Raw genomic sequence first — 72,089 nt, 5'->3', positions numbered from 1 at the left:
GAGTAATTCCATCGTAGGCTTGCTGGACGGTGATGGGTTGGATGAGATTTATCATGTAATCGAGTTAGTTTTGTTAGGGTTTGATCCCTATTATCCATTATGTTCTGAGATTGATGTTGCTATGACTTTGCTATGCTTAATGCTTGTCACTAGGGCCCGAGTGCCATGATTTCAGATCTGAACCTATTATGTTTTCATGAATATATGTGAGTTCTTGATCCTATCTTGCAAGTCTATAGTCACCTACTATGTGTTATGATCCGGCAACCCCGAAGTGACAATAATCGGGACCACTCCCGGTGATGACCATAGTTTGAGGAGTTCATGTATTCACTATGTGCTAATGCTTTGTTCCGGTTCTCTATTAAAAGGAGGCCTTAATATCCCTTAGTTTCCAATAGGACCCTGCTGCCACGGGAGGGTAGGACAAAAGATGTCATGCAAGTTCTTTTCCATAAGCACATATGACTATATACGGAATACATGCCTACATTACATTGATGAATTGGAGCTAGTTCTGTGTCACCCTATGTTATGACTGTTACATGATGAACCGCATCCGGCATAATTATCCATCACTGATCCGGTGCCTACGAGTTTTCCATATACTGGTTTACGCTTATTTACTTTCCTGCTGCCACTGTTACAATCACTACAAAATACCAAAAACATTACTTTTGCTGCCTTTACTTTTGTTGCTGCTACCACCACTATCATATTACTTTGCTACTAAACACTTTGCTGCAGATACTAGGTTTCCAAGTGTGGTTGAATTGACAACTCAGCTGCTAATACTGGAGAATATTCTTTGGCTCCCCTTGTTTCGAATCAATAAATTTGGGTTGAATACTCTACCCTCGAAAGCTGTTGCGATCCCCTATACTTGTGGGTTATCAAGACTAATTTCTGGCGCCATTGCCGGGGAGCATAGCTCTATTCTTTGAGTCAGTTGGGATTTATATCTGCTGGACACTATGAAGAACTTGAGAGATCCAAAAACCAAGATCTATCCCTCAACTACGAGGGGAGGTAAGGAACTGCCATCTAGCTCTACACTTGATTCACCTTCTGTTATGAGTAAGTTTGCGACACCTACACCTGCTTATGCTATTCGTTCTGATATGTCGCATGTTATTGATAATACCACTTCTGCTATGCATGATACTTATGATGAAACTGCTTCTATGCCTGATACTACTGTGCCCCTTGCTGAATTTCTTGATGAACAAATTGCTAGGGCTAGAGAAAAAGAAATTATTGAATCTGAATACGATGATGATAGTGATGATGAAAATATGCCAGTTATTCCTGAGGGCTATCTTTTTGATATGGAATATTCTGCCGCCATTTTAGCTTGCAAAGATAGATATGAGCTTAAGAGGTTATTAATTAAATGGAACAAAGAATCACATAGAGATAAAATGAAACCCGACCCTGCTTTTGCTACTTCACCTATTTGTGTTCCTGATAAGGATTATGAATTCTCTGTTGATCCTGATATAATTACTTTGGTTGAATCTGATCTGTTTTATGGCTATGAATCTAAAACTGTTGTGGCACATATGACTAAGTTAAATGATATAGCTGCCCTGTTTACTAATGATGAGAGATCGCGTTACTTCTATATACTTAAAATATTTCCATTCTCATTAAAGGGTGATGCTAAGATTGTTGGGTTTCGTAGTAATTTCAAAAATTTTCCTACGCACATGCAAGATCATGTGATGCATAGAAACGAGGGGGAGAGTGTTGTCTAGGTACCCAACACAGACCGACTGCGGAAGCGATGACACGACGTAGAGGAAGTAGTCGTACGTCTTCAAGATCCAACCGATCAAGCACCGAAACTACGGCACCTCCGAGTTCGAGCACACGTTCAGCTCGATGACGATCCCCGGACTCCGATCCAGCAAAGTGTCGGGGAAGAGTTCCGTCAGCACGACGGCGTGGTGACGATCTTGATGTACTACAGCAGCAGGGCTTCGCCTAAACTCCGCTACAGTATTATCGAGGTATATGGTGGCGGGGGGCACCGCACACGGCTAAGGAATAGATCACGTGGATCAACTTGTGTGTCTAGAGGTGTCCCCTGCCTCCGGATATAAAGGAGTAGAGGGGGGGAGGCTGGCCGGCCAAGGAGGGAGGCGCAGGAGGAGTCCTACTCCTTCCGGGAGTAGGACTCCCCTCCAATCCTATTCCAACTAGGATTCCCCGAGGGGGAAAGAGGGAGAGGGGTGGCCGGCCACCTCTCCTAGTCCTAATAGGACTAGGGGAAGGGGGGAGGTGCGCAGCCCTTGTGGACAGCCCTTTCACCTTTCCACTAAGGCCCATGAAGGCCCATATGGCTCACGGGGGGTTCCGGTAACCTCCCGGTAACCCGGTAAAATCCCGATTTCACCCGGAACACTTCCGATGTCCAAACATAGGCTTCCAATATATCAATCTTTACGTCTCGACCATTTCAAGACTCCTCGTCATGTCCGTGATCACATCCGGGACTCCGAACAACCTTCGGTACATCAAAATGCATAAACTCATAATGTAACTGTCATCGTAACCTTAAGCGTGCGGACCCTACGGGTTCGAGAACAATGTAGACATGACCGAGACATGTCTCCGGTCAATAACCAATAGCGGGACCTGGATGCCCATATTGGCTCCTACATATTCTACGAAGATCTTTATCGGTCAGACCGCATAACAACATACGTTGTTCCTTTTGTCATCGGTATGTTACTTGCCCGAGATTCGATCGTCGGTATCCAATACCTAGTTCAATCTCGTTATCGGCAAGTCTCTTTACTCGTTCCGTAATACATCATCTCACAACTAACATATTAGTTGTAATGCTTGCAAGGCTTATGTGATGTGTATTACCGAGAGGGCCCAGAGATACCTCTCCGACAATCGGAGTGACAAATCCTAATCTCGATATACGCCAACCCAACATCTACCTTCGGAGACACCTGTAATGCTCCTTTATAATCACCCAGTTACATTGTGACGTTTGGTAGCACCCAAAGTGTTCCTCTGGTAAACGGGAGTTGCATAATCTCATAGTCATAGGAACATACATAAGTCATGAAGAAAGCAATAGCAACATACTAAACGATCGGGTGCTAAGCTAATGGAATGGGTCATGTCAATCAGATCATTCAACTAATGATGTGACCTCGTTAATCAAATAACAACTCATTGTTCATGGTTAGGAAACATAACCATCTTTGATTAACGAGCTAGTCAAGTAGAGGCATACTAGTGATACTTTGTTTGTCTATGTATTCACACATGTATTATGTTTCCGGTTAATACAATTATAGCATGAATAATAAACATTTATCATGAAATAAGGAAATAAATAATAACTTTATTATTGCCTCTAGGGCATATTTCCTTCAGTCTCCCACTTGCACTAGAGTCAATAATCTAGTTCACATCGCCATGTGATTTAATAGCAATAGTTCACATCACCATGTGATTAACACCCATAGTTCACATCGGTACGTGATCAACACCCAAAGGGTTTACTAGAGTCAGTAATCTAGTTCACATCGCTATGTGATTAACACCCAAAGAGTACTAAGGTGTGATCATGTTTTGCTTGTGAGATAATTTTAGCTCCCACTTTCAATATGTATCCAGATTGAGACTTAGAATCATCTGGATCAGTGTCAAAAACTTGCATCGACGTAACCCTTTACGACAAACCTTTTTGTCACGTCCATAATCGAGAAACATATCCTTATTTCTCTAAGGATAATTCTGACCGTTGTCCAGTGATCTGCTCCTAGATCACTATCGTACTCCCTTGCCAAACTCAGTGGTAGGGCATACAATAGATCTGGTATACAGCATGGCATACTTTATAGAACCTATGGTCAAGGCATAGGGAATGACTTTCATTCTCTTTCTATCTTCTGCCGTGGTCGTGCTTTGAGTCTTACTCAACTTCACACCTTGTAACACAGGCAAGAAACTTTTTTCTTTGACTGTTCCATTTTGAACTACTTCAAAATCTTGTCAAGGTATGTACTCATTGAAAAAAAACTTATTAAGCGTCTTGATCTATCTCTATAGATCTTGAAGCTCAATATGTAAGCAGCTTTACCGAAGTCTTTCTTTGAAAAACTCCTTTCAAACACTCCTTTATGCTTTACAGAATAATTCTACATTATTTCCGATCAACAATATGTCATTCACATATACTTATCAGAAATGTTGTAGTGCTCCCACTCACTTTCTTGTAAATACAGGCTTCATCGCAAGTCTGTATAAAACTATATGCTTTGATCAACTTATCAAAGCGTATATTCCAACTCCGAGATGCTTGCACCAGTCCATAGATGGATCGCTGGAGCTTGCATATTTTGTTAGCACCTTTAGGATTGACAAAACCTTCTGTTTGTATCATATACAACTCTTCTTCCAGAAATCCATTCAGGAATGCAGTTTTGACATCCATCTGCCAAATTTCATAATCATAAAATGCGGCAATCGCTAACATGATTCGGACGGACTTAAGCATCGCTACGGGTGAGAAGGTCTCATCGTAGTCAATCCCTTGAACTTGTCGAAAACCTTTCGCGACAAGTCGAGCTTTGTAGACAGTAACATTACCATCAGCGTCAGTCTTCTTCTTGAAGATCCATTTATTCTCAATTGCTTGCCGATCATCGAGCAAGTCAACCAAAGTCCATACTTTGTTCTCATACATGGATCCCATCTCAGATTTCATGGCTTCAAGCCACTTTGCGGAATCTGGGCTCACCATCACTTCTTCATAATTCGTAGGTTCATCATGATCTAGTAGCATGACTTCCAGAACTGGATTACCATACCACTCTGGTGCGGATCTTACTCTGGTTGATCTACGAGGTTCAGTAGTATCTTGTTCTGAAGTTTCATGATCATTATCATTAACTTCCTCACTTATTGGTGTAGGTGTCGCAGAAACAATTTTCTGTGATGTACTACTTTCCAACAAGGAAGCAGGTACAGTTACCTCGTCAAGTTCTACTTTCCTCCCACTCACTTCTTTCGAGAGAAACTCCTTCTCAAGAAAGTTACCGAATTTAGCAACAAAAGTCTTGCCTTCGGATCTGTGATAGAAGGTGTATCCAATAGTTTCCTTTGGATATCCTATGAAGACACATTTCTCCGATTTGGGTTCGAGCTTATCAGGTTGAAGCTTTTCATATAAGCATCGCAACCCCAAATTTAAGAAACGACAGCTTAGGTTTCTTGCCAAACCATAGTTCACACGGTGTCGTCTCAACGGATTTAGATGGTGCCCTATTTAACGTGAATGTAGCTGTCTCTAATGCATAACCCCAAAACGATAGTGGTAGATCGGTAAGAGACATCATAGATCGCACCATATCTAATAAAGTACGGTTATGACGTTCGGACACACCATTACATTGTGGTGTTCCAGGTGGCATGAGTAGTGAAACTATTTCACATTGTTTTTAACTGAAGGCCAAACTCGTAACTCAAATACCTACGATCAGATCGTAGAAACTTTATTTTCTTGTTACGAAGATTTTTCACTTCACTCTGAAATTCTTTGAATATTTCAAATGTTTCAGACTTATGTTTCATCAAGTAGATATACTCATATCTGCTCAAATCATCTGTGAAGATCAGAAAATAATGATACCTGTCGCGAGCCTCAATATTCATCGGACCACATACATCAGTATGTATGATTTCCAACAAATCTTGTTGCTCGCTTCATTGTTCCGAAGAACAGAGTCTTAGTCATCTTGCCCATGAGGCATGGTTCGCAAGCATCAACTGATTCATAATCAAGTGATTCCAAAAGCCCATCAGTATGGAGTTTCTTCATGCGCTTTACACCAATATGACCTAAACGGTAGTGCTATAAACAAGTTGCACTTATCATTATTAACTTTGCATCTTTTGGTTTCAATATTATGATTATGTGTATCACTACGATCGAGATCCAACGAACTATTTTCATTGGGTGTGTAACCATATAAGGTTTTATTCATGTAAACAGAACAACAATTTATTCTCTTACTTAAATGAATAACCGTATTACAATAAACATGATCAAATCATATTCATGCTCAATGCAAACACCAAATAACACTTATTCAGGTTCAACACTAATCCCGAAAGTATAGGGAGTGTGCGACAATGATCATATCAATCTTGGAACCACTTCCAACACACATCGACACTTCACCCTTAACTAGTCTCTGTTTATTCTGCAACTCCCGTTTCGAGTTACTAATCTTAGCAACTGAACTAGTATCAAATACTGAGGGGTTGCTATAAACACTAGTAAAGTACACATCAATAACATGTATATCAAATATACTTATGTTCACTTTGCCATCCTTCTTATCTGCCAATCACTTGGGGTAGTTCCGCTTCCAGTGACCAGTCCCTTTGCAGTAGAAACACTTAGTCTCAGGCTTAGGATCAGACTTGGGCTTCTTCACTTGAGCAGCAACTTGCTTGCTGTTCTTCTTGAAGTTCCCCTTCTTCCCTCTGCCCTTTTCTTGAAACTAGTGGTCTTGTCTACCATCAACACTTGATGTTTTTCTCGATTTCTACCTTCGTCAATTTCTGCATTACGAAGAGCTTGGGAATCGTTTCCATTATCCCTTGCATATCATAGTTCATCACGAAGTTCTACTAACTTGGTGATGGTGACTAGAGAATTCTATCAATCACTATCTTATCTGGAAGATTAACTCCCACTTGACTCAAGCGATTGTAGTACTCAGACAATCTGGGCACATGCTCACTAGTTGAGCGATTCTCCTCCATCTTTTAGCTATAGAACTTGTTGGAGACTTCATATCTCTCAACTCGGGTATTTGCTTGAAATATTAACTTCAATTCCTGGAACATCTCATATGGTCCATGACGTTCAAAACGTCTTTGAAGTCCCGATTCTAAGCCGTTTAAGCATGGTGCACTAAACTATCAAGTAGTCATCTTATTGATCTAGCCAAACGTTCATAACGTCTGCATCTGCTCCTCCAATAGGTCTGTCACCTAGCGGTGCATCAAGGACATAATACTTCTGTGCAGCAATGAGGATAAACCTCAGATCATGGATCCAATCCGCATCATTGCTACTTATCATCTTTCAACACAATTTTTCTCTAGGAACATATCAAAATAAACATATGAAAGCAACAACACAAGCTATTGATCTACAACATGATTTGCAAAATATTACCAGGACTAAGTTCATGATAAATTTAAGTTCAATTTAATCATATTACTTAAGAACTCCCACTTAGATAGACATCCCTCTAATCCTCTAAGTGATCACGTGATCCAAATCAACTAAACCATGTCCGATCATCACGTGAGATGGAGTAGTTTCATCGGTGAACATCATTATGTTGATCATATCTACTATATGATTCACGCTCGACCTTTCGGTCTCCGTGTTCCGAGGCCATATCTGTATATGCTTGGCTCGTCAAGTATAACCTGAGTATTCTGCGTGCGCAACTGTTTTGCACCCGTTGTATTTGAACGTAGAGCCTATCACACCCGATCATCACGTGGTGTCTCAGCACGAAGAACTTTCGCAACGGTGCATACTCAGGGAGAACACTTCTTGATAATTTAGTGAGAGATCATCTTATAATGCTACCGTCAATCAAAGCAAGATAAGATGCATAAAAGATAAACATCACATGCAATCAATATAAGTGATATGATATGGCCATCATCATCTTGTGCCTGTGATCTCCATCTCCGAAGCACCGTCATGATCACCATCGTCACCGGCGCGACACCTTGATCTCCATCGTAGCATCGTTGTCGTCTCGCCAATCTTATGCTTCCACGACTATCACTACCGTTTAGTAATAAAGTAAAGCATTACATCGCGATTGCATTGCATACAATAAAGCGACAACCATATGGCTCCTGCCAGTTGCTGATAACTCGGTTACAAAACATGATCATCTCATACAATAAAATTCAGCATCATGCCTTGACCATATCACATCACAACATGCCCTGCAAAAACATGTTAGACGTCCTCTACTTTGTTGTTGCATGTTTTACGTGGCTGCTACGGGCTTAAGTAAGAACCAATCTCACCTACGCATCAAAACCACAACGATAGTTTGTCAAATAGACTCCGTTTTAACCTTCGCAAGGACCGGGCGTAGCCACACTCGGTTCAACTAAAGTTGGAGAGACAGTCGCCCGCAAGCCATCTATGTGCAAAGCACGTCGAGGGAACCGGTCTCGCGTAAGCGTACGCGTAAGGTTGGTCCGGGTCGTCTCGTCCAACAATACCGCCGAACCAAAGTATGACATGCTGGTAGGCAGTATGACTTGTATCGTCCATAACTCACTTGTGTTCTACTCGTGCATGTAACATCAACATAAATAACCTAGGCTCGGATGCCACTGTTGGGTTTCGTAGTAATTTCAAAAAATTTCCTACGCACACGGAAGATCATGTGATGCATAGCAACGAGGGGGAGAGTGTTGTCTACGTACCCAACGAAGACCGACTGCGGAAGCGATGACACGACGTAGAGGAAGTAGTCGTACGTCTTCACGATCCAACCGATCAAGCACCGAAACTACGGCACCTACGAGTTCGAGCACACGTTCAGCTCGATGACGATCCCCGGACTCGGATCCAGCAAAGTGTTGGGGAAGAGTTCCGTCAGCACGACGGCGTGGTGACGATCTTGATGTACTACAGCAGCAGGGCTTCGCCTAAACTCCGCTACAGTATTATCGAGGTATATGGTGGCGGGGGGCACCGCACACGGCTAAGGAATAGATCACGTGGATCAACTTGTGTGTCTAGAGGTGTCCCCTGCCTCCGTATATAAAGGAGTAGAGGGGGGAGGCTGGCCGGCCAAGGAGGGAGGCGCAGGAGGAGTCCTACTCCTTCTGGGAGTAGGACTCCCCTCCAATCCTATTCCAACTAGGATTCCCCGAGGGGGAAAGAGGGAGAGGGGTGGCCGGCCACCTCTCCTAGTCCTAATAGGACTAGGGGAAGGGAGGAGGCGCGCAGCCCTTGTGGACAGCCCTTTCACCTTTCCACTAAGGCCCATGAAGGCCCATATGGCTCACGGGGGGTTCCGGTAACCTCCCGGTAACCCGGTAAAATCCCGATTTCACCCGGAACACTTCCGATGTCCAAACATAGGCTTCCAATATATCAATCTTTACGTCTCGACCATTTCGAGACTCCTCGTCATGTCCGTGATCACATCCGGGACTCCGAACAACCTTCGGTACATCAAAATGCATAAACTCATAATGTAACTGTCATCGTAACCTTAAGCGTGCGGACCCTACGGGTTCGAGAACAATGTAGACATGATCGAGACATGTCTCCGGTCAATAACCAATAGCGGGACCTGGATGCCCATATTGGCTCCTACATATTCTACGAAGATCTTTATCGGTCAGACCGCATAACAACATACGTTGTTCCTTTTGTCATCGGTATGTTACTTGCCCGAGATTCGATCGTCGGTATCCAATACCTAGTTCAATCTCGTTATCGGCAAGTCTCTTTACTCGTTCCGTAATACATCATCTCACAACTAACATATTAGTTGTAATGCTTGCAAGGCTTATGTGATGTGTATTACCGAGAGGGCCCAGAGATACCTCTCCGACAATCGGAGTGACAAATCCTAATCTCGATATACGCCAACCCAACATCTACCTTCGGAGACACCTGTAATGCTCCTTTATAATCACCCAGTTACGTTGTGACGTTTGGTAGCACCCAAAGTGTTCCTCTGGTAAACGGGAGTTGCATAATCTCATAGTCATAGGAACATGTATAAGTCATGAAGAAAGCAATAGCAACATACTAAACGATCGGGTGCTAAGCTAATGGAATGGGTCATGTCAATCAGATCATTCAACTAATGATGTGACCTCGTTAATCAAATAAAAACTCATTGTTCATGGTTAGGAAACATAACCATCTTTGATTAACGAGCTAGTCAAGTAGAGGCATACTAGTGACACTTTGTTTGTCTATGTATTCACACATGTATTATGTTTCCGGTTAATACAATTATAGCATGAATAATAAACATTTATCATGAAATAAGGAAATAAATAATAACTTTATTATTGCCTCTAGGGCATATTTCCTTCAAAGGTATGGTTTAATTCTCTTGATCCCGGTTATGTGCGTAGTCCCCAGGATATGATTTATTACTTCTCTGCTAAAGATTTCCCTGCTCATAAGAAACAAGCTGCTTTGAGGGAAATATACAACTTCGTGCAAATTAAAGAAGAGAGTCTCCCACAAGCTTGGGGAGGCTTCTCAAGTTACTTAATGCTTTGCCTGATCATCCTATTAAGAAACCTGAAATACTTGATATCTTTTATAATGGACTAAGTAATGCTTCCAGAGATTACCTGGATAGTTGTGCTGGTTCTCTTTTCAGGGAAAGAACACCGGATGAAGCTGAAATTTTATTGAATAATATGTTGACAAATGAAAATAATTGAGCACCTCCTGAGCCAGCTCCTGAGCCAGCTCCTGCTCCAATTACTGAGTCTATTCCTAAAACAACTCCGAAGAAGAGAGGTATTCTATTTCTCAGTCCTGAAGATATGCAAGAGGCAAAGAAATCTATGAAAGAAAAAGGTATTAAAGCTGAAGACATTAAGAATTTACCTCCTATTGAAGAAATACATGGTCTTAATATACCGCCTGTTGAAGAAACATATGATCTCAATTCTTTATTTACTGAAGAACCTCCTGATCCCAATATCCCGACACAGGTAGTAAAGGTAAATTCTCTCTATAGATATGATAAAGCTGAAATTCCTCCTACTAAAATTGCTAGTCAGTGCTTGGATGAGTTTGATAACTTTATGTTTAAGCAAGACGACTTCAATGCTTATTTTGGTAGACAATTAAAAGAAAATGCTTATATGATTAGACGCTTGGGTGATTATATGGCTGATATTAAAGGTGAACTTAAACTTGTTAGCAAACATGCTTCTATGGTTACCACTCAAGTAGAACAAGTACTTAAGGCTAAAAAAGAAGTGCTTGATGAAATGAATAGTAAGAAAAATGATTATGCTGTTAGAGTGGCTACTAGAACTGGTAGAATGACTCAGGAACCTTTGTATCTAGAAGGCCACCCTAAGAGAATCGAGCAAGATTCTCAAAGAAATAATATTGATGTTCCTAGTTCTTCTAAAAAGAAGAAGAAAAATGATAGAACTGTGCAAACTTCTAGTGAACCTATTGCTGAGCCACCTGATAATCCAAATGATATATCTATGTCTGATGCTGAAACACAATCTGGTAATGAACATGAACCTAGCAAAAATATTAATGATGATGTTCATGATGATGCTCAACCTAGTAATGATAATGATGTAGAAATTGAACCTGCTGTTGATCTTGATAACCCACAATCAAAGAATCAACGTTATGATAAAATAGACTTTGTTGCTAGGAAACATGGTAAAGAAAGGGAACCTTGGGTTCAGAAACCCATGCCCTTTCCTCCAAAACCATCCAAGAAAAAGGATGATGAGGATTTTGAGCGCTTTGCTGAAATGATTAGGCCTATCTTTTTGCGTATGCGATTAACTGATGTGCTTAAAACAAATCCTTATGCTAAATATATGAAAGATATCATTACTAATAAAAGAAAGATACCGGAAGCTGAAATTTCCACCATGCTTGCTAATTATACTTTTAAGGGTGGAATACCAAAGAAACTTGGAGATCCCGGAGTACCTACTATACCTTGCTCCATTAAAAGAAATTATATTAAAACTGCTTTATGTGATCTTGGAGCCGGTGTTAGTGTTATGCCTCTCTCTTTATATCGTGGACTTGACTTGAATAAGCTGACACCTACCGAAATATCTTTGCAAATGGCTGATAAATCAACTGCTATACCTGTCGGTATTTGTGAGGATGTGCCTGTTGTGGTTGCAAACGTTACTATTTTAATGGACTTTGTTATACTTGATATTCCCGAGGATGATAGTATGTCTATTATTCTTGGAAGACCTTTTCTTAATACTGCAGGGGCTGTTATGGATTGCAACAAAGGCAATGTCATTTTTCATGTTAATGGTAATGAGCATACGGTACACTTTCCGAGGAAACAACCTCAAGTTCATAGTATCAATTCTATTGGAAAAATTCCACCGATTATATTTGGAGGTTTTGAATTTCCTCTTCCTACTGTCAAGAAGAAATATGATATTCTTATTATTGGGGATGTTCATATCCCCGTTGAGGTAACTTAGTGTTATTCAAAATTTCTCCGGTTTCATGATTATCGGAATGAGTTTGTTAACAAGACTTGATCAACCTTGTTAGTGGATTATTTTTGATGAGCATGAGATGGATGAAACTAGAAGCACAAACTTCTGTACCCCACTTTTACTTTCTGTTATTTATATTAAATAAAGTAAAAATAGTATTTTCTGTCTGTTTCCTGACTTATCCGTGCAATATAAAAATATCTCGAAAATAAAAGTCCTCAGAATGCCATGCCAATTTAATATGATTTTTCCGGGAATATTTGAGTATTTACTGTGCAAAAATTACCGCGGGAGGAGCTGCCACCTGGCCACGAGGGTGGTGGGCGCCCCCCCTATAGGGCACGCCCCCTGCCTCGTGGGCCCATGGTGGCCCTCCTCCACTTATCCCAGCACCCATCTTCTTCCTCTATCTCACACAAACCCGAAAAACCAACTCAAGCACGAGGTCCAGCCACTTTTGCTGTGATTTTCGATCTCCTTGCTCGAAGCACCTCTCGCAAAACTACTTGGGGAGGTTGTTCCTTGGTATGTGACTCCTCCATTGGTCCAATTACTTTTTGTTCTAGTGCTTTATTCTTTGCAAATTTGTGCTGCATAGGTGACCATGTTCTTGAGCTTGCATGTCAAATTTATATGGTTCCAAGTAGTTCTAATGCTTGATATAGGCTCTAGGCACTTGTAGGAGTAATTGCTATCAATATTATTGAAGTTGGTTCACTTTTGTTTGAAGTTACTAAAAATTTTAGAATCTTTTAGAGAAAAACAATATGCTTAGGAAGATGTTCCAAGGTGGTTCCTCTAAGAAGCAAGGACCCAGGATTGCTATGCGCGATGCTGACGAGGATCCACCAAGAGACGCTCCAGTACGGCCTTGCGAATGGCCGCCGGAAAATTTTATGGACCGTGCGGAATTAAAGAAGAATTCAAAGCATATTTGCGCAATGCCGGTCTTGAGGATTTTGAGGCTAACAAATGCCCCCAGTATCATGATCTCACAAGTTCATTTGTGAGGAGGTTTGAGTATTCATCTTCGCGTAATTCTCCTTCAGTCATGTTTGATCTTTATGACAAATCTTATACCATGGACTTAGAGGATTTCACTTCTGCTTGCAAACTTCCATCATGGGGTAGTGTTAGGGATCCCCCTAAATATGAATTTAGAAACTTTCTTGCTAGTATAACTGTGGGGGAATCTAGAGATATAACGTAGGCTACCATAGGGAGCATTCACTTTCCTGCTATACATTATTTTGCTCTCTTCATCGGTAGATGCATAAATGCTAAGGATGAAGCATGTCACATGTGTGTCCCTGATCTTAGCATTCTTAGGAGTGCTGTGTTAGGAGACCAATCTTATCATATGGGAGCCATTGTAGCTCGTAGGTTGCATCATAATAGACATAATGGAGATTTCTTTGGAGGAATTTTTGCAACCCGCTTAGCTCATTTTCTTGAAATAGACATTCATGAGGGTGATATGGAGTTGCCTCCTGCATATTTAGATTATGACTTTATGGCTTCGCACTAGTTTGTCGAGAGGCCTGAATCACCTCTCTTATATCGTTTAATTTTTGATAAACGATGTGTTTTCCGTATTACGCTCCCTGCTCCTGCCTTCTTTGATTCACAGACAAAAGGAAGATATGTTATTACCAGAGAGGAGGCAGAAGAGTACGATAGGAGAGCGGAGGCAGCTCGCCTCCATGCTGCAGCTCAGCAGGCAATAACCGCTGCACATCAATATGATCCCAACTATTCTTCCTCATCATAGTACGACCCCAACAATTATTATTATGGATATCCACCAGGCCAGCCGTGGCCATAGACCAACTTAGGACAAAAGCCTAAGCTTGGGGGAGTACGTATTTCTCACCAACATTACATTTATGTTCACACACACTCATTGCTAGATGTCGGTGCTTATACTTTTTCACTGTAATATCCATGCTAGTTTATTTTCTTACCTTCTTCTTGTGTGTTTGCTAAACCTTAAGAAAAAATAAAAAAATTAGTAGTAGTTATTTTTCTGATGTAGTAGTAATAATTAAAAAGAAAACCCAAAAATATTTCCCGTTCTTCTTTTGCTTGTTGGGAGCTTTCCCATGTAAATAGTTTTATTTCTTTTCTTTTCTTTGGGGGTCAATAGGAGAAGACCATAATTAAATTGTTGAAGTGGCTCTTATATGCATTATTGTTGATTTAACCCAGAGCCCATATTGCCTTGTCTTCTCCTGTTTATTGAATGCTTGCAGATTCCAGCTTAGTCCAATGCACGTACACTCTTATTACTATTCACACCATTCGGTCGTGCAAGTGAAAGGCAATTATGATAATATATGATGGACTGACTGAGATGAGAAAAGCTGGTATGCACTCGACCTCTTTTGTTTTTGTAAATATGATGAGTCCTTCGTTCTTGATTCAGCTTATTATGAATAAACATGTTTGCGATGACAATTAGAGATCATAGTTGCTTGTGCCATGCTTGATTAGCTATGAGTTATAATGGTTTACCTTGTGTGCCAACATGCTATTGAGATGGTTATGATGGGGTGGTATCCTCCTTTGAATGATTTAAGTGACTTGACTTGGCACATGTTCACACATGTAGTTGAAACAAATCAACGTAGCCTTCACGATATTTATGTTCATGGTGGATTATATCCTACTCATGCTTGCATCCAATGTTTATTAATTTTAATGCATGTACATGGCTGTTGTCGCTCTCTAGTTGGCTGCTTCCCAGTTTTTTGCTAGCCTTCACCTATACTAAGCGGGAATACTGCTTGTGCATCCAATCCCTTAAACCCCAGTTATTCCAGATGAGTCCACCATACCTTCCTATTTGCGGTATCTACCTGCCGTTCCAAGTAAATTTGTATGTGCCAAACTCTAAACCTTCAAATAAACATTCTGTTTTGTATGCTCGAATAGCTCATGTATCAACTAAGGCTGTCCTTATCTTCCGTGTTAGGCGGGTTATTCTCAAGAGGAGTGGACTCCGCTCCTCACTCACGAGAAAATGGCTGGTCAACGGGATGCCCACTCCGATGCTTTATGCAAACTAAATCAAAATTAATTGCAAACAAAACTCCCCCTGGGACCTGATGTATGTTGGAGGCACTCGTTGTTTCGAGCAAGCCATGGATTGATGCTTGTTGGTGGAGGGGGAGTATAAACTTTACCATTCTGTTTGGGAACCGCCTATAATGTGTTTAGCATGGAAGATATCGCCATCTCTTAGTTGTTACGTTGACAATGAAAGTATACCACTGAAAATACTATCTATCTATATTTCAAAACCGAGCTCTGGCACCTCTACAAATCCCTGCTTCCCTCTGCAAAGGGCCTATCCATTTACTTCTATGTTGAGTCATCACCCTCTTATTAAAAAGCACTAGCTGGAGAGCACAGCCGTCATTTGCATTCATCACTGTTAATTTATATTGGGTGTGACTATGATTGGATCTCTTTTACCATGAATTACAATGTCTAGTCAGTCCTTGATCTTTAAAGGTGCTCTGCATTTATGTTTGCGGTCTCAGAAAGGGCTAGCGAGATACCATCTTGTTATATTGTATTATGATTATTTTGAAAAAGTGTTGTCATCCGAGACTTATTATTATGACTTGCTGGTTGATTATGCTATTGATGTGAGTAATTGTGAGACCTGAGAATTATTGCAAATATGGTTAGTTATGATCTATGCTGAAAACTTGAATGCTGGCTTGACATAGTTACAACAACAAGAGCAAACATAGTTTGTAAAAGTTTTTCTTTCTTTCTTTCAGTTTGTTAACTGAATTGCTTGAGGACAAGCAAGGGTTTAAGCTTGGGGGAGTTGATACATCTCCGTCGTATCTACTTTTCCAAACACTTTTGCCCTTGTTTTGGACACTAACTTGTATGATTTGATTGGAACTAACCCGGACTGACGCTGTTTTCAGCAGAATTGCCATGGTGTTGTTTTATGTGCAGAAAACAAATATTCTCGGAATGACCTGAAACTCCACGGAACATCTTAGAAAAAATAATAAAAATTCCTCGCCAAAGATGAAGACCAGGGGGCCCACACCCTTCTCACGAGGGTGGGGGGCACGCCCCCCTAGGGCGCGCCCCCTACCTCGTGGGCCCCCTGGAAACCCTCCGACGCCAACTCCAACTCTATATATTTGCTTTCGGAGAGAAAAAAATCAGAGAGAAGAAATCATCGCGTTTTACGATACGGAGCCGCCGCCAAGCCCTAAAACCTCCCAGGAGGGCTGATCTGGAGTCCGTTCGGGGCTCCGGAGAGGGGGATTCGTCGCCTCATCATCATCAACCATCCCCCATCACCAATTTCATGATGCTCACCGCCGTGCGTGAGTAATTCCATCGTAGGCTTGCTGGACGGTGATGGGTTGGATGAGATTTATCATGTAATCGAGTTAGTTTTGTTAGGTTTTGATCCCTAGTATCCATTATGTTCTAAGATTGATGTTGCTATGACTTTGCTATGCTTAATGCTTGTCACTAGGGCCCGAGTGCCATGATTTCAGATCTGAACCTATTATGTTTTCATGAATATATGTGAGTTCTTGATCCTACCTTGCAAGTCTATAGTCACCTACTATGTGTTATGATCCGGCAACCCCGAAGTGACAATAATCGGGACGACTCCCGGTGATGACCATAGTTTGAGGAGTTCATGTATTCACTATGTGCTAATGCTTTGTTCCGGTTCTCTATTAAAAGGAGGCCTTAATATCCCTTAGTTTCCAATAGGACCCCGCTGCCACGGGAGGGTAGGACAAAAGATGTCATGCAAGTTCTTTTCTATAAGCACGTATGACTATATACGGAATACATGCCTACATTACATTGATGAATTGGAGCTAGTTCTGTGTCACCCTATGTTATGACTGTTACATGATGAACAGCATCCGGCATAATTATCCATCACTGATCCGGTGCCTACGAGTTTTCCATATACTGGTTTACGCTTATTTACTTTCCTGCTGCCACTGTTACAATCACTACAAAATACTAAAAACATTACTTTTGCTGCCTTTACTTTTGTTGCTGCTACCACCACTATCATATTACTTTGCTACTAAACACTTTGCTGCAGATACTAAGTTTCCAGGTGTGGTTGAATTGACAACTCAGCTGCTAATACTTGAGAATATTCTTTGGCTCCCCTTGTGTCGAATCAATAAATTTGGGTTGAATACTCTACCCTCGAAAGCTGTTGCGATCCCCTATACTTGTGGGTTATCAGTAAACCGACTCTAAAATAGTTTTGAAGGCAATATTTCTCTGTTTTGGAATATTTAGAAAAATAGAAAAATAAGCAGCAGTCCGGGAAGGACACGAGGGCTCCACGAGGGTGGAGGGCGCGCCCCCTACCTCGTGGGCACCTCGTGTGCTCTCCGGACTCCGCTTTCGTACACGACACGTATTTTGGTTGGTAAAAATTCATTATATAATCTCCCGTGGGTTTTGACTCCCGTATCACGCAAATATCTCTTGTCTTTATTTTGAGCTGTCCTGCTGCAGACAGAGTAACATGTCGTCCCAGGATTCGGAAGGAGAAAGCTACGTGGCTGATTACCTTGCAGATCCTATGGTTTATGGGGATGTGGAGCATTGCGGTTGGACTACGGAAGAAGAAGGGGACTATGAACCCAAGGGAAAGGAGGAGACGAGCTCAGATGAAGATGAAGTCCCACTACCTCAACCCGGAGACATGCATGTGGTGTTCAAAAAGTCAAGCCTCCCAGATAGGGTAAAGAAACCTAAGATTGAGTTTATCCCTTTTCGCCTCTTGCAGGAGAACAAACAGGAACTATGCAAAAAGATACTGAGCTTGGAGCAGGAGATCGAGGACCTAAGGGACCAAAATTCTGTCCTCAAACGCAAATTAGGGAAGAAGCCTACGCCATCAACAAAATCACCACCGTCTCCACCAACAAAGAAGAATTGAGTATCTGGTATGGGCACTCCACTTGGCAACTGCCAAGTTTGGGGGAGTGCCCCGGTATCGTATCACCATCACTTTATCTTTACCATTTTTCTTAGTTCGATCCTTTTGGTAATACCTTGATCTAGTAGAATAAAAGTTCTTAGTATGATCTAGTCGTGAGTTTTGCTTTATTATCCTTCTATGTAATCGAGTCCGTGAGCTATATAATAAAGATTAGTGTTGAGTCAAGGGCTTGATTATTTTGCCATGATCCTAAGTGAATAAAAGAAAAGAGAAAGAAATAAAAGAAACCAAGAGATCATGTGAGTCTTATGGAGACTAATGAGCTCACATAGAAAGAGTATGATGAATAAAAGTTGTTGAGGGTTGGCAAACACAATTTTGGTCATCGTTGCAATTAATAGGAAGTAATAAAGAAAGAGAGGTCTTCACATATAAATATACTATCTTGGACATCTTTTATGATTGTGAGCACTCATTAAAATATGACATGCTAAAGAGTTGACATTGGACAAGGAAGACAATGTAATGGGTTATGTTTTCTTACATCTGAGATAAATTATATTGTCTTAGATCTTCCAACATGATGCGCTTGCCTTTCCCCCTCATGCTAGCCAAATTCATTGCACCAAGTAGAGATACTACTTGTGCTTCCAAACACCCTTAAACCAGCCTTGCCATAAGAGTCAACCATATCTACCTATGGATTGAGTAAGATCCATCAAGTAAGTTGTCATCGGTGCAATCAATAAAAAATTGCTCTCTAAATATGTATGATTGATTGGTGTGGAGGAAATAAGCTTTATACGATCGTGTGATATGGAAGTAATAAAAGTGACAGACTGCATAATAAAGGTCCATATCACAAGGGGCAATATAAAGTGACGTTCTTTCCCATTAAGATTTTGTGCATCCAACCATAAAAGCGCATGACAACCTCTGCTTCCCTCTGCGAAGGGCCTATCTTTTACTTTTATCTCCTACCTTGCATAAGAGTCATGGTAATTTTCACCCTTCCTTTTTACACTTTATCCTTTGGCAAGCACAATATGTTGGAAAGATCCTGGTATATATGGCTAATTGGATGTGAGTTTTCATGAACTATTACTGTTGACATTACCCTTGAGGTAAAACGTTGGGAGGCAAAACTATAAGCCCCTATCTTTCTCTGTGTCCGATTAAAACTCCATACCCATAAGTATTGCATGAGTGTCAGCAATTGTGCAATATTATATGATAGTTGAGTATGTGGACTTGCTGAAAAGCTCTTATACATTGACTCTTTCCTATGTTATGATAAATTGCAATTGCTTCAATGACTGAGATTGTAGTTTGTTAGTTTTCAATGAAGTTTACGATTCATACTTGATATTATGATTGAATTATTACTCTAGCATTAGAGATCATATGACAAGAATTATATAAGTTGTTGTTATAAGAATGATCATGATGCCCTCATGTCCGTATTTTATTTTTATCAACACCTCTCTCTCTAAACATGTGGACATATTTTTCGATTTCGGCTTTTCGCTTGAGGACAAGCGAGGTCTAAGCTTGGGGGGTTGATACGTCCATTTTGCATCATGCTTTCATATCGATATTTATTGCATTATGGGTTGTTATTACACATTATGTCACAATACTTATGCCTATTCTCTCTTATTTTACAAGGTTCACATAAAGAGGGAGAATGCCGGCAGCTGGGATTCTGGGCTGGAAAAGGAGCAAATATTAGAGACCTATTCTGCACAACTCCAAAAGTCCTAAAACTTCACGGAAGATGTATTCCAAATATATAAAAAATACTAAGAGCAAGAACTTCATCAAGGGGGCCACACCCTGCCCACGAGGGTGGGGGCACGCCCTACCCCCCTGGGCGCGCCCCTACCTCGTGGGCCCCCTGGTGGCCCTCCGATGGCCATCTTCTGCTATATGGAGTCTTTCGATGGGAAAAAAATCATAAGCCATCTTCTCGGACGAAACTCCGCCGCCACGAGGCGAAACCTTGGAGGAACCAATCTAGGGCTCTGGCGGAGCTGTTCTGCCGGGGAAACTTCCCTCCCGGAGGGGGAAATCATCGCCATCGTCATCACCAACGCTCCTCTCATCAGGAGAGGGCAATCTCCATCAACATCTCCATCAACACCATCTCATATCAAAACCCTAGTTCATCTCTTGTATCCAATTCTTGTCTTCAAGTCCAGGATTGGTGCTAGTAGGTTGCTATTAGTGTTAATTGCTCCATGTAGTTGATGCTAGTTGGTTTAATTGGTGGAAGATCATGTGTTCAGATCCTATATGCATATTAATACCCCTCTGATTATGAACATGTTTATGCTTTGTGAGTAGTTACTTTTGTTCCTGGGGACATGGGAGAAGTCTTGCTATTAGTAGTCATGTGAATTTGGTATTCGTTCGATATTTTGATTTGATGTATGTTGTCTCTCCTCTAGTGGTGTTATGTGAACGTCGACTACATGACACTTCACCATTATTTGGGCCTAGAGGAAGTCATTGGGGAGTAATAAGTAGATGATGGGTTGCTAGAGTGACATAAGCTTAAACCCTAGTTTATGCGTTGCTTCGTAAGGGGCTGATTTGGATCCATATGTTTCATGCTATGGTTAGGCTTACCTTAATACTTTTGTTGTAGTTGCGGATCCTTGCAATAGAGGTTAATCATAAGTGGGATGCTTGTCCAAGTAAGGGAAGTACCCAAGCACCGGTCCACCCACATACCAAATTATCAAAGTACCGAACGCGAATCATATGAACGTGATGAAAACTAGCTTGACGATATTCCCATGTGTCCACGGGAGCGCTTTACATCTTATAAGAGTTTGTCCAGGCTTGTCCTTTTCTACAAAAAGGATTGGTCCACCTTGCTGCACCTTATCTACTTTTGTTACTTGTTGCTCGTTACAAATTATTTTATCACAAAACTATCTGTTACCACTTATTTCAGTACTTGTAGAGAATACCTTGCTGGAAACCGCTTATCATTTCCTTCTGCTCCTCATTGGGTTCGACACTCTTACTTATCGAAAGGACTACGATAGATCCCCTATACTTGTGGGTCATCAGGGAGTAAAGGTCAATTTCAGTAGTCCAAGGGGCGGGAAGCACAGACCTTTAGTCCCGGTTGGTGGCTCGAACCAGGACGAAAGGGTGCCTTTAGTCCCGGTTGGAGTGTAACACCCTCGATGCGGCTATAGCTCCCGCGTGTCGAGGCACGACTTAGAGACATAACCGCATTGAAAGCAATGTCGCAAGTCAGGCAATCATTACAACATCCCACGTAATACATAATAAAAGGGGGAGATAACATAGTTGGCTTACACTCGCCACGTCACATCAGAGTACATAAATAACATTCATCAAACAAACACTCATGGCCCGACTACGGCGCCAAAGTGGAAAAGAACCCAACATGCGACAAGGCCCTGAATCGAACCCCAACTAGGCACCACTACTGATCATCGGGAAAGGAAACATAATAACGCTGAGAGTCCTCGTCGAACTCCCACTTGAGCTCGTACTCGTCACCTGGAGCGGAATCACCTGGACCTGCATCTGGAGTTGTAGTATCTGTGAGCCACAGGGACTCAGCAATCTCACACCCACGCGATCAAGACTATTTAAGCTTATAGGACAGGATAAGGCAAGTATATGTGGAGCTGCAGCAAGCGACTAGCATATATGGTGGCTAACTTATTCGCAAAGGAGAGCGAGAAGAGGAGGCAAAGCGCGAGCGAGAAACTAGAAGGAACAACCTGCGCAAGCATTACTCCAACACCGTGTCCACTTCCCAGACTCCGCCGAGAAGAGGCCATCACGGCAACACACGCAGTTGATTCGTTTTAATTAATTAAGGTTTAAGTTATCTACAACCAGACATTAACAAATTCCCATCTACCCATAACCGCGGGCACGGCTTTCGAAAGTTCAATCCCTGCAGGGGAGTCCCAACTTAGCCCATGACAAGCTCTCACGGTCAACGAAGGAAAAGACCTCCTCCCAAGACGTTCCGATCAGACTCAGTATCTCGGTAACTCAAGACACTTCGACAGGTTAAAACAAGACCAGCAAAACCGCCCGAATGTGCCGAAAAATCCCGATAGGAGCTGCACATATCTCTTTCTCAGGGCACACTCAGATTGTCCTAGGTACGGGTAGGCCAGCCCAGAGTTGCCCCTGGTGGCCACCGGTAGCTGACAGGTGGACCAACACTCAGAGGAGCACTGGCCCTGGGGGGTTAAAGTAAGATGACCCTTGAGTCTGCAGAACCCAAGGGAAAGAAAAGGCTAGGTGGCAAATGGTAAAACCAAGGTTGGGCATTGCTGGAAAAGCTTTAATCAAGGCGAAATATCAAGGGGTTCCCATTATAATCCAACCGCGTAAGGAACGCAAAATCCGGGAACATAACACCGATATGACAGAAACTAGGGCGGCAAGAGTGGAACAAAACACTAGGCGAGAGGCCGAGCCTTCCACCCTTTACCAAGTATATAGATGCATTAAGATAACATAGCAATATAATGATATCCCAACAAGTAAATAAATGTTCCAACAAGGAACGGCTCCAATCTTCACCTGCAACTAGCAACGCTATAAGAGGGGCTGAGCAAAGCGGTAACATAGCCAATCAACGGTTTGCTAGGACAAGGTGGGTTAAAGGTTCAACATGGCAATTGGGAGGCTGACAAGCAAAAGGTAGGCATCGTAGCATCGGCATAGCAAGAGCGAGCAAACTAGCATAGCAAAGATAGTAGGGATTTCGAGGGTATGATCATCTTGCCTCCACAGTTGTCAGAGTTGACTGGATCCTCACAAGCAAACTCAATGGGCTCCTCGGTAGCGAACTCGTCTCCCGGCTCTACCCAACAAGACAAACAAGCAACAAGGATACAATCAACCACGTGCAAGACCAAGCAATATGATGAAATGATGATATGCTATGCGGGATGCGATGCGGGATGCAAAATGCAAGATATAACAGGAAATGCATGAACCTGGCCTCAACTTGGAATTCCAAGGGTGCCACTGGATAGAGGTGATGAAATCGCTTGAAAACGATATAAAGATCATTGGAATCGGAGTTACGGTTTGGAAATGGCAAGCGTTTTAAGATATGACACCGGTCTGCGATTTACAGCAAGCAGGCATCTAAATGCAACGAAATAAACATGCTACAGCCACCAAACATGAAAACTAAATACATGGCAGTGATGTACACAAGATGGTTAACAAAACACTAGCACTGAGCCATAGGCAAATTCATCCATTAAGAGGTTCAAACAAGCATGGAAAAAATGAATATGCAAAACAGATTCCAGACTTAGTGAAATTAACACTAGCCTGAAATTTCAGATCACGATGCTCTCTTTGGAGCAGCAAAAAAACATGATAAGTGACCTGAACATGACAAGTAAGAACATGGCATGGAGCTCCTCAACAAGCTTAACAAAACACCCAAAGTGGCCTGGGGTCAAAAGGGGTTCACAAAATACTCTACCGAGCTCACGAACATAGCTCGAACACAATCAGTTTTCAGACTTAGTGAAAACTGAGACATGCAGAAATTTAACTCACGAAGGCATGTAAACGAGCTCGATGCACTCACCATGGTGCAAGTCATAGCAAGGCAAGCATATAACGATCAAGAAGGGACAATATGCTAGCTACACATGGCAAGAACAAAGGCATAGCATACACGGATCAACTACAACAACGCCGGCAAAATCGGAAACGAGTTGACGATCTGCCCAGATTCACCACGAAGCAAAAGTTGAGCTCGATTGAGTCAACCTAGAGCACTCCACATATGCAAACAAAGACATGGATGGATAGAGCATAACATAAATATCAAAACTCCCTTACTGATCATCCTCAAAAGAGGCACGTATCACTAGAAAACAAGCTGGACATATAGCATCATGAACTAAAATATCCCAGACTTAGTGAAAATCACTAAGTCCCTGAAATCAGCAATCTCAGGTACCTCTCTTCGCAAGCTTGCACAAGACAACACACACATCCTAAAAATGCATGGGTGGCACCTCTGGAAAGGAGACAAAATGCTTAACAATTCATCCCAAAGGGGCACAGGTATATAATGCACGAATTAAACATGGCAAAAACGACAAAAGTGCAAGATGAACTAACGGATCTGCAATTTAACTCACGAAGCCTCCTTCTAACAGTATTTTGGGCAACAAGATGAGCTCAAATGCAAATGATGCAATGGAATGAAATGATGTACATGTCGAGACGAAGATTTTGATATATCATATGCCCAAAACGGAGCTACGGATGCAGAGATACGGGGTCTCGAACAGGAGCATATGGAGTAAAAATTCTAGGGACTTAGCAAAAAAAAATCAACCTCCCAGATTAGATCTAGGGTTTTACTGTAGCTCTTCGCGACACTGTAGCAGATCGGCGCCGGAGAAGGACGCCGGAGGAGAGGAGGGGCTCGCTGGCCGGTGGAGGGGCGGCCGGATCCGGCCCGGTCGCCGGCGGTGGAGGCGGCGGGCGGCTCGGCGGCGGAGTCCCGAGGCGGGGCCGGGCGAGGCGGCGGGCGGCGATGGCGGCGGTGGTGGCTCCGGCCACCGGAGCTACGGGTGGCGGCGGAGGCCGGTGGCCTCGGGCGGCGGCGGTCGGGCCACGGCCACCTCTGGCCCGGGAGGAGGAGGAAGGGGGCCGGCGCGCGGGCTAGGCGGGCCCGGCGGTGGCGATGTGGGCGCGGCCCACGTGGCGCGCGCGGACTGGACGAGAGGCGGCGGCGGCGGACGTTGTCCGGTCCGATCCGGACACGTCCGTCGGTGGCGGGGGGGGGGGGGTTGATCTGTTTTTTTTGGAGGAGGACGGGGAGGAATCTGAGATCCGAATGGGGGGGTGTATATATGGGCATAGAGGGAGCTAGGAGAGTCCAAATGAGGTGCGGTTTTCGCCCACGCGATCGTGATCGAACGCTCTAGGACATGGAGCAGAGTTTGGTGGGTTTTGAGCCAAATTTGAGGGGTGTTGGGCTGCAACACACACGAGGCCTTTTCGGTCCCTCGGTTAACCGTTGGAGTATCAAACGAAGTCCAAATGGTACGAAACTTGACAGGCGGTCTACCGGTGGTAAACCAAGGCCGCATGACAAGTCTCGGTCCAATCTGGAAATGTTTAATCCCCACACACGAAAGAAAGCTAGAAATGACCACCGGAGGAGAACGAAGCGCCGGAATGCAAAACGGACAACGGGGAAAAATGCTCGAATGCATGAGATGAACACGTATGCAAATGCAATGCGCATGATGACATGATATGAGATGCATGAAAACGAAAACAACACACGGAGACAAAGACCCGAACCCGAGAAATAAATATAACTTAGCGCCGGAGACGGCAAGAGTTGGATACAAATATGGAAAGTATATCTGGGGCGTTACAACACTCCACCACTACGAAAAGATCTCGTCCCGAGATCTAGGACTGAAAGAACTCCGGGTACTCAGAACGAAGGTGATCCTCGCGTTCCCAGGTAGCTTCACGATCGGAATGGTGAGACCACTTGACTTTGAGAAATTTGATTGACTTGTTGCGAGTCTTGCGTTCAGTCTCTTCAAGAATAGCAACTGGGTGCTCACGATAGGAGAGATCTTCTTGGAGCTCAATGTCCTCGAAGTTGACGGTGCGGTCAGGAGTCTTGAAGCACTTTCGGAGTTGGGAGACATGGAACACATCATGAACATTGGCAAAGTTTGAAGGAAGCTCGAGCTGATAGGCGAGGTCGCCTCTCTTGCTAGCAATCTTGAAAGGTCCCACGTATCTAGGGGCAAGCTTCCCTTTGATACCGAAGCGACGAGTACCTTTCATAGGAGAGACGCGGAGGTAAACATGATCTCCGATCTCGAAAGCCAAATCACGGTGCTTACTATCATAGTAGCTCTTCTGGCGGGATTGGGCTACTTTGAGGTTATCACGAATGACCTTGCACATTTCTTCTGCCTCTGTGATCAGGTCATTACCCAGCAGCTGACGTTCACCGGTTTCAGACCAGTTGAGAGGGGTACGGCACTTCCTGCCATATAGAATTTCAAAAGGGGCCTTGCCCGAACTTGCTTGAAAACTGTTGTTATAGGAGAATTCAGCATAAGGAAGACAATCCTCCCACTTCATGCCGAAGGAGATCACACAAGCCCTGAGCATATCTTCAAGAATCTGGTTGACACGCTCGACTTGACCGCTTGTTTGAGGATGGAAAGCTGTGCTGAAGCGAATGTTGGTACCCATGGCCTTCTGAAAAGAATCCCAAAACTTGGAGGTAAAGATGCTGCCACGGTCTGAAGAGATTACTTGAGGAATACCGTGCAGAGAGACAATGCGAGAGGTATAGAGTTCCGCCAATTGAGCTGCAGTGATCGACTCTTTGATAGGCAGAAAATGAGCCACTTTGGTGAGTTTGTCGATGACGACGAATATAGCATCATTGCCACGCTTGGACTTTGGAAACCTAGTCACGAAGTCCATTTCGATGTGGTCAAACTTCCATTCTGGAATGGCAAGAGGTTGGAGGAGACCAGCTGGCCTTTGGTGTTCTGCCTTCACTCTTCTGCAGACATCACATTCATTCACGAATTGAGCGATCTCGCGCTTCATTCGAGTCCACCAATAAGCTTGCTTGAGATCCTGATACATCTTCGTACTACTAGGGTGGATGGAGAGGAGAGAGTTGTGAGCCTCGTTCATGATCACTTTACGAAGTTCACCTTTGGGCACAACAATACGATCCTCGAAGAAGAGAGTGTCCTTGTCATCAAGGCGGTAGCACTTGTACTTGGACTGACTCTTGGCAATCCCAATCTTCACCTTTTTCACCATAGCATCAAGAAGCTGGGCTTGGCGAATCTGGTCTTCTAAGGTAGGAGAGACTTGAAGGTTGGCGAGGAAACCTTGAGGAACAACTTGCAGATTCAGTTTGCGGAAAACTTCACAAAGCTCGGGTTGATAAGGCTTGAGAATCAGACTGTTGCAATAGGCCTTTCTGCTCAAAGCGTCAGCAATCACATTGGCCTTGCCTGGAGTATACTCAATACTCGGATTATACTCTTGAATCATTTCGACCCATCGAGTTTGCCTTAGGTTGAGATTAGGCTGAGTGAAGATGTACTTGAGACTCTTGTGATCAGTGAAAATGTCCACTTTTCTTCCCAATAGAAGATGTCTCCAAGTCAAAAGAGCATGCACAACTGCCGCCAACTCGAGATCATGAGTGGGGTAGTTCTTCTCATTAGGCTTCAACTGGCGAGATGTATAAGCAACAACTTTCTTCTCTTGCATCAATACTGCGCCAAGACCTTGGAGAGAGGCATCACAAAAGACCTCGTACGGCTTGGATTCATCAGGTGGAGTCAGAACTGGAGCAGTGATCAACTTCTCTTTCAAAGTGTTGAAAGCAATATCACACTCTGGAGACCAAACGTACTTGACATGCTTCTGAAGAAGATTTGAGAGAGGCTTCGCGATCTTGGAAAAGTTTTCAACGAATCTTCGGCAATAGCTTGCGAGTCCGAGAAAACTGCGGAGTTGCTTCACATTCTGAGGAGGTTCCCAATTCACAATTGCGGATACCTTCTCGGGATTCACGGAAATGCCCTTGGCAGAGATGATATGACCAAGATAAAGAACCTCATCGAGCCAAAATTCACTCTTGGAGAACTTGGCATAAAACTGATGTTCCCTGAGCTTATCGAGAACCAAACGCAAGTGCTTGGCATGATCTTCCTTGTTCTTCGAGAAAACCAGAATGTCATCGAGATAGACCAAAACGAAGTCATTGGTGTAGGCGTTGAAGATGAAGTTCATCATGCGAGAGAACGTCGGAGGAGCGTTTGCGAGGCCAAAAGACATGACGGTGTATTCATATGAACCAAAGCTTGTTCTGAATGCTGTCTTGGGAATATCTTCTTCACGAATGCGAATCTGATGATAACCCATACGGAGATCAAGCTTGGAGAATACTTGAGCACCCTTGAGTTGTTCGAACAGCTCATTGATGTTGGGAAGTGGGTATTTGTTCTTGATGGTCTTCTTATTCACTGGACGGTAATCAACACAAAGTCGACTCGATCCATCCTTCTTCTTCACAAAAAGAACACCACAACCCCACGGAGAAGTACTAGGCCGGATGAGACCCAATCTTTCTTGCTCATCGAGTTGTTTCTTCAACTCCTTCAACTCTTCGGGGCCGAGCTTGTAGGGACATTTGCACACAGGTTCCGTACCGGGCTCAAGTTCAATAACAAATTCAACCGGCCGGTTTGGAGGCATCCCTGGGAGTTCTTCTGGAAAAACGTCTTGATATTCGCAAACGACAGGAATTTGAGAGATGGCATCCAATTCGCCCTTCTCATTGAGAGAAAACAGACGGATGGTATTATCCCGAGGGGCAAAGACAATTACATCCTCAGACGAATGAGTCAATTGAATCTTCCTGGCAGCACAATCAAGATGTGCCTTGTGCTTAGAAAGCCAATCCATCCCGAGAATAAGATCAATATCCGAGTCACCGAGAACCATAGGAGAAGCAAGAAACTTGAACTCGCCCATCGTGACAGAAACATCCGGAACGATGGAGTTAGCCTGCATGCGCTTGCCGGGAGAGACAACTGCTAAAGGACTAGGCAAAACTTGTGAAACCAATTCATGCCTATTTGTAAACGGTCTCGAGATGAAGCAATGCGATGCACCAGTGTCAAAAAGAACTTTTGCAGGAATATCATTAACAGGAAGGTTACCCATGATCACATCTGACGAGTCCTCTGCCTGAGCTGCATTCATCAAATTGACCTTGGCGTGCTTAGGGTTATGCTTGACCACAGCTGTACTTGCCGATCTCACAGGAGGAGGAGGAGGAAGACGCCTCTAGTTGAAACACTTGTTGGCATAGTGACCCTTCTGTTGGCACTTGTTGCACGTGACCTCTGAAAGTGGACGGTGATACGGAGCACTCGATCTTGGAGCTTGAGACGAAGTTTTGTTCTGAAAGCTTGGGTTGGGTGGGTGGGAAGAACCACTGCCACCTTTGCTCTTCTGCTGATACGGCTGACGGAACGGAGGAGGAGGAAGCCAAAACTTCTGCTGCTTGGCCACTTGAGTAGAGGAAGAAGGAGTAACATCTCTGACTCGCTTCCTGGAAGCATCACACCTTAACTGAGCAGCCTCTTGTTTCAGTGCCATGTTGTAGAACTCATCGTATCTCAATGGCTCAAAGAGGACAAGAGCGAGCTGAATTTCTTCACGAAGACCACCCCTGAACTAATAGATCATGCTCTTCTCATCAGGAACATCCTGCTTGGCAAAATGGGCGAGCTTCTGGAACAACTTGTTGTAGTCATAGACAGACAAAGAGCCTTGCTTCAGATTGCGGAATTCCTCACGCTTGCTTTCAACCACGCTCTGCGGAATGTGATGAGCTCGAAAATCTCGACGGAAATCATCCCAAGTGATAACACGTTCACCTCTGGAATCCTTGTACTGCTGGAACCATTCTGCAGCTTGATCTTTGAGTTGGAAGGAAGCGAACTTCACAAAGTCCTCAGGCCTGACGATACTGCACTCGAAATGCTTACACAGATCCACAAGCCAATCGTCAGCATCGGTTGCCTCAACACAATTACTGAAAGTCTTTGGCCCGTTAGCAAGGAACTGGTTGAGTGTAGCAAAGTGACCCTGGTTGCTGCCTTGATTCCCTTGACTGCCTTGATTGCGCTCTTGGAGAATTTGCATGATCAGCTGAGTGTTTGCATTAGTTGCGGCCATCACAGCTTGCCATGCCTCTGGAGGAGGTGGAGGCGGTGGCGGATCTTGATTCTGGTTCTGAGTGGTGCTCTTAGCGGGAGCCATCCTGAAGAGGTTGACCACCGTTAGCACATAGACAGATAAATATTGAAGCTGAATCCAACGGAATGATAATTGCAACATAAAGTCTTCACATCCGAACAAAATGAACGAATGCACTTCTCTTGAAGTGGTCACATATTCCTAAATTGCGAAGCCACGAAGAATCAGGTAGAAGGGGTACAACAACGAGGGATGGAATCATCATATGACGTCGAAGCAAAACGAATGCCACAACTCGAAATAAAACCAAGGGTTGGCTTGCGGAATAAGCCGGAACAAATACATGATAGAAATTTCGTCCGAAGTTTTCGTGGTGGGACCTACACGGGCTCGATCGTACAGCACCATCATGTACAAGGCAGTGCACATGACATACGAAGCGTCCCCGAGTCAGCATAGCCAAGGACTCTTTAAGACACAACGAGACCACTGTAAAATCGACCGTGAATAGGCGAACCACTAGACGTCGAACCCCAATTTCATATCATACATCTGTCGGAAAGATATCCTAAGGCTACTTGAATTCCCACCTATGAAATTCCCGAAATTTTCCCGGTTATGCAATCAGGTGTTGGGGATACAGGGGAATCATAATATCTCACCCAAGCTAGCAAATCCTACATCCAGCTGTATCCATCCTTCAACACATAACCAAGAAACCTTCGGAAACCATCTATCTCAACCTTCGAAAAGCATCCGTTATACAAGTTATGGCGATACTCCCGAACTCCCGCCCTAGTACTGGGTGGCGTCGAGGTTATCTCACCAACGAACTGCATAAAGGAGATTTTTGATGTCGCGCACAAATCTCAAGTATACCAGAATTGCAACGATAAAATTGTGACGACAACACCTCGGAGCTCAACTCCCCGGGACACTGTCACAACCCCTAAAGACAGGAGGCACCAAGAACAATGTTCTCGTCACAAAACCATCGGAACAAAACCAAGATACTCGCGTCATCCTAAAAAAATTTTTAGTGAAATTTTAGAAAAGAAGAGTCAAAACTCTACGTCAGGATGCCTTACCAGAGTGATGAGGAGACTGGGAAGTAAAAAGAATTCCTAAGCTCTCCGATATATAATTCCTAAGGACTCAAAACATTTTTCTAGACACAACTCGGCTTCTAAAAACGATCAAGCAATGGGAGCTCCTAAGGTCGGGGAAGGCTCTGATTACCAACTTGTAACACCCTCGATGCGGCTATAGCTCCCACGTGTCGAGGCACGACTTAGAGACATAACCGCATTGAAAGCAATGTCGCAAGTCAGGCAATCATTACAACATCCCACGTAATACATAATAAAAGGGGGAGATAACATAGTTGGCTTACACTCGCCACGTCACATCAGAGTACATAAATAACATTCATCAAACAAACACTCATGGCCCGACTACGGCGCCAAAGTGGAAAAGAACCCAACATGCGACAAGGCCCTGAATCGAACCCCAACTAGGCACCACTACTGATCATCGGGAAAGGAAACATAATAACGCTGAGAGTCCTCGTCGAACTCCCACTTGAGCTCGTACTCATCACCTGGAGCGGAATCACCTGGACCTGCATCTGGAGTTGTAGTATCTGTGAGCCACAGGGACTCAGCAATCTCACACCCACGCGATCAAGACTATTTAAGCTTATAGGACAGGATAAGGCAAGTATATGTGGAGCTGCAGCAAGCGACTAGCATATATGGTGGCTAACTTATTCGCAAAGGAGAGCGAGAAGAGGAGGCAAAGCGCGAGCGAGAAACTAGAAGGAACAACCTGCGCAAGCATTACTCCAACACCGTGTCCACTTCCCAGACTCCGCCGAGAAGAGGCCATCACGGCAACACACGCAGTTGATTCGTTTTAATTAATTAAGGTTTAAGTTATCTACAACCAGACATTAACAAATTCCCATCTACCCATAACCGCGGGCACGGCTTTCGAAAGTTCAATCCCTGCAGGGGAGTCCCAACTTAGCCCATGACAAGCTCTCACGGTCAACGAAGGAAAAGACCTCCTCCCAAGACGTTCCGATCAGACTCAGTATCTCGGTAACTCAAGACACTTCGACAGGTTAAAACAAGACCAGCAAAACCGCCCGAATGTGCCGAAAAATCCCGATAGGAGCTGCACATATCTCTTTCTCAGGGCACACTCAGATTGTCCTAGGTACGGGTAGGCCAGCCCAGAGTTGCCCCTGGTGGCCACCGGTAGCTGACAGGTGGACCAACACTCAGAGGAGCACTGGCCCTGGGGGGTTAAAGTAAGATGACCCTTGAGTCTGCAGAACCCAAGGGAAAGAAAAGGCTAGGTGGCAAATGGTAAAACCAAGGTTGGGCATTGCTGGAAAAGCTTTAATCAAGGCGAAATATCAAGGGGTTCCCATTATAATCCAACCGCGTAAGGAACGCAAAATCCGGGAACATAACACCGATATGACAGAAACTAGGGCGGCAAGAGTGGAACAAAACACTAGGCGAGAGGCCGAGCCTTCCACCCTTTACCAAGTATATAGATGCATTAAGATAACATAGCAATATAATGATATCCCAACAAGTAAATAAATGTTCCAACAAGGAACGGCTCCAATCTTCACCTGCAACTAGCAACGCTATAAGAGGGGCTGAGCAAAGCGGTAACATAGCCAATCAACGGTTTGCTAGGACAAGGTGGGTTAAAGGTTCAACATGGCAATTGGGAGGCTGACAAGCAAAAGGTAGGCATCGTAGCATCGGCATAGCAAGAGCGAGCAAACTAGCATAGCAAAGATAGTAGGGATTTCGAGGGTATGATCATCTTGCCTCCACAGTTGTCAGAGTTGACTGGATCCTCACAAGCAAACTCAATGGGCTCCTCGGTAGCGAACTCGTCTCCCGGCTCTACCCAACAAGACAAACAAGCAACAAGGATACAATCAACCACGTGCAAGACCAAGCAATATGATGAAATGATGATATGCTATGCGGGATGCGATGCGGGATGCAAAATGCAAGATATAACAGGAAATGCATGAACCTGGCCTCAACTTGGAATTCCAAGGGTGCCACTGGATAGAGGTGATGAAATCGCTTGAAAACGATATAAAGATCATTGGAATCGGAGTTACGGTTTGGAAATGGCAAGCGTTTTAAGATATGACACCGGTCTGCGATTTACAGCAAGCAGGCATCTAAATGCAACGAAATAAACATGCTACAGCCACCAAACATGAAAACTAAATACATGGCAGTGATTTACACAAGATGGTTAACAAAACACTAGCACTGAGCCATAGGCAAATTCATCCATTAAGAGGTTCAAACAAGCATGGCAAAAATGAATATGCAAAACAGATTCCAGACTTAGTGAAATTAACACTAGCCTGAAATTTCAGATCACGATGCTCTCTTTGGAGCAGCAAAAAAACATGATAAATGACCTGAACATGACAAGTAAGAACATGGCATGGAGCTACTCAACAAGCTTAACAAAACACCCAAAGTGGCCTGGGGTCAAAAGGGGTTCACAAAATACTCTACCGAGCTCACGAACATAGCTCGAACACAATCAGTTTTCAGACTTAGTGAAAACTGAGACATGCAGAAATTTAACTCACGAAGGCATGTAAACGAGCTCGATGCACTCACCATGGTGCAAGTCATAGCAAGGCAAGCATATAACGATCAAGAAGGGACAATATGCTAGCTACACATGGCAAGAACAAAGGCATAGCATACACGGATCAACTACAACAACGCCGGCAAAATCGCAAACGAGTTGACGATCTGCCCAGATTCACCACGAAGCAAAAGTTGAGCTCGATTGAGTCAACCTAGAGCACTCCACATATGCAAACAAAGACATGGATGGATAGAGCATAACATAAATATCAAAACTCCCTTACTGATCATCCTCAAAAGAGGCACTTATCACTAGGAAACAAGCTGGACATATAGCATCATGAACTAAAATATCCCAGACTTAGTGAAAATCACTAAGTCCCTGAAATCAGCAATCTCAGGTACCTCTCTTCGCAAGCTTGCACAAGACAACACACACATCCTAAAAATGCATGGGTGGCACCTCTGGAAAGGAGACAAAATGCTTAACAATTCATCACAAAGGGGCACAGGTATATAATGCACGAATTAAACATGGCAAAAACGACAAAAGTGCAAGATGAACTAACGGATCTGCAATTTAACTCACGAAGCCTCCTTCTAACAGTATTTTGGGCAACAAGATGACCTCAAATGCAAATGATGCAATGGAATGAAATGATGTACATGTCGACACGAAGATTTTGATATATCATATGCCCAAACTGGAGCTACGGATGCAGAGATACGGGGTCTCGAACAGGAGCATATGGAGTAAAAATTCTAGGGACTTAGCAAAAAAAAATCAACCTCCCAGATTAGATCTAGGGTTTTACTGTAGCTCTTCGCGACACTGTAGCAGATCGGCGCTGGAGAAGGACGCCGGAGGAGAGGAGGGGCTCGCCGGCCGGTGGAGGGGCGGCCGGATCCGGCCCGGTCGCCGGCGGTGGAGGCGGCGGGCGGCTCGGCGGCGGAGTCCCGAGGCGGGGCCGAGCGAGGCGGCGGGCGGCGATGGCGGCGGCGGTGGCTCCGGCCACCGGAGCTACGGGCGGCGGCGGAGGCCGGTGGCCTCGGGCGGCGGCGGTCGGGCCACGGCCACCTCTGGCCCGGGAGGAGGAGGAAGGGGGCCGGCGCGCGGGCTAGGCGGGCCCGGCGGCGGCGATGTGGGCGCGGCCCACGTGGCGCGCGCGGACTGGACGGGAGGCGGCGGCGGCGGACGTTGTCCGGTCCGATCCGGACACGTCCGTCGGTGGCGGGGGGTTGATCTGTTTTTTTTTTGGAGGAGGACGGGGAGGAATCTGAGATCCGAATGGGGGGTGTATATATGGGCATAGAGGGAGCTAGGAGAGTCCAAATGAGGTGCGGTTTTCGCCCACGCGATCGTGATCGAACGCTCTAGGACATGGAGCAGAGTTTGGTGGGTTTTGGGCCAAATTTGAGGGGTGTTGGGCTGCAACACACACGAGGCCTTTTCGGTCCCTCGGTTAACCGTTGGAGTATCAAACGAAGTCCAAATGGTACGAAACTTGACAGGCGGTCTACCGGTGGTAAACCAAGGCCGCATGACAAGTCTCGGTCCAATCTGGAAATGTTTAATCCCCACACACGAAAGAAAGCTAGAAATGACCACCGGAGGAGAACGAAGCGCCGGAATGCAAAACAGACAACGGGGAAAAATGCTTGAATGCATGAGATGAACACGTATGCAAATGCAATGTGCATGATGACATGATATGAGATGCATGAAAACGAAAACAACACACGGAGACAAAGACCCGAACCCGAGAAATAAATATAACTTAGCGCCGGAGACGGCAAGAGTTGGATACAAATATGGAAAGTATATCTGGGGCGTTACATGGAGCCACCAAACCGAGAGGAAAGTTGGCCTTTAGTCCCGGTTGGAACCACCAACCGGGACTAAAGGGCTGGTGCTGCCGCAACCAAATGTTCAGTCCCACCTCGCTAGTTGAGAGGGGCCTGCACTGGTTTAGAAGCCCTGCTGCGACTGAGCTATGGAGCTCCTCTCTATTGCAGGCAGTACATGCCTATACTTTGTCAATGCCCTGTTGGGCCTGCTGGGCTCACGGGCCTACATCCTGGCCCATGTATAGATGGGTTTCTAGTCGTATGCAGGACATGGTGGCCTAGTAGGTGGCGGTTTTTTATGTTATTTTAGTTTGCTATTAAATTTTTTAACAAAAAAATACTTTATGAAAAATTATTTTCGCTATTAAAGTTTTTAACAAAAAATACTTTGATAATTTTAGTTGGATAAATTTATATAACTTTACGTTAATATTATTTTGATAATAACTAGAGGTTTATAAAAGCTTTTTAGTTGATCATTTTTTCTATTGAAGAATATTATATTTAATTGATTCTTTTAGTTCTTTCTTTTTGCTATTAGAGTTTTATAAAAGCCTTTTAGTTCATTATTTTTGCTATTAGAGTTTTATAAAAGCATTTTAGTTCATTCTTTGAGCTAAATGACCCTGAAATTGAAAAACTATAAAATGAATTCCGAAAAGGTTGAAAGTTGGCATGGTATCATCATTTTTTACTCACATAGCATGTGCTACAAAGTTGAGAGGGTTACGGCAAAAACTGGATGAACTTCGTGTACAAAATGGACAATCTCTTTCGAATTATCATGGTTTCGGCTAAAAACACATCTGTTACAAAGGCATTTCATTTTTATAACTTATTTCAACTCTAGACTTTTTGTGCGTTCAACATGCACCATTCAAAGCCACATCATCAATTTTCAACCCTTTCTGACTTCATTTGCATTTTTCATGCATTACTGATTTTTTAGCTAAATGACCCTGATTGAAAAACACTACAAATGAACTCTAAAAAGGTTGAAAGTTGGCATAGTTTCATCATTTCACCCACATATCATGTGATAAAAAGTTGAGAGGGTTACGGCAAAAACTGGATGCACTTCATGTACAAAATGGACAATCTCTGGTGAAATATCAGGGTTTTGGACGAAAACTCATCTGTTACAAAAGGCATTTTGTTTTTTGACATGCAACTACAGTGATATTCTAGATAAAAGCCATAATTAGAATAGTTGTGGAGAGAAAGTCTTCAGTTTTTCTTCGCGTGTGTCCCTTGCTTATTGCGCCGTAATCATGGATAATCTTCATCGTTTAACAGAATGCTTGGGCCAGCCTTCACTTTGAAGGGAGGAATTTCATTAAACTTTTCATAATCTTCAGACATGTCTGTCTTGCCCTCCACTCCCACGATGTGTCTTTTCCCTGAAAGAACTATGTGGCGCTTTGGCTCATTGTATGACGTATTCGCTTCCTTATCTTATTTTTTCTCGGTTTGGTAGACATGTCCTTCACATAGAAAACCCGCGCCACATCATTGGCTAGGACGAATCATTCGTCTATGTACCCAACATTGTTGAGATCCACTATTGTCATTCCGTACTGCGGGTCCACCTGTACCCCGCCTCCTAACAGATTGACCCATTTGCACTGAAACAAAAGGACCTTAAAATCATGTCCATAGTCAAGTTCCCATATGTCCACTATATAACCATAATATGTGTGCTTTCCCCTGTTGGTTGTGAAGGAAATATGCCCTAGAGGAAATAATAAAGTTGTTATTTATATTTCCTTATATCATGATAAATGTTTATTATTCATGCTAGAATTGTATTAACCGGAAACTTAGGGCGCGTTCGGTGGCCCTCCGCTCCGCTCCGCTCTGCTCCCGGAGCGGACGGAGCTGGATCTATAAACCCCGGAGCGAGCTAACAGCTGCTCCGTAGATTCTTGGATTTGAAGGAGCGGTGGACTGCCGAACGCGGCCTTAGTACATGTGTGAATACATAGACAAACAGAGTGCCACTAGTTTGCCTCTACTTGACTAACTCGTTGAATCAATGATGGTATGTTTCCTAACCATAGACATGATTTTTCATTTGTTTAACGGGATCACATCATTAGAGAATGATGTGATTGACTTGACACATCCGTTAGCTTAGCACGATGATCGTTTAGTTTGTTGCTATTGCTTTCTTTATGACTTATACATGTTCCTATGACTATGAGATTATGCAACTCCCGAGTACCAGAGGAACACTTTGTGTGCTACCAAACGTCACAACGTAACTGGGTGATTATAAAGGTGCTCTACAGGTGTCTCTGATAGTACTTGTTGAGTTAGCATAGATCGAGATTAGGATTTGTCACTCCGATTGTCGGAGAGGTATCTCTGGGCCCTCTCGGTAATGCACATCACTATAAGCCATGCAAGCATTGTGATTAATGAGTTAGTTGCGGGATAAGGCATTACGGAACGAGTAAAGAGACTTGCCGGTAACGAGATTGAACTAGGTATAAGGATACCGACGATCGAATCTCGGGCAAGTAACATACCGATGACAAAGGGAACAACGTATACCGTTATGTGGTTTGACCGATAAAGATCTTCGTAGAATATGTAGGAGCCAATATGAGCATCCAGGTTCCGCTATTGGTTATTGAAAAGTTTATAGGTCTAAGATTACTAAAGTATGAAACAATTGCTTGGCTTGTCATCGGGGTTGTGCATGATGAGAGCATTCTTGTGTGACGAAAATGAAACATGCCTAAACTATATGATTTTGTAGGGATGAACTTTCTTTGGCCATGTTATTTTGAGAAGACATAATTGCTTAGTTATATGCTTGAACTATTATCATTTTTATGTCAATATGAAATTTTGTCTTGAATCTTTCGGATCTGAATATTCATACCATAATTAAGAAGAATTACATTAAAATTATGCTAAGTAGCACTCCGCATCAAAAATTCTGTTTTTATCATTTATCTACTCGAGGACGAGCAATAATTAAGCTTGGGGATGCTTGATACGTCTCCAACGTATCTATAATTTTTGATTGCTCCATGCTATATTATCTACTGTTTTAGACTATATTGGGCTTTATTTTCCACTTTTATATTATTTTGGGACTAACCTATTAACCGGAGGCCCAGCCCAGAATTGCTATTTTTTGCCTATTTCAGTGTTTCGGAGAAACATAATATCAAACGGAGTCCAAACGGAATGAAACCTTCGGAAACGTGATTTTCTCATCAGATAAGATCCAGGAGACTTGGACCCTCTGTCAAGAAAGCCACGAGGCGGCCACGAGGGTGGAGGGCGCGCCCCTGCCTCGTGGGCCCCTCAAAGCTCCACCGACGTACTTCTTCCTCCTATATATACCTACGTACCCCAAACGATCAGGGACGGAGCCAAAAACCTAATTCAACCGCCGCAACTTTCTGTATCCACGAGATCCCATCTTGGGGCCTGTTCCAGAGCTCCGCCGGAGGGGGCATCGATCACGGAGGGCTTCTACATCATCATCCAAGCCCCTCCGATGAAGTGTGAGTAGTTTACTTCAGACCTATATATGGGTCCATAGTTAGTAGCTAGATGGCTTCTTCTCTCTTTTTGGATGTCAATACAATGTTCTCCCCCTCTCTCGTGGAGATCTATTCGATGTAATCTTCTTTTTGCGGTGTGTTTGTTGAGACCGATGAATTGTGGGTTTATGATCAAGTCTATCTATGAATAATATTTGAATCTTCTATGAATTCTTTTATGTATGATTGGTTATCTTTGCAAGTCTCTTCGAATTATCAGTTTGGTTTGGCCTACTAGATTGATCTTTCTTGCAATGGGAGAAGTGCTTAGCTTTGGGTTCAATCTTGCGGTGTCCTTTCCCAGTGATAGTAAGGGCAGCAAGGCACATATTGGATTGTTGCCATCGAGGATAACAAGATGGGGTTTTCTTCATATTGCATGAGTCTATCCCTCTACATCATGTCATCTTGCTTAAGTAGTTACTCTGTTTTTAACTTAATACTCTAGATGCATGCTGGATAGCGGTCGATGAGTGGAGTAATAGTAGTAGATGCAGGCAGGAGTCAGTCTACTTGTCTCGGACGTGATGCCTATATACATGATCATACCTAGATATTCTCATAACTATGCTCAATTCTGTCAATTGCTCAACAGTAATTTGTTCACCCACCGTAGAATATTTATGCTCTTGAGAGAAGCCACTAGTGAAACCTATGGCCCCCGGGTCTCTTTCTCATCATATTAATCTCCATTACTCTATTATTGCTTTGCTTTTACTTTGCTTTTACTTTTTACTTTGCATCTCTATACCAAAAATACCAAAAATATTATTTATCATCTCTATCAGATCTCACTTTCATAAGTGACCGTGAAGGGATTGACAACCCCTAAGCGCGTTGGTTGCGTTGAGCTATTGTTTTTGTGTAGGTACGAGGGACTTGTGCGTAGCCTCCTACTGGATTGATACCTTGGTTCTCAAAAACTGAGGGAAATACTTACGCTACTTTGCTGCATCATCCTCTCCTCTTCGGGGAAATCCAACGCAGTGCTCAAGAGGTAGCACGTGCAGATCACGGCGGTGCCGTACTTTCGGTACTAGGATCGGTCGATCGTGAAGATGTACGACTACATCAACCGTGTTGTCATAACGCTTCCGCTTACGGTCTACGAGGGTACGTGGACAACACTCTTCCCTCTCGTTGCTATGCATCACAATGATCTTGCGTGTGCGTAGGATTTTTTTTTGAAATTACTGCGTTCCTCAACAGTGGCATCCGAGCCAGGTTTATGCGTAGATGTTATATGCACGAGTAGAACACAAAGGAGTTGTGGGCGTGGGTATATACATATTGCTTGCCGTCACTAGTTGATTCTTGATTCAACGACATTGTTGAATGAAGCGGCCCAGACCGACATTACGCGTACGCTTACGCGGGACTGGTTCTACCGACGTGCTTCGCACACAGGTGCCTAGTGGGTGTCTATTTCTCCAGCTTTAGTTGAATCGGATTCAATGAACAGGGTTCTTTCTGAAGATCAAAAAGCAATCACTATACCGCGTTGTGGTTTTTGATGCGTAGGTAAGAACGGTTCTTGCTCAGCCCGTAGCAGCCACGTAAAACTTGCAACAACAAAGTAGAGGACGTTTAACTTGTTTTTGCAGGGCATGTTGTGATGTTATATGGTCAAGACATGATGCTAAATTTTATTGTCTGAGATGATCATGTTTTGTAACACAGTTATCGGCAACTAGCAGGAGCCATATGGTTGCCGCTTTATTGTATGAAATGCAATCGCCATGTAATTGCTTTACTTTAGCACTAAGCGGTAGCGATAGTCGTGGAGGCAATAGTTGGCGTGACGACAATGATGCTTCTATGGAGATCAAGGTGTCAAGCCGGTGACGATGGTGATCATGACGATGCTTTGGAGATGGAGATCATAGGCACAAGATGATGATGGCCATATCATATCACTTATATTGATTGCATGTGATGTTTATCTTTTATGCATCTTATTTTGCTTAGATTGACGATAGAATTATAAGATGATCTCTCACTAAATTTCAAGGTATAAGTGTTATCCCTGAGTATGCACCGTTGCTACAGTTCTTCGTGATGAGACACCACGTGATGATTGGGTGTGATAAGCTCTACGTTCACATACAACTGGTGCAAGCCAGTTTTGCACACGCAGAATACTTGGGTTAAACTTGACGAGCCTAGCATATGCAGATATGGCCTCGGAACACTGAGACTGAAAGGTCGAGCATGAATCATATAGTAGATATGATCAACATAGTGATGTTCACCATTGAAAACTACTCCATCTCACATGATGATCGGACATGGTTTAGTTGATATGGATCACGTAATCACTTAGATGATTAGAGGGATGTCTGTCTAAGTGGGAGTTCTTAAGTAATATGATTAACTAAACTTTAATTTATCATGAACTTAGTACCTGATAGTATTTTGCATGTCTATGTTGTTGTAGATAGATGGCATGTGTTGTTGTTCCGTTGAATTTTAATGCGTTCCTTGAGAAAGCAAAGTTGAAAGATGATGGTAGCAATTACATGGACTGGGTCCGTAACTTGAGGATTATCCTCATTGCTGCACAGAAGAATTACGTCCTGGAAGCACCGCTAGGTGCCAAACCTGCTACAGGAGCAACGCCATATGTTATGAACGTCTGGCAGAGCAAAACTGACGACTACTCGATAGTTCAGTGTGCCATGCTTTACGACTTGGAACCGGGACTTCAACGACGTTTTGAACATCATGGAGCATATGCGATGTTCCGGGAGTTGAAGTTAATATTTCAAGCAAATGCCCGGATTGATAGATATGAAGTCTCCAATAAGTTCTAAAGCTGCAAGATGGAGGAGAATAGTTCTGTCAATGAACATATACTCAGAATGTCTGGGTACCACAACCACTTGACTCAATTGGGAGTTAATCTTCCTAATGATAGTGTCATTGACAGAGTTCTTCAATCACTGCCACCAAGCTACAAGAGCTTTGTGATGAACTATAATATGCAAGGAATGACTAAGACGATTCCCGAGCTCTTCGCAATGCTAAAGGCTGCGGAGGTAGAAATCAAGAAGGAGCATCAAGTGTTGATGGTCAACAAGACCACCAGTTTCAAGAAAAAGGGTAAAGGGAAGAAGGGAAACTTCAAGAAGAACGACAAGCAAGTTGCTGCACAAGTGAAGAAGCCCAAGTCTGGACCTAAGCCTGAGACTGAGTGCTTGTACTGCAAAGGGACTGGTCACTGGAAGCGGAACTGCCCCAAGTATTTGGCGGATAAGAAGGATGGCAAGGTGAACAAAGGTATATGTGATATACATGTTATTGATGTGTACCTTACTAATGCTTGCTGTAGCACCTGGGTATTTGATACTGGTCTATTGCTAATATATGCAACTCGAAACAGGGGCTACAGATTAAGCGAAGATCGGCTAAGGACGAGGTGACGATGCGCGTGGGAAATGGTTCCAAAGTCGATGTGATCACGGTCGGCACGCTACCTCTACATCTACCTTCGGGATTAGTTTTAGACCTAAATAATTGTTATTTGGTGCCAGCGTTGAGCATGAACATTATATCTGGATCTTGTTTGATGCGAGACGATTATTCATTTAAATGTGAGAATAATGGTTGTTCTATTTATATGAATAATATCTTTTATGGTCATGCACCCTTGAAGAGTGGTATATTTTTGATGAATCTCGATAGTAGTGATACACATATTCATAATATTGAAGCTAAAAGATGCAGAGTTGATAATGATAGTGCAACTTATTTGTGGCACTGCCATTTAGGTCATATTGGTGTAAAGCGCATGAAGAAACTCCATTCTGATGGACTTTTGGAATCACTTGATTATGAATCACTTGGTACTTGTGAACCATGCCTCATGGGCAAGATGACTAAAACGCCGTTCTCTGGAACTATGGAGCGAACAACAGATCTGTTGGAAATCATACATACTGATGTGTGTGGTCCGATGAATGTTGAGACTCGCGGCGGGTATCATTATTTTCTCACCTTCACAGATGATTTGAGCAGATATGGGTATATCGACTTGATGAAACATAAGTCTGAGACACTTGAAAAGTTCAAAGAATTTTAGAGTGAAGTGGAAAATCAATGTAACAAGAAAATAAAGTTTCTACGATCTGATCGTGGAGGAGAATATTTGAGTTACGAGTTTGGTCTTCATTTGGAACAATGCAGAAAAGTTTCGCAACTCACGCCACCCGGAACACCACAGCGTAATGGTTTGTCCAAACGTCCTAATCGTACTTTACTAGATATGGTACGATCTATGATGTCTCTTACTGATTTACCGCTATCGTTTTGGGGTTATGCTTTAGAGACGGCCGCATTTATGTTAAATAGGGCACCATCAAAATCCGTTGAGACGACGCCTTATGAATTATGGTTTGGCAAGAAACCAAAGTTGTCGTTTCTTAAAGTTTGGGGCTGCGATGCTTATGTGAAAAAGCTTCAACCTGATAAGCTCGAACCCAAATAAGAAAAATGTGTCTTCATAGGATACCCAAAGGATACTATTGGGTACACCTTCTATCACAGATCCGAAGGCAAGACATTCGTTGCTAAGAATAGATCCTTTCTAGAGAAGGAGTTTCTCTTGAAAGAAGTGAGTGGGAGGAAAGTAGAACTTGATGAGGTAACTGTACATGCTCCCTTATTGGAAAGTAGTTCATCACAAACATCTTTTCCTATGACTCCTACACCAATTAGTGAGGAAGCTAATGATGAAGATCATGTAACTTTAGATCAAGTTACTACCAAACCTCGTAGGTCAACCAGAGTAAGATCCGCACCAGAGTGGTACGATAATCCTGTTCTGGAGGTCATGTTACTTGACCATGACGAACCTACGAACTATGAGGAAGCGATGATGAGCCCAGATTCTGCAAAATGGCTTGAGGCCATGAAATCTGAGATGGGATCCATGTATGAGAACAAAGTGTGGACTTTGGTTCACTTGCCCGATGATCGGAAAGCCATCGAGAATAAATGGATCTTCAAGAAGAAGACTGACGCTGACGATAATGTTACTGTCTACAAAGCTCGACTTGTTGTGAAAGGTTTTCGACAAGTTCAAGGAGTTGACTACGATGAGACTTTCTCACCCATAGCGGTGCTTAAGTCCGTCCGAATCATGTTAGCAATTACCGCATTTTATGATTATGAAATTTGGCAAATGGATGTAAAGACTGCATTCCTGAATGGATTTCCGGAAGAAGAGTTGTATATGATGCAACCTGAAGGTTTTATCGATCCAATGGATGCTAACAAAGTGTGCAAGCTCCAGCGATCCATTTATGGACTGGTGCAAGCATCTCAGAGTTGGAATAAATGTTTTGATAGTGCGATCAAAGCATATGCTTTTATACAAACTTTTGGAGAAGCATGTATTTACAAGAAAGTGAGTGGGAGCTCTGTAGCATTTCTAATATTATATGTGGATGACATATTGCTGATTCGAAATGATATAGAATTTCTGGATAGCATAAAAGGATACTTGAATAAGAGTTTTTCAATGAAAGACCTTGGTGAAGCTGCTTATATATTGGGCATCAGGATCTATAGAGATAGATCAAGACGCTTAATTGGACTTTCACAAAGCACATATCTTGATAGAGTTGGATCAAGCAAAGAAAGGATTCTTGCCTGTGTTACAAGGTGTGAAGTTGAGTCAGACTCAATGCCCGACCACTGCAGAAGATAAAGAGAAAATGAAAGATATTCCCTACGCTTCAGCCATAGGCTCTATCATGTATGCAATGTTGTGTACCAGACCTGATGTGTCACTTGCTATTGCTTTAGCAGGGAGGTACCAAAGTAATCCAGGAGTGGATCACTCGACAGCGGTCAAGAACATCCTGAAATACCTGAAAAGGACTAAGGATATGTTTCTTGTTTATGGAGGTGACAAAGAGCTCGTCGTAAATGGTTACGTCGATGCAAGCTTTGACACTGATCCGGATGACTCTAAGTCACAAACCGGATACGTGTTTTTATTGAACGGTGGAGCTATCAGTTGGTACAGTTCTAAGCAAAGCGTCATGGCGGGATCTACATGTGAAGCGGAGTACATAGCTGTTTCGGAAGCAGAAAATGAAGGAGTCTAGATGAAGGAGTTCATATCCTATCTAGGTGTCATACCTAATGCATCAGGTCCAATGAAAATCGTTTGTGGCAATACTGATGCAATTGCCTTGGCAAAGGAATCCAGATTTCACAAAAGAACCAAGCACAACAAGAGACGCTTCAATTCCATCTGCGATCAAGTCAAGGAGGGAGACATAGAGATTTGCAAGATACATACGGATCTGAATGTTGCAGACCCATTGACTAAGCCTCTCTCATGAGCAATACATGATCAACACCAAGACTCCATGGGTGTTAGAATCATTACTGTGTAATCTAGATTATTGACTCTAGTGCAAGTGGGTGACTAAAGGAAATATGCCCTAGAGGAAATAATAAAGTTTTTATTTATATTTCCTTATATCATGATAAATGTTTATGATTCATGCTAGAATTGTATTAACCGGAAACTTAGTACATGTGTGACTACATAGACAAACAGAGTGTCACTAGTTTGCCTCTACTTGACTAGCCCATATGTCCACTATATAACCATAATATGTGTGCTTTCCCCTGTTGGTTGTGAAGGAAATATGCCCTAGAGGAAATAATAAAGTTGTTATTTATATTTCCTTATATCATGATAAATGTTTATTATTCATACTAGAATTGTATTAACCGGAAACTTAGGGCGCGTTCGGTGGCCCTCCGCTCCGCTCCGCTCTGCTCCCGGAGCGGACGGAGCTGGATCTATAAACCCCGGAGCGAGCTAACAGCTGCTCCATAGATTCTTGGATTTGAAGGAGCGGTGGACTGCCGAACGCGGCCTTAGTACATGTGTGAATACATAGACAAACAGAGTGCCACTAGTTTGCCTCTACTTGACTAACTCGTTGAATCAATGATGGTATGTTTCCTAACCATAGACATGATTTTTCATTTGTTTAACGGGATCACATCATTAGAGAATGATGTGATTGACTTGACACATCCGTCAGTCTCCCCTCATACCGCGATTGAGGGAGACCAATCGGCTTAAGGTCAGGAATAAAGTCAACACAAAACCCAATGACCTCCTCTGTTTGATGGCCCATGGAGATGCTTCCTTCTGGCATATCACGGTTAGGAACATATTTCTTTAAGACTCCTGTCGGTGTCAAAACCGGCGGATCTCGGGTAGGGGGTCCCGAACTGTGCGTCTAGGCCGGATGGTAAAAGGAGGCAAGGAACACGATGTTTTACCCAGGTTCGGGCTCTCTTGATGGAGGTAAAACCCTACGTCCTGCTTGATTAATATTGATGATATGGGTAGTACAAGAGTAGATCTACCACGAGATCAAGGAGGCTAAACCCTAAAAGCTAGCCTATGGTATGATTGTTGTTCTGTATGTTGTCTATTCTATCGACTAGCCTGGCCCTGGTTTATGTAATGCACCAGAGGCCTAGGTTAACAAGAGTCCTAGCCAAATACACCGGTGGGGAGAAGTCCTTGTCTTGATCGCCAAGTCTTTGTGGAATCTTCCTTGTATGCGGCAGCTGTCCGAACTGGCCCATGAGTATACGGCCATGGGGGCCCCCGGTCCAATCTAATAGATCGGGAGACGATGTGGTGACTACCCCCTAGTCCAGTACACCGTCAGTAGCCCCCTGAACCGGTCTTCAAGTTAGGGACGCTCCTCGATTCTTCCGAACTGTTCTTCATCTTCGGTCGTCGGTCTTGAAAACTGGTTCAACAAATCTTCTTTATCTTCGATCTTGAGGATCGCCGAAATGCATTCGACGAGTATACACATCGGGTATCCGAGGAGCCCCTTTAAGTTTCTGGCCTTTACCAATGCCTTGTTATTTTTATGCCACACCTCGGGTTTGAAGTTGTTCCCGGGCGGCAGTGTCCTCTTGCGTCCCAGCTCCAACGCCGGACTGTATTCAAGGTATCTTTTGCAGCCGAGCACCAACGCCGGACCGCTTCCCAGCTCTAACGCCGGAATGTATCTAAGCTTCAACGCCGGACTATGTATCCGAGCTCCAACGCCGGACTGTATATCTGAGCTCCAACGCCGGACTGTATCCGAGCTCCAACGCCGGACTATATCCGAGGTGTCGTAAATCACCTTGGTTCAAAGAAGTTTGAAGGAGTTTAGCCGAGCTTAATGCCGGAAATGCCCTCTATGGAGCCAGCCACTAGCGCCCGAGCTTTATGCCGGGCTGCTTCCGAGGTGGTGCACCATCCCGAATGTGGGCCGATTTTTGTGAATATTTTTTATTGGTGCAATTTATTCTCTGCCGAGATATATAGCCAGTAGCCCTCAAGGTGTGTATCGGTCTAAAACCCGAGATGCACCTGAAGGATGACGTAAGACCGCTGATCCCAGTAGCCGCTGAGACTCAGGTTGATTTGCAAAATCGGCCTGAGGATCAAGTCCAAGCTCGGCAGAATACTTCGGGACACTAAAAGCGTCATGCTCAGTCCTCGAGACTCAGGTTGGGTGCGGCCGACCAACCTGAGGATCAAAATCTCATCAGAAACTATATTGCACATAAAATTTTCTGCATTGGACAAGCAATGCAGTAGCCCCCGAGACACTGGTCGGGTGGTAACACCAGATCAGGGGATCAATGTGCCCTTTTAATATTTGTAAATAATAAGCCCGAAGCCCAGTAGCCCCCGAGCCTTAATGCGGGCACGGGTGGCCGAATTAAGGATCAATATCCATAGTAAAATCACAAATTATGTGTAATGACTCTATGTATCCAAATACTTTACGTCATTAATGCTCGGATCCGCATTGTACAAAACTTTGTTGACCGACCATCGGCTTCCACCTCCTCGGCCAGTAGCCGAGGAGTGTTTGTCCTACTTTATAAAGCCTTTATGAGGGCAAAGATTTACAACAAACAAGGCAATCTGGCCATACGGTTTTATAAACAAAGGTAAGCAGAGAGTTATATTAATGTTTAACAGAAGAAATGTCTTCCAAAGAAAATAGTCCCGCTATCGGTTCCTTTCTTTGGGTTGTCATGCTAAGCATGATCATTAAACCTCAACTCTAATGTAAGAGCAAAATATTGAGGATTTAGTTTGGGAGGCCAGTTAATAGCCCTCGGTAGTGTTCGGCGACAGTCGGGGTCAAGCCGTAAACACTTCGGCCAATGTTATGAACGGCCCATCATTTAATATAGTCATCGGATCGCTGACCAGTTTACGCTTATTGTGAAAGTCAGTTTTCGGCTTTCTCCACTGAGGTGCTTAACCATGTGAGCTGGAAGCACAATCACAATGGTTCTCCCTTTGCACGCCTAGCCGAACAAAACGGAACGTAGGAAGCAAGTGCAAGAGCCGGGCAACCCAACTATTGACCGAAGACACAATTCGAAACCGATGCATATATAGCAATATCTGAGAATGTTTTTGCCGAATCCCTAAATGTGTCCGGCATTGCACTGCGAGACTAATGCTGGAAAACCACAAATAGTTTAAAAGTGCCAAAAAGCTTGGAAAACCAAGAAACGTCAGTAAAAACATGACGTCTGAACAATATCAAGTGTTCGGTGCCAATCCGAAAGTTGGTCTTAGAAAAAAGAAGTGCTTCTGTCGTGCTTTAACATGATACATCCTATCTCAAGACTTCGAGCGGGTCAGCCTACGGCTTCAACCTCCTATCCCGAGGGCGGAGTACTTCTCATCAGGCCAGTTTAGCAAACTAAACTCTAGCGGCTTTGAGAGAGAAATTAGGCTCCCCGGCTAGTGACCGCACACTCGTGTCGAAAAAAGGAGTGATAAATAATAATAAAAAAACTTTGCAACGACTAAGAAGAAGAACACTTATTATAAAACGGCTCAAATAAACTTAAGAGCCCCCAAGTGACTTGGGTAGAAGAATGATTGCATGTACCGAAGTACTTATATCATATCTATGTTCAACCAAACTTTAAACGTGTCTTAACCGACCGTCAGCTTCTCCCTCTTCGGTCAAGGACCGAAAAGTGTTATGTACTCCTTCGGTCGAGAATATCGACGGTGTTTCCAATAACCAGGCAATTAGGCCATAAGGCTGTAACAGACAAAGCGCGCTCAGGGAACTTATGCTATATTACCGTGAAGTGTAAGAAGCATCTTCGAAGAAAATAGTACCCCCACCGATACCTTTCTTCGGTGCTCATTGTTATTATGAGACTTGTGCAATAAATTTTTTGTACTCATGAGTTCCGTTGTGTGCCGACCATCATTGAAAACTATAAGAGGGCTAGCTTTCGGCTTCATCCAGTCTGAGGTCTGGCTCGGGCGACCCGATCGTGACAATCGCAGAGGTGCTCCCTTTACTCTCTAGCCGAACAATCGGGAACGTAGGGGTAAACACAGGAGCGAGGCAACCCAGCTTGCAAATCGCTTAAGTCAATATGGTACATATTGTGGCGTAATACACGAACAAGGAACGAAGCCGTACAAGTATAATCATATGCAAGTGGAAAAGCTTCATGAAGGAAGCCCCCAAATGAATTGGCTATTTGAATTTATGCGTCACAAACAAAGTTTGGACAAGGAAATTTTTTACAAGCAACTTTTTTCCAAAAAAGTATAATGCTTGGTCGAACCGAACACAAGTTAGAAATTAAAGCTTTGAGCATGAAAGCGACTTAGCTGGTTAATGTGTTCGGTATTGATGACGCGGTCCGAGCTTGATGCGGGGCAAGGTTCCATCCCCCAAGCTGGTCCCGAGGTGGCGGAGCGGAGAGCTCGACACGTCGAAGTGGTGACATAGCACGGTCAATGCAGACCGGCAGAGTGACGCCGAAGTCCCCGGATCATTTTCCTGTGCACAAAAATTAGTGCAAACCGGAGATAATAGTAATAATGATAATTAAAAAAATGTTGCATAATAAATAATTTATGCAAAGTGAGGAATAGAAGAAATATGGCCTGGCGCCGAAGTCAATGTCGATGCAGGGCGTCGGCGTGATGTAGTAAAGGCGTGGCAAAGCCTGAATTCACAGGTCGGTCCGAGCTCCGGATGCGGCGTTCGCCGGACTATGTACGGAAACTGATCGAACCACCACGCGACCGTCGTTGATGCGGTCACCATTTGATAGACCTGTGTACATATCATGGACAAACCAGAGTAATAATTCCTTGGGAAAAATAAACCCAAACAAGCAAAAAATACTGGAATTAATAGCACCTGGTTTATTTGTTGTAGCAATCCGAAGGAAGGTGATTCCCAAAATTGGGACTCGCTCCGCACACCCATTGCCTGATGGGCGATAAAACGACGGCATGGCAATGCTGGTAAAGGTTGACTTGCCGAGGCAAAGCCCTCGGCCCAGCTAACGTGACGGAGCTGGTCGGCTAGTGACGCCGAAGTGTCCGGAGTAGGTTGATGAAGAGATGGCGAAGCCCCCGGTCCAGCCGAGATGTCGAAGCCTCGACGTCAGCCGATGAGTCGAAGTAGGTCGGCGTGATGGACACCAGCTTGAAGAACCAATAGTGCGGCCCTGTCGATGCAGGTCGTGACGTGGTCAATGCCGGCTTGATGAAGCGACCGTGCGACGATGCCGGTATGCCCGCTTTGTGTAATCCGTGGGGCGGTGATGTTGATGATGATTTATCCTTCGCGATGCCGGACTCTTGTTCGGCTTGCCGAGATGATGATCCGAAAAAGTTGAGCTCGGCTAAAGTGACGACGTGTCTAGCGCAGGTCGGCAGCCGTGGAGTAATATTGCCGGACTGGTTTGACACCAGCATGATGTTGAAGATCATGTTTAAAAGATCTTAAAGTTAGTGGGATGTGTTCGGGAACAAAACACAATACGCCATACAAAACTTCCTTCAAAAGGGATATCCGAAATCCCGTTCATAAAAAAGATGAACTCGGGTCGGATTCGTTTTCGCGCGGAAAACAAATCCGAAAAGTGATGCACTAATCGGAAGGTTCCCGGAGTTTGGATGGTCGGATCGAGCTGAAATTTTGAGAGGTGGTAGATATAGGAATTCCGCGGCCGATCAACGGTTGCATCTTCCAAAGGACGTCCGAGCTCGAAGCTGGACACCACGCCCTAAACTCATCCAAATTCCCATCCAGATTTGACAGGGCTCCGGTATATCGTGGATTGCCAGAGATTCCTCCATCGGAACTCGACGAAATTTTCCAGGGTTGTTATAGACTCAATTCCGCACAATTCCACCAAAGCGATCGTCAAAGCGATACTCGAGGAGGTGGTGGCGGCAGATACGAGTTCGCTGTCCAAAAAAAACAGCACGGTCGCTTGAGGGCAATGTTGACGTTGAGCCCCCGAGCTCCATAGATGATTCCTCCATGATCTTGATAGAGATCGGAGTTGATGTTTGATGAAGGCCCTCGTCCGAACATGGTGATCCGAACACGGGGCGCAATTCTTGGTCGAACCAAGGTGACCAGTCGAACTGGTGACGAAGACGCCGAAGTCGCAGTTGATCTGCAGGCGAGCCATCGATCCTTTTGTCGATCACACAACAGAACTCTCAATGAAAGCACCAATGTCGGTGTCAAAACCGGCGGATCTCGGGTAGGGGGTCCCGAACTGTGCGTCTAGGCCGGATGGTAACAGGAGGCAAGGAACACGATGTTTTACCCAGGTTCGGGCCCTCTTGATGGAGGTAAAACCCTACGTCCTGCTTGATTAATATTGATGATATGGGTAGTACAAGAGTAGATCTACCACGAGATCAAGGAGGCTAAACCCTAAAAGCTAGCCTATGGTATGATTGTTGTTCTGTATGTTGTCTATTCTATCGACTAGTCTGGCCCTGGTTTATATAATGCACCAGAGGCCTAGGTTAACAAGAGTCTTAGCCGAATACACCGGTGGGGAGAAGTCCTTGTCTTGATCGCCAAGTCTTTGTGGAATCTTCCTTGTATGTGGCAGCTATCCGAACTGGCCCATGAGTATACGGCCATGGGGGCCCCGGCCCAATCTAATAGATCAGGAGACGACGTGGTGAGTACCCCCTAGTCCAGGATACCGTCAACTCCCATGAACCTCTCAAAGGGGAACATATTGTGTAGAAATACAGGGCCCAAAATGGCAATCTCGTCGACTAGATGAACTAGGACGCGCGTCATGAAATTGAATAAGGTTGGTGGGAACATCAACTCGAAACTGACAAGACATTGCACTAAATCATTCTTTAACCTTGGTAGGATTTCTGGATCGATTACATTCTGAGAGATTTCATTGAGGAATGCACATAGCTTCACAATGGCTAATCGAAAGTTTTTCAGTAGAAGCCCCCTCAATGCAACCGAAAGCAGTTGCGTCACAATCACGTGGCAGTCATGAGACTTTAGGTTCTGTAAATTTTTCTCTCCCATATTTATTATTCCTTTATATTCAATGAGAAGTCAGACGGGACCTTCATACTAAGCAGGCATTCAAAGAAGATTTCCTTCTGTTCTTTGGTAAGAGCGTAGTTGGCAGGACCTTCATACTACTTTGGATGCATGCCGTCTTTTTCGTGCACATGTTGCTGGTCCTCCCGTGCCTCAGGTGTATCTTTTGTCTTCCCATACATGCCCAAGAATACTAGCAGGTTCACACAAAGATTCTTTGTCACATGCATCACGTTGGTTGCAGAGCGGATCTCTAGGTCTTTCCAATAGGGTAGGTCCCAAAATATAGATTTTTGCTTCCATATGGGTGCGCATCCGTCAGCGTCATTCGAAACAGATTGTCCGCCAGGACGCTTTCCAAAGATTACTTGTAAATCCTTGACCATATCAAGTATGTCATCACCAGTACGGAGGACGGGCTTCTTCCATTGATCTGCCTCACCTTTGAAATTCTTGCCTTTCTTTCGACATTGATAGTTGGTCGGAAGAAATCGACAATGTCCCAGGTACACTTTTTTCCTGCATTTGTCCAAATATATACTTTTGGTATCATCTAAACAGTGTGTGCATGCGTGGTATCCCTTATTTGTCTGTCCTGAAAGGTTACTAAGAGCAGGCCAATCATTGATGGTTACAAACAGCAACGCATGTAGGTCAAATTCCTGCTGTTTGTGCTCATTCCACACACGTACACCTTTTCCATTCCACAACTGTAAAAGTTCTTCAACTAATGGCCTTAGGTACACATCAATGTCGTTGCCGGGTTTCTTAGGACCTTGGATGAGCACAGGCATCATAATGAACTTCCGCTTCATGCACAACTAAGGAGGAAGGTTGTAGATACATAGAGTCACGGGCCAGGTGCTATGACTGCTGCTCTGCTCCCCAAAAGGATTAATGCCATATGCACTTAAACCAAACCATACGTTCCTTGCCTCACCTGCAAAGTCTCCCCTCTTTCTCTTATTTTTTCTCCACTGTGACCCGTCAGCGGGTACTCTCAACATTTTGTCTTTCTTACGGTCTTATTTGTGCCATTGTAACAACTTGGAATGCTCTTTCTTTCTGAACAGACATTTCAACCGTGGTATTATAGGAGCATACCACATCACCTTGGCAGGAACCCTCTTCCTGGGGCGCTCGCCCTCAACATCACCAGGGTCATCTCATCTGATCTTATACCGCAATGCACCGCATAGCAGGCATGCGTTCGAATCCTTGTACTCACCGCAGTAGAGGATGCAGTCATTAGAGCATGCATGTATCTTCTGCACCTCCAATACTAGAGGGCATAGAACCTTCTTTGCTTCGTACGTACTGTCAGGCAATTCGTTATCCTTTGGAAGCTTCTTCATCATTATTTTCAGTAGTTTCCCAAATTCGTTGTCAGATACACCATTTTCTGCTTTCCATTGTAGCAATTCCAGTGTGGTACCGAACTTTGTGTTCTCATCTTCGCAATTTGGGTACAAGCCTTTTTGTGATCCTTTAACATGCGATCGAACTTCAACTTCTCACTTTCACTTTGGCATTCTCTCTTTGCATCAACAATGACCCGGCGAAGATTATCATCGGACACATCGTCTAGTTCCTCTTGATCTTCAGCTCCCCCCGTTGCAGTATCACCATATTTAGGGGGATAGTTGTCATCATCCTCTTCTTCTTCGTTGTCTTCCATCATAACCCTTCTTTCTCCGTGCTTGGTCCAAACATTATAGTGTGGCATGAAACCCTTCTCAAGCAGGTGGATGTGAAGGGTTTTCACAGAAGAGTGATCCTTCGTATTCCCACAGACAATACATGGACAATACGTAAAACCATTCTGCTTGTTTGCCTCAGCCACTTCGAGAAATTTATATAGTCCCTCAATATACACGGAGGTGCGTCGGTTACTGTACATCCATTGCCGGTTCATATGCGTGCATTATATAATTAAGTGTATCAAAAACCATTACAGAATATCATGAATAGAGAAGTGACCAAATTAATACAAGTTCATCATCACATTAAAACCAAAGTACAGTAGTGATCAAATGTTATTACTGAAAAAGTAAATACATAAATTTCATACATAGTTCTCATAGAACAACATATAGCTCTCTAAAGCATCTAACTAAAACATACATTGAAACTAACATAAAACTATGTAAAACATTTAAATGCAACAACATATGCGATCATAATCACAACTAAGGTAACAATTGATCAAATGACATAATGATACCAAGCCTCATTATGAATGGCATATTTTCTAATCTTTCTAATCTTCAAGCGCATTGCATCCATCTTGATCTTGTCATCATCGACGACATCCGCAACAAGCAACTCCCGTTCCATCTTCTCCTCCTCAATTCTTTTAAAAAACTTCTTCAAGTAATTGTTTTTTTCAACTAAATTTAACCTCTTGACAAGAGGGTCGGTTGGAATTTTCGGTTCACATACCTCCGAGACAAAAAACATCTATGTCATGTTGGTCGGCATAATTGTCATAAACACTAAATGAAATAAATAATAATAAATGATAATATACCACATCCGAATCATAGACAGGACGAGGGCCAACGGGGGCGGATACCAGAACCATGGCACTTTATAATAACAAACAATAATAAAAGTAAGAAAATTATACAAGTATCTATCTAAATCATACAAGTAAGAATTTTTTTATTTTAAAAATAAGATAAAAACAAGAGGCTCACCACGGTGTTGCCTCGACGAGATTGGTGCGAGCGATCGACGGAGGTGAGGACGGGGACGGGACGGGGCAGACTGCCAAACCTAGACAAATCTTAAGAAAAATGGAGTTTGAAGGTCGAGCTTGGAGAGGAGAAAGCTTAAGTGTGGTTCGGGCATTTCATTGAACACCTCATGTGCATCGGAGGTGAGAGCAGAGCGGCACACACCTCCCACACGCCGGCCGGCCAAACAACATAGGAGTGAGTGGGCAGGGGCGAGCATATATATGCATCTCTTTAGTCCGCTAGAACCGGGACAGAAGCCTAATCTCTAGTCCCTGTTCCAGCTACCAACCGGAACTAAAGGGGCTGCGTCAGGAGCGAGGCCCTTTGGTCCGGGTTTGTGTCGGGAACCGGGACCAAAGGGGTCGGCCGAACCGGGACCTATGGCCCCCGAGTCCTGACCCGCGCCCTGGCCTCATGAACCGGGGATGATGCACCCATTGGTCCCGGTTCGTAACAGAACCGGGATTAATGCTCTTATCTGGCCTGGACCAAAGCTCTGTTTTCTACTAGTGTGGTCAAAGTAATACCCTACTTCTGCTTTGCTTTGATTAATGAAGTAAATGCCTTGTGTTCAATGATGCCATATTCCCCGAAACTACCCCCTAGCCTCACCTTAATTATAAGGACGAGGCCTAAGGTTACAGAATTCCTACCCAACCTACAACTCCGATCGGTGGGACTCTCTGCACTGCTGGAAGCTCTGCGAAACACCCAGGCTGGCTCACCATCTATCGTGCCGCCCGACAGGCTACCCCTGGTGTTGCACACCGTCACACAACATTTCCGTTACTACTAATAAATTATTCAAGCACATACTTGTTTTCAGGTGTGGTTGAATTAACGACTCAACGGTTAAACCTTATAAGCATTCTTTGACTCCGATCATGTAGCATATAAATTAAGGGTTGTAACCTTACGAACGAAGACTTATGCGATCCCTTGCACTTGGGGGATATCAGTACGATCCTCAGAAATCTTGATGGAAGTGTTAGTTTTGCTGCATATAGACACCTTTTCCACTGCAACGATATGGTCGAGTCAAGAACAACATGCATGTGATAATGGAAGGGGTCGCTACTATAGTGGACTGACCTCCCGGATGCCTTCCAATCAGATTGGACTAGGCGCTATCGACTCTCTCTAATGATTCACTACCCTGTTCTAATTACAAACACCTTGTCTCTGAGACCAAGGCTCATACTGAAGCACAAAATTTTATTCTTAGAAAAGTTTCGCGTGATCAAAATAGGGTACCTCATAGTCTAGTCACCTTGTTGGGTGCACAGAGTGGATCACTGGCTCACTGCATGTTGGCTTAATCAACGTCCTCCCTGCATTTCCGATTTTGTAACTTCAGATTGTAACTCTATTCCCTTGAAATATAATCCATAAAGAACAGAAGAAATAAAGAAAGCATACACTGACTTAATAGTATAGCCCACGGTATGAACATCAACACCAACAGCCAAGTACTCTATTTCCTTGAAATATATAAGACCGAATACGTTTTTTCAAGATTGCTTTTGACTGTTGATAAAATTAATAATCTAATTCTATCATTAAAAATTCATTTCATATCGAATTTGATGGTATACCTAATATAGCATATACATCATATTCTTGTTTCAACCGGGGACGCAGATTTTTTGAACACCTGCACCCAGGCCCATCTATCATAGCTCTTTATTATTGCTTTGAGATCTGTGCAACACAACTAACATTTTACATATAAATTTCTCTTTTTTATTTCTCTCATATAGAACATATCTTGAATCTAAAACTTTGCAGCAGAACAAAGCTTCCTAACTAGAACGTGAGATAAAACTTTCATATTTTTTGGTCCGACATAAATTTTAAAAATAAGATTTTTTATCAAAAAAAACTTAATTTGTATATTTATATTGGACGAAAAAATCTGAAAGTTTTATCCCAGATTCTAGATAGAAATCTTTGTTGTGTTGTGGAAGTTTGAAGTTCAAAACATGTTCTATGGAACAGAAACAAAAAAGAGAAATGTGTTTGCACGAATCGCGATGCAAAAAATAGATGGCTAGGATAGACGGGCCTGGGTGCAGGTGTGGTAAAACATATTTTCGTTTCAACCGGTGGTTAAAGGCAACCTAAAAAACTTATTAGTCCCTATATATTTGCACGGAGGGAGGGAGTATGTTAATCGCCGTGGAGACGGGTTCAAAGGTGTGTATTTGGACTTTTGGAGAGCATGTGCAGTAATTTAGGAAGTCAGACCTACGGAACGCGATCGAGTTTTGTTGATACTCCCTCTGTAAACTAATATAAAAGCATTTAGATCACTACTTTAGTATTCTAAACGCTTTTATATTAGTTTACGGAGGGAGTACTAATCAAACCATTAACTAAATTAAGATGGGATCCCGGCCGTGAGTGAACATGGCTAGCTAGCTAGCTACTCTTCTCGTTTCTGCCCACCCATCCGGAGCCTTGCATGCAGCTGGAGAATGGAATGCCAGCTCGATCGATCCTAGCCTGCCACTAGGTCAACTTGGACACTGTAATTATCACCGATCGACATACGTATCTCGTTGTTAATTTGCATGCGCCTAGAATAGAGCCAGAGTGCACTACTCGGTCAAAGTGGTTGACAACGGGTTAGTAAACCCTAGGTAAGGTAAGTCGCCGGGCGATGCACGGTGCACGATGAACTCGGCGAGCAGACTAAGAGGAAATGCCAATGTCAAAGGATCCGAGTCCACTGATCGCATTGCGTACCTACATCGATCATCAGCTTACGCGTCCTTCCACATGTGTATGGCATCGAACAGATATAACTAGTCTGTGAGTCTGTCTATGTCAGGCGAGGGGGATCTTTTGCATACTAGTTGATCTGCATCAATCAATAAATTACTGTCGTGAGTAAGGAGAGAGATTTGCGTGACAATTACATGCTGCACGTCTTGCTAGCGGCTACTGTGGAACTAGATCGACATATACACAGTCAACAGTACTACCGTCACTCTGATCATAGGAAACTTCTCATCGAATAACCCATTCAATGCACAACCAAAATCACTCGATCGGTTCACCGTAAGATCTCGCACCCATGCACGGCCCCCAGCACTATATATACCGACCCAACCTTCTCTGCACTCAGCACCCAACTCGACCATCTCACACCACACAGCTCACTCACAATGGCTACTAGCACCAGGCTTGCAGCTCTTGGCTTTGTTGTCCTTGTGAGCATTGGGTTCGCCGATGCAGCAAGGATGCTAGCTAGCTCCTCCAGTGCTTCAGGTGGTGGTGGAGGAGGTGGTGGGGGAGGTGGTGCGAATGGTGGGAGTGGATGGGGTGGAGGGTCTGGATCGGGTGGAGGCTTAGGATATAGTGAAAGCGGTGGAGATTGGGGTAACAAGTGGAATTTCGCCAAGGGGTCTGGAGGAGGTGGAGGAGCAGGCGGTGGGGGAGGATCAAAGGGTGGATCCGGGTCTGGTTTCGGATCTGGTTCTGGTAGAGGGAGTGGTGTGAGTGGCTCTGCATCAGCCCCTAGCGGCAATGGATACGCCAATGCTGATGGTAATGGCGGGGGCGGGGGTAGTGGTGGGGGTGCAAATGGGTCTAGCGGAACTGGGGTTGGGTCTGGCCTTGGCAAGGGATATGGTGAGAGTGGTGTGACAAAGGCACCGACTCCTGTTGCCGGTGGTGATGGTACCAGCTACTCAGATGCTGGTGGTAGTGGTAACGGGGGTGGCGGCGGTAACAACGGAAATGGAGGTGGTGCCGGAGCTGGCGCTGGACAGGCCGGTAGCGACGCCACTTCTGGAGGCTTTGCAAATGCAGGAGGAAGCGGCAATGGTGGTGGCGCAACCGGAAGTGTCGCTGAAGGTCCAAGCGTTGGAGTTGGATCAGGTGCTGGGTCTGGCGCCGCTCAGACCGGTAGCACTGGCTCTTATGGCGAAGGCTATGCCGCGGGAATGGGAGGTGGCATGGGTGGCGGCACCGGTGAGAGCCAGAATGGCGGAACTGGCAATGGTGGAGGCAGTGGATCAGGATCTGGCGGTGGCGGATACCACTAAATTATCCTTTCTCGATCAAGATAGAACTTGGACCTCGACATGTATTTTAATTTCCATCATTTTACTAGCATTACACATTGAAGGACATGGGGTGTGCACTAAAGGGACGATCCTGAGCATAGGTGGAGGGAACTAAATAGCATATTTTGGATTAGCATTTAGCTCCTACAGCTGTTCAGGCGGGTTTGTGCCAACAGACATAATAATAATGTGAAGGAGTACCTCCTTTGCAGTTTTTTTCTATCTCGATAGTCAAATCACTTGATTCCGCCATTTTGTTTCCAATGCCTTTTTGAGTTTTGACCCAATTTACATGTTCAAGTATGTTTCTTGTTTGCATACCCACGAGAGTATGCAAGTCTGTGGTTTTTTAGAGCAATGCAAACCTCGACTTTGCTTTCTATTTAAAATAACCCCTTGTGTTAAATTGGGTTCGTTTTTGAATCGGTATTAACAAAATAGTTCCAATCTTAACCATCAACATAGAACGTAGTATTAAGACACCATATTCATACCATTGGATGCATCGTACAAAATGTTATTCCATAATATATACTCAGGTGTATTTAAACCATCATACCATTGGATGTACTCAAAGTGTTAGACTAAAGAAGGTTAATGTGTAAATGATGTTTGGGCAGTGTCGATACACGAGACTTTACATCTACAAAAAATAGAATGTCGTCTATCAAAGAACAAAGAACTGTGTAATAATGTGAACCTAGTCAGAATTAGAGGACTAGACGCACAAGCTGTTGGTTCTTACATATTAATCTGAGTGATAGGTCTTGCCTGATACATCTTGTGATTGGTACATGAGATGACCAAATGCAATAGCAAATTTAACTTGCGTGGTGGGAAACTGTTATGACCGGCATATTAGGGGCTTAGCCCAATTAGTTGTGGCCCAATTTATCTTATCGTTATTAGGGACTTAACCCAATTATCTTATTAAGAGGATTATATAAACTCGTGTAAGGACCCGTTTTGAGATTAAGAAAGAAGCAATCATATTTGCTCGGCTCCCTGGGAGACCTAACCCTAGCCGCCGCCCCTGCTCTCTCTCTCTCTCTCTATCTATCTATCTATCTATCTATCTATCTATCTATCTCTATCTCTATCTCTCTCGCGCGCGCACGCAAAGACGGCGACCACGCCTTCCTCCACCCCATCCTTTTTTTCACCCCTACAACCTAAAACCACGCCCTGGTAGGGATCCCCAGTTCCTATCAATTTGGTATCAGATAGCTTCGGTGCGATCATGTCCTCGCCGCCGCCCACCCCGACCCTCCCGCTGCCGACCGCGACGACCGTCCCGGTGGCCGCCACGGCCAGCGCCCCGCTCTTGCCGGTGCCGGTCACCTCCTCCGCACCCGTCCCCGTCGTCTTCACCCCGGAGGAGATGACGGCTGCCATCCGAGATCTTACCCAAGCGGTCACGGACATCTACACGTTCCTCATGAGATCCTATGGGCCGCTGCCACCTGTGCTCTTTGCCACCGCCCCGCCGCCGTGGCAGCCGCCATCCTCGGCGACCCCCGTCGCCACCGCCATGCAGCACCTGCCGTAGCAGGTGCCACCAGCGACGAATCCCGGCGCCTCCACCATGCAGCAAGGGCAACAGCTGCAGCCGCCGCCGGCGGCGACCGCGGCCCTGGGCATCCCGATGACGGCCTTGGGGGTGCCTATCCACCAGGTCCGGTTTCCCCCGTCGCCGTCTCCGTTATTGGCTGGGCTCGCTGGGTCTCTTGAGCCGGTCTACACGATAGCCTCTGTCAGGCCGCACGTGCTGCCCCCGCCAGCGACGCACACGGCCATGCAGTTTGGCGGAACCTCCATCTCCGCCGAGCCCTTCGCCAGCATCGGCGGGCCCCGTCATCCTCGCTGCTCCGTGCTGACGAGGCGCACCCGCCCGTCGTCCATGTCCAAACGCCGCCGAGATTCTCCAAGCTGGAGTTCGCGACCTACGACGGCACCATCGACCCCCTGAATTGGCTCAACCAACGCGACCAATTTTTCAGGGGGCAGCGCACGCTCGCGTCCGACCGCACCTGGACCGCCTCCTATCATCCACACGGCGCTGCCAAGATGTGGTATTACGCCCTCAAGCAGGACAAGGGCGGCACGCCGCCATGGGAGCGTTTCTGCGATATGTGCCTCTTGCGCTTCGGTCCGCCTATATGCGGGAGCCGTCTGGCGGAGCTTGGGCATCTTTCGTTCCTCACCTTGGTGCAAGACTTCGCCGACCGCTTCCAGGCACTGGCGTGCCACGCCCCGGGCGTTTCGGCTTGTCAGTGGGCTGAACTCTTCGTCGGCGGCCTACCGGACCACATCAGCGTGGACGTGGAGATGTGCGGGCCACAGGACCTCTAGACGTCCATGTACTACGCCCACGTGTTCGAGCGTCGCGCGGTGGCCATCCAGCAGGCACCACCGCCCCGGGCCGATGGGCCGCCACCCTGGCCGGAAGTTCCCGCACAGGGTCGGCCTGCCCAGACTTCCGCGGCGCCCCACGCCGGGGCTGCGGCACGGCCGTTCCGCCGGCTCACCCCGGCTGAGCAACTCGAGCGTCGCCGCCAAGGGTTGTGCTTCAACTGCGACGAGCCCTACGTACAGGGCCACGTCTGCCCACGACTCTTCTTGGAGGCCGCAGACTACATTGAGGAGGACCCCGTCGCTGCCGGGTTTGGCGACCAACCCGCCCCAGTTGACACGGAGGTGTTTGGCGACCGTTGATCTTCCCCACCTTCCAGCTCGAGGACGAGCTATTTGTGCAGGCGGGGAAAGATGTTATGACCTGCATATTAGGGGCTTAGCCCAGTTAGTTGTGGCCTAGTTTATCTTATCGTTTTTAGGGGCTTAGCCCAATTATCTTATTAGGAGGGTTATATAAACTCGTGTAAGGACCCGTTTTGGGATTAAGTAAGAAGCAATCATATTTGCTCGGCTTCCTTAGAGAGCCGGGAGACCTAACCCTAGCTGCTGCCTCTCTCTCTCTCTCTCTCTCTCTCTCTCTCTCTCTCTCTCTCTCTCTCTCTCTCTCTCTCTTGCGCGCGCACGCACGCAACGACGGCGCCCCGGCGCCGGCGACCACGGCTTCTTCCACGCCATCCCTCCTTCCACCCCTACAACCTGAGACCACGCCTTAGTAGGGATCCGGTCCTACCACAAACAGAGGTTCTCTTGAAACATGAGCATGAATCATGATATAGAGTTAGTTTAGAGACAGACAAAAAACCGTGTGAAAGCTTGTCACTTCTAAAAGTGAAGTTATGATGCACTCAAGTGGCATTGAACAGTATATCACCAATAATTGATTTTAATGTAGGAGGATATCTTCCCATTAATTTTGGAAAAAACTACGTGAGGAACAAGATCATGTTCGGTTCAGACACTCACAGTTAACACTGCTTACAAGGAGAAATCAACCAAAAAAAAGAGAACTCCCGAAATAGACTTTCACCCCGCTTTATAAATAAAGTGACAAAAAAAAAAGACAACTAAATCGCTTCCTGTGCTACACTAGATTACCGTCTCCAGGTACATGCCTATTTCCATGTCCAGTACCCAGGGAGGGCGTGAAACAAACTGAACTGCTACATCATCGAAACCGATACATATTTACACTGGATAAACACAACACAGAAATGTCGCCTCCTCTTCTTCCTGCCTTTCCCTAGCTGTCCAGATTTGAAAGAACGTTCCTGTTGTTGAAGAAAAGCCATCAATATACCATACTTTTTAGCTTGCTCTTGTTAAGAAGGCGAGGTGGTACTATTTAATAGGTGTGCTTCCTATTTGGCACATAGGTCACTTGGTAGCGACCTAGCGCATATACCTGCCGGTCGCTCACCTCTTTTATGGGCCGATCCAATTCGGGTTTTTCTCCCCACCAGTTTTTTTGTTTTTCTTTCTTTTATTCTTTTTTAGTTTTTCTTTTGCTTTATTGTTTTTCCTTTTCCCTTTTTTCTGGTTTTATTTATTTATGTTTTTTTGTTTTTCTTTTGCTTTTATGTTCTTTCCTTTTTCATTTCCTTTTATGATTTTACTTTTTCTTTTTTCTAATACGTGAACTTTTTTCAAACTTGTGAAATTTTTGGAATTCATGAAATTTTTCCAAACCCGCAAATGTTTTTTTATTTGTGAACTTGGTTGAAAATCACGCACTTTTTTTTCAAATTGATGAACTATTTGGGTTTCGTGATATTTTTTTTGAAATAAATAATATTTTATTTTAAATTGTGAAATTTGTAAAACAAATCGGATATTTTTTCTTTGTGAGAACTTTTTAAAATCATGAACATTTTCCAAATACACAAGCATTGTACAAAATTGTCCACATTCTTTAGAAATCGTAAACATTTTTTCAATCTGTAAAATGTCTTTGAATTTATGAGCATTTTAAATGCGGGAACAATATTTGAAAATCACGAAACTTTTTTTCTTTCGACAAACTTTTTTAATTGAATGATTTTTTTTGAATAACTTAACTTTTTTGAAATATGGGAACGATTTTCTAATTTCATGAACATTATCTGAACTTACTGAGCATTTTTTGAAATTATTTTGAAATTTTTTGTATTCATGAATATTTGTTCAAGAGTCACGAATATATTCTGAATACACAAACACTTTATTTTGAAATCATGATTTTTTTCCGAACATTGTTTTTCAAAATCATGAACTTTTTTGAATAGGCAAACATTTTTTTTCAAACTCACATTTGAAATCCGAAAGTATTTTAAAGAAGAAAAACACAAAAGAAAAAAAGGCAGAAAAAGAAATAAAAAATAGGCCTGTCCTGCCCCGGGCATGGGCCAACCCAAAAGGTATGCCTGTTTCCTTGGTTTCGGGCGCCCAGGTCGCAGACAAGGTTTACTCAAAAAAAAAAAAGGTCACAGACAAGTATCAGTTGGCAGCCACCAAAGGAATATGAAGTGTGGTTTTCATTGTCTCGAACAAAAATGAAGTGTGGTTTCCGATGAATGAATAAAATCTTTCAACCCAATAATCTGTGGTTTTCGATGAATGAATAAAGTCTTTCATCCCTCGAAACAAAAGTTGGCAGACACCAAAGGAATATGAAGTGTGGTAGTAGGTTCAATTTCTAACTGCAGCAAAAAAAATTGCCTTTCTGCGGAAGGCGGACCTTTTTTATCTGAGCACAATAGCAGAAACATATTATTATCTGGGACAAAGCCTGTATAAAAATTAGTACCACCTCGACTCGTAAAGAAAAATATCTAAATAATTAAAAAAATAAAATATGGGTGAATGGACCAAAAAGAATCAGAGAAACACATCTCTCTATATTATTAAGGTGGTAGATATAGATCTGAATTTGAATCATAACAAAGCATTATTATTATTTTTAGAAAAGGAGGACGACCCCTAGCCTCTGCATCTGGACGATGCATACGGTCACTTTATTAATTATTGACACAAGACCGTATAGAGTCATACAACAATAAGTCTAAAGCAACCAAACTAAGCAACAATTGTCGCTATCCCTATCTAGTTGATGTAGGGGCGCTGAAAGTCTGGGCCTAATACCAAACAGACCACAAAGCCAAACCTAAACATCTAAAGACTTGAGGTCCCACCCAGGACGCCTGCCGAGTATGGGCACCCACCAGTCCGGCGTGTTTCTCAACCAGGACCCATGCCGGGTATGAGGACGCCGCAGCCACCTGCCATGAATTCATCTTTAGAGCTGTACTGCTGCATCAACCTTGGCCGGTCCAACTGCCGCCGACACCACCATGACGCCAGGCAGCGTCACCCTCCTGCGCGAGTCCATCTCCGCTCATCAGGCGCCGACTCTCCACTGCGCCACGCCGCCGAGATCCGCCGTCATCAATGGAGCAGATGAAACACCGCTCCTCCTCTTGTCCCCTCCAACCAGCACTCGCTCCAAAACGATGCCCCCATGAGGGAGAACGATACCGATAGCACCGTCATCGTCCGATCCGGTAGACCCAGATCTAGGGTTTCCCCCGGAACTTCCCGATCAGGTTGATGAGACCTGCAACGACGATGCCTCCAGAAGAAAACGACGTCTGAGACGCCGCCATCGTCCGCCAAGACCACAGTCTGGCGCGATTTTCATCGGAAGCTACGTCTTCCCGACCTCGTGGCTGGCTGGAACCGAGCGGAACCTCGCCACGAAGACGTATGTTGCCGTCGGTACTCCGGCGGAGATCCGACATCTCCTCACCGGTCCCTCCACGCGCCGCCGGTCGGCGAAAGGCCTCCCCGCGACGGATCCAAACGGGGCGTTGGATCCGCAGTAGTCGTCGTCACCATCACGAGCAGGACAGCCCACCTCGCCGGATGGGGCGCTGCCACCGCCGCCGTCCATGCAGGTCCGCCGCTCCGCCGGCGATGGTGCTCGGGCCCCCGCCGCACAGCCCGGATACTCCGTCCTAGCCGCCGCTGTTGGATCTCATGAGAAGGGCCGCCCCCGCCGCCTCAGATGGGATCCGCCACCTCCCCCCGCCCAGGACCTTTGGCACCGGACCCGCCACCACCGCGGCCCACGCCGGCGGCAGCGGCGGCAGGAGGGGATGGAGGGGGAGGTGCTGGCGGCGCTAGGGTTGGGGCCCCTGGCGTCGCCCGGGGGGAGGCGACGCGAGGGGTGCGAGAGGCGAGGAGTAGACTTGGAAAGGATCTGACATCCATACGTGCTTGAGTCAAGAACAACATGGGATAGTGGAAGGGATGCTCTTTCACTAAGTGGACCGACCTCCCAGTAGCCGTCCAATATATTCGGGTGGGCGCTATCTGCTCTCTCTCTCTCTCTCTCATGATCGCTCTCCCGTTCTGCTTACAAACACCTTGTCCTTGATATCAGGGTTCATACTGAAGCACGGCATTTTATTCCTAGAAAACTTCCGCATGATAAAAATAGGTAGCTCATGGTCCAGCTCATCTAGGGTGCACGCTGTGGAGCATTGCGTGTTGGCTTTGTCAACGCCCTCCCTGCATCCTCTTTTTTTTAGAATACCCTACCTGCATTTTCGATGTTGTAACTTCCGATTGTAATTCTTTCCCTTGAAATAAAAGGGGGGCTGCTACATCTTGGTTGGCCGATCTTATTAAAAGATCCGCCGCCTCACGAGCCGTGAGATCTGACACAATCAAGCGACCAAACGTCTTTTTTCTCTTTGCAATAGAGGGCTTGTTGCGGAAACATTTACAAACAGAGATTATGTTGCAGTTTTTTTTGCAACATAGGTTGTGTTGCGGGATTTATTTATTTTTTGTAATATAGGTCGTGATGCAAAAAAATAATTCCGTCTTCCCTTTTTCTTTTTGCAACAACGATGATGTGGTGGGAGAACTTTTGCAATGTAGGTAATGTTGCAGAAAAAATTAAAATGAGAAAATATGCAGAAACAACGTTGCCGTTGCCTGCGTTGAGCGTGTCGCCGCCAACCACAACAAAGCAATAGCACCGCCGCTCCATCAGCAGAGATCCCATCGTAGTCGCTGCCGCAGGGGGTCTGCCCGGTAGGCCTGTGCCGCTGCCCTTCGTAGTCCCAGATGCCGTCACTCTCCATAGTCCCAGCCGCTGCAGGATCTAACCCCTGGTCGGTTTGCAACAAAGGGCTTAGTTGCATAACCACTTTATGAAACAACAGACCAGTTGTAGAATGTGAACACAAATGGGTTAGCTCCTGACCGTCTGATTAAGAGCCCATCTATTGGACACGGAGGTGGCGGACGCTCTCACGAGATCAATCGGTCGAAGGGAATCATTTCCCGAAATAAAATCCCTGATTTCATCGCAAAAAAAAACAATATAAGAGTAAAGAAAACAAACAATGACTTTCAGTAAATGTATTTGCAGTGGTCGTCCACGATACCAACCCCGACACCAATACCCTCGGTCCCCACCCCCCACGCCTAAGATTGATATATATACTCTCTTCATCCCAATATATAGGGCACAGTATGTTTTTCAAGGTTGTATTTGACCATTGATATCGTTAATAATATATAAGATGTATGATATGAAAATTGTATTATTAGAAACTTCGTTCACATATGAATTTCACGGTATCCTTTTTATGACATACACATCACATATTCTTGTTTAAACCTGTGGTCAAAGGCAACCTAAAAAATGTATTATACCTTATATATTTGGATGAAGAGGGTATGTTAGTCGTCGTCAAGACCTGTTCATAGGCGTACATGTGTTTGAACTTTGCCAAATGATTCTGACCGGGCAACCGGCCGAAGCTTGTGCTGGTCGCCCCAGCTCGCTCGCTCGCGCAACTCTCCCACTCAGTCGTATGAAAATCATACGGACTTTTATTATAAGGCGACGCTACGTGTCGGCCGGCGAATAATAGAAAAAGATCGACCGCCTCCCTAATCATTGGATGGAACTGCGGATGGTCGTCCGATCTACCCACGCGACCAATCATCTTTGCAACAAATGTGTTGTTGCAGTCCGCCTGTGATAAATCCTGCTTGTTGCAGCAACACGAATAAGTATTTTTTGCAGCATAGGTCTTGTTGCGGAAAGTTTTGCAATATACGTCTTGTTGCAGAAATTTTTCGCAGCAAATATCTTGTTGCAGAATTTTTTCGCAATAGAGGTCGAGACCTTTTTGAAACAAGAGCCTTGTTGCAATTGCAAAATGCCCTTTTTCGCAATAGAGGTCGAGACCTTTTGGCAATGCAGGCAACCCGGCGTTCGCCCATGCTGGAACCAGCTATGTGATGTGCTGGAACCGGCAGCAAAAAATGCTACAAATCACGTGGGACTAAGTGTTGGGAACCGGCGGCTGGAGTTGCATCCAACGACACAAATTGCTACACCCGGCATCGGGTATTGCTGGAATCGCAGAGATTTGCCATCAACGCTACAACCAGGCGGTGGCACCGGTTCACCCGTTTGCTACGTCCGACAGGCATTTTGCCTCCGGCCAGCAACCTGCTGCGACTGGCGACCGTCGCCACCGGAGCTGCAGCCACGAGCACACGCTGCCGCATCCGTGGAGCTGATGAGAAACGCATGAGACAAGGACGGCGCCCCGGCGGTGCATCGAGGCCGGTCGTCTCCTTGTCCATGGCAGTGCGGCGGGAGCCTTTTTCTGCGAGTGCACGCAACAAAAAAAAAGCTTTAAGAGGAGAGATCATGTGGCTCTCTGTTGTTTGATCGTACGGTTTGGGTGCGGCCGGTGGGTAGCGTTGCCCTTTGACTCTTGGAGACCATGTGCATTAATTTCGGAAGTCAGACCTGCGAAACGCGATCGAGTATTATTGATACTAGTAATCGAACCATTTATATTAAATTAAATTCAGATGGGATCCCGGCCGCCAGTGAACATGGCACATTCCTCTTCATGCGAGGCCCCGGAACGAGCTCGATCGATCCTAGGTCAACTTGGACACTTCCATTTTCATCAATCGACGGACATATCTTGTTGTAAATTTGCATGCGCCTAGACTAGAACCAGAGTGCATTACTCGCTCAGTCAAAGTTGTTGACAACGGGTTAAACCCTAGGTCGCCGCCGGGCCGCGGTGTTTCGGCGATGCACATGCCGCAAGAAACTCGCTAATCCAAGTCAAACACACTATGCTTAATTCATCATTTGCACTGCCAGAAGATTAACTTAACTCGGTGAAATGCAGGATCCGGTCCGAGTCCAGTACGTACGTACGTACGTACGTGTGATCGCATCGCCTAGCTACATCGATCATATGGATCCAGGTGAGGCCTCCATCTTGATGCCCAGATGGGATCAACACTTACGCGTTCTTTCACATGTCTATGTCAGGCCATGGGAATCTCGATCTTGTTAATTAATTTGTTAGGCCTTCTCTGTTTAGTGCTGTGCTAACTGGTCTGCCTCAATCAATAAATTGCTGACTGGAATCAAGAGAGAGATTTGCATGGCAATTGCGTATTTACATTGCTAGCGGCTAATCGATCTAGATCGATATATACAGTCAACGTTACTACTGGCATTATGATCATAGGAAACTTCTCATCGAATATACCTTGCCAACCCTCTCTGCTCGATCGGATCGCCGTAATATATAGCACCCATGCACGGCCTCCCCTCCAGCACTATATATACCTTGCCAACCCTCTCTACTCTTAGCACCCAGCTCGTCTCACTCCACCAGCTCGATCACTCACAATGGCTACCACCACCAAGCTTGCAGCTCTTGGCTTCGTTGTCCTTGTGAGCATTGGATTTGCCGATGCTGCAAGGATGCTCGCTAGCTCCTCCAGTGCCTCGGGTGGTGGTGGTGGTGGGGGAGGCGGCGGTGGTGCGTCTGGTGGGAGTGGATATGGTAGAGGATCTGGGTCAGGTGGAGGCTTAGGATATGGTGAGAGTGGTGGAGATTGGGGTAACAAGTGGAACTTTGCCAAGGGATCTGGTGGAGGGGGAGGAGCTGGTGGCGGCGGAGGATCAACGGGTGGATCTGGGTCTGGTTCCGGATCCGGCTATGGCTCTGGTAGCGGTGTGAGTGGATCTGCGTCGGCTCCTAGTGGTAATGGTTATGCCAATGCTGATGGTATGGGCGGGGGCGGGGGCGAAGGTGGTGGTGCAAATGGGTCTAGTGGAACTGGAGTTGGATCTGGCCTTGGCAAGGGATATGGTGAGAGTGGTGTGTCAAACGCACCGGCTCCTATTGCCGGTGCTGATGGTACCAGCTACTCTGATGCTGGCGGTAGTGGTAACGGTGGTGGTGGCGGTAACAACGGAAATGGAGGTGGTGTGGGCACTGGCGCTGGACAGGCCGGCAGCGACGACACTTCTGGAGGCTTTGCAAATGGAGGAGGAAGTGGCAATGGTGGCGGCGCAACTGGAGGTGCCGCTGAAGGCCCAAGTGTTGGAGTTGGATCCGGTGCTGGGTCTGGCGCTGGTCAGACCGGTAGCACTGGCTCTTATGGCGAAGGCTATGCTACAGGAATTGGTGGTGGCATGGGTGGCGGCAATGGTGAGAGCCAAAATGGCGGAACTGGCAGCGGTGGAGGCAGTGGATCCGGATCTGGTGGTGGTGGATACCACTAAATTACCCTTTGTTGAGCAAACTCGAATTGGACCTCGATATGTATTTTAATTTCCATCATTTTACTAGCATTTCACATCAAAGGACACATGTCATGCATGGAAGGGACGATCCTGAGCGTCGGTGGAAGGAACTAAATATCATTTCTTGGATTAGCAATTAACTCCTACACCTGTTCAGGCAGGTTTGTGCCAATAGACATAATAATAATGTGGAGTACCTCATTTGTAGCCTTTTCTATCTCAAATAGTGAATTGCTTGATTCCGCCATTTTGTTTGCAATGTCTTTCTGAGTTTTGACATGTCCAAGTATGTTTCTTGTGCATACCATGCAACTCTGTAGTTTCTAGGTCTATACCAACCTTGCTTTGTATTTGAAATATTCCCTCTGTGTTAGTTCGGGTTCGTTTTAGAATCAAAATAGTTCCAGTCTTAACCATCAACATAGAAGGTAGCACTAAGATTTACAACACCATAGTCATACCACTGGACCTATCGTAGAAAATGTCATACGAAAGAACGGTAACATGTAAATGAGGTTTGGGCAGTGTCGGTATACACGACTTTAAATCTAGTACTCGTCTATCAAAGCGCAAAGAATAAGAGGTTCCTAATGAATGCCAGACCAATTTATTATCATGTCAAGCTTTTGGTTCTTATTACAAATTATTCTCAGTGATCGGTCTTGGCTGATACATCTTGTTATTGATCGGTATGGGAGATGTATCTTGCACGATGGCAAACAGAGGTTCTCTTGAAATATGAGCATACAGAGTTAGTTTAGAGACAGACAGAATGTTTGGTCAGACACATCTCACAGAGTTAGTGAAAGGATGTCTTTCCGTTAATTTTGGAAAAGCGACGTGAGGAAGAGGATCATGTTTGGTTCAGACACATCTCACAGGTAACACTGATTACAAGAAGAAATCAACAAAGGAGAGAACTAGATCGTTTCATGTGCTATCTCCAGGCACATGCCTCTATCCATCTCCGGTACCCAGGGAAGGCGTGAATCAACGGAACTGAGACATCATCACAATCGATATATATTTACACTGGATAAACGCAGAGAAATGTCACCTCCTCCTCTTCTTGCCTTTCCCCAGCTGCCCAGATTTAAAAGCATGTTCCTGTTCTTGAAGAAAAGCCACCATTCTACCATACTTTTCAGCTTGCTCTTGTTTCATCCTATAATCTTTCGCAGCAGCCAGGAAATCATTGTGTTTTGGAATCGCACGTATTGCCGCTTTCCTCTCACTCTTTACGCGCTTCTTCAGCTTCTTCAGCTGTTCCCTTACTCGGCCAGGATCATAATCAATACCATTAATGTAACTGCAGAAAGACAAGCAAGGATGTATGAAAATCCATAACTAGACCATTTCAATAACAGAACAGGACGGGCCAAAACAGAGCATGGCAGAGGCAAGAAACTGGCAACATAGCATAGCTAACAGATACATACTTATCCTCAAATTTAGGATTCAGCTGCTTGGGAATGAAGGAACAGCAGTCACTATCTAACTTGTCAACAAATTGCTCACCCTCTTCCTTTTCTTTGCCATTTTGGGCCTGCAACAAGATAATGTCCACTTCATGCCAACAATATGGGAAATAGAAGGAGAATGCATATTTTTTTTATTTTTTTTGGAAATGGAGGTTTACCCCC

The 72,089-nt window shown here is 44.6% G+C and overlaps 2 protein-coding genes and 1 pseudogene across 2 annotated transcripts; 2 read left to right on the top strand and 1 right to left on the bottom strand.

Annotated features, from left to right (window-relative positions):
* The first annotated feature begins 58,441 nt into the window (after positions 1–58,441).
* Positions 58,442–59,624, top strand: LOC147977198 (uncharacterized). Its single transcript, XM_087519193.1, has one exon. It carries the CDS (start codon positions 58,500–58,502, stop codon positions 59,379–59,381), a length of 882 nt encoding a protein of 293 aa, XP_087375319.1. The 5' UTR covers positions 58,442–58,499; the 3' UTR covers positions 59,382–59,624.
* Positions 59,625–60,638: 1,014 nt separating this feature from the next.
* Positions 60,639–62,165, bottom strand: LOC147977197 (uncharacterized; annotated as a pseudogene).
* Positions 62,166–69,519: 7,354 nt separating this feature from the next.
* LOC147977196 (uncharacterized) lies at positions 69,520–70,682 on the top strand. Its single transcript, XM_087519922.1, has one exon. The coding sequence runs from the start codon at positions 69,544–69,546 to the stop codon at positions 70,423–70,425; it is 882 nt and encodes a 293-aa protein (XP_087376048.1). The 5' UTR covers positions 69,520–69,543; the 3' UTR covers positions 70,426–70,682.
* Positions 70,683–72,089: the final 1,407 nt, after the last annotated feature.

The sequence above is a fragment of the Triticum urartu genome, chromosome 4A (assembly GCF_056163025.1).
Source record: "Triticum urartu cultivar PI428250 chromosome 4A, HENAU_Tu73, whole genome shotgun sequence".
Taxonomy (NCBI): Eukaryota; Viridiplantae; Streptophyta; class Magnoliopsida; order Poales; family Poaceae; genus Triticum; species Triticum urartu.
Note: the sequence above shows the minus strand (reverse complement) of the source record. Positions and strands in the feature narration are given on the sequence as shown.

Bases quoted from the DNA above. Each gene is read 5' to 3' on its own strand.
- LOC147977196 (XM_087519922.1), top strand. From the start codon at position 69,544: ATGGCTACCACCACCAAGCTTGCAGCTCTTGGCTTCGTTGTCCTTGTG.
- LOC147977198 (XM_087519193.1), top strand. From the start codon at position 58,500: ATGGCTACTAGCACCAGGCTTGCAGCTCTTGGCTTTGTTGTCCTTGTG.